This window comes from Micrasema longulum, unplaced genomic scaffold (assembly GCF_059751315.1).
Source record: "Micrasema longulum isolate JH-2025_06_02 unplaced genomic scaffold, ASM5975131v1 h1tg000487l, whole genome shotgun sequence".
Taxonomy (NCBI): Eukaryota; Metazoa; Arthropoda; class Insecta; order Trichoptera; family Brachycentridae; genus Micrasema; species Micrasema longulum.
In genome coordinates, this window is record NW_028277684.1 from 1914963 (window position 1) to 1987051 (window position 72089).

Genomic DNA, 72089 nt, shown 5'->3' on the forward strand with positions numbered 1-72089 from the left:
CAAGCAATGTTGATTTCAAATCCCCAAACAAATGTCGCGATATTTCGAATACTATTTAAACTTCTAAGGTATCAATTTATGCCATCTTTCTGTGCATATTTCAAAATACTGCTATTAAGATAATTGCATTGGCATTTTTGTTGGCTATTTACCATTTTCATTATAATAAGAGGATTATTTCTGAACACGTATTATATCGAATGAACAGTGTCCACATAACTAGGAGTGAAATGTCTTGGGTTTTCGGCTCTTACTTACCCGCCTATACTAAATAACACAATATCGAGTGTTCCTTGACTCGCGTTCTCATGACTGATGAAATCATTTAAATGTATTTAAAACAAAGTGATAAACTTATTGATTTACCTTTATCAATTTTATGTCAAGACTTAGTCGCGACAGCTTACGCCTTACAAAAAATCCTTCACAAGAATAGAGAGGCCGAATACAGCAGTTCGGACATTTAAAAAGTTTATATTTGAACATTTTTCGCATGTTTTAACATCAAAGTTTTGAAAAGTATTATTTTGACAGATAAGCATGTTGGTTACTATGAAGATATCACTTAACACTTTTCTCCCTGGCGCAAACAAACAAACCATCACGCCGTTTCCCCGTAGGGGTAGGCAGAGATGGTAGAACGCCATAACACTATCTTGGCATACAGACCTCGCTTCCTCTACATTCATACATCTTCTCATGCACGCACGCCGATTATTCCTACTTTGTACACGTCCATCTTCGAGTATTTGATGGACTTGATCGTGCCATGCCTTTCTCGGTCTTCCTCGTTTTCTGCATCCGTTCCCTGGCGCATGGCGGTAAAAATTTGTCCAGGTGTAAAATAACGCACAAATCACTTATATGAAAATGCATTTGTCGTAACTAATGACTGTTGATAGATATTTTGTCATTTTTGAGTAGTTTCGGCCATTTTGAAGTAATTCGTTACTAAAAATTGCTCGAAGGGATTAATTTTGTGTAGAGGTGTCACCCATTTGATTGAAAAAAATGACTTCTTTACAAACCTTAATATTATAAGTATGACAGCGAGCAATTTCTTTTTTTCAAATATTTTATGGTTTGATTTTATTGAGAATTTTTCATTGGAAAAATAACAACTTTTTATATTGCAATTCCCTGATGGTACAAATTTGTACCACTATTTTCTTAAAATTAAAGAAGAAAAAAAAACAAGAAAAACATGTGATCGTTTTGCTATATAAATAACATGATTCATAAAGAAAAAGTTCAAAAACTCTATTAAATATATGTTCAGAGAGCAAAGGGTTACACCAGCTAATGACGGGTTGCGGTCTCGCGGCGGTCACGGAGGTGTCGAAAACTCTGAATAATTGGGTCCGTGGTTCGAACCCCGCTCTACCGCAATTAATTTTTCATTTTCTAACACGGTTAGCGACGACTTCCATTTCTCCAAATGAACGTATTTCGTAAATCATAAGAACGTATTTTTAACACTTTTTAAGAGCTTCTTTATATATATATATATATATAGTGTAGTTTAGACTGTTTAAAGATAAGGGGCTTGGAGATTTCACTTTGCTTGGAAAACTGGGTTTATAATTATTTTTTTATGCGTTAATGCTTTAATTTAAACTTACTTCCTATTTACACGTTCATTTATTTATGACAAATGTAACTGTTTTGCTTTTAAACCACAAAAATGATAAATTCGCACTTACTTTAGTTTTACACTCACGGTGCGAAGTATCACCTTGTTATTAATGGCCATGTTTTGCAAAGAAATGGTCAAATCGGTACCTACCTGTAAACTGTACAGTACACACCTACCTAGGTACCTACTAACGTAAGCCTAGAAGCAAAACTGCAACCGGAATTACGATTACACACCGATCAGAAAAGGCAACGGCCAATGGCCCACAATGTTTGGGAATAAAAACAATCACGTGCTCGTGTTGTATTATTGCGATGCGTCGTATTCTTAAACTTAGAATTTGTTCAATTGCGTTGAAATTTCGGTAGTATTTACCTACTTCTTATTATAAATTAGGCTCTTTAAGAACTTTCATATACATATTAGTAAAAACTTAAATATTAAGTTACCCGTATTTGCGTTTAAAATGCCTTATTTAAAACACAATCTCTCAAAGGAGTGTTTTGTTTTAATAAATTTCAAATCGTAAAATAATATCAATCTGAAAATGTGTACGTTTAACCAATTTATACAATTGATTTTTATTTTATCTACCTATCTTTCTGAAATAAAGCGTGACTTATCTTTTATTTATTGACATTACGTCTAATTTGTCTGGAAATAAGAAGTTATTTTACTACATAATATATATATTATATATACATATCTACATTACATATCTGCATGCGAGAAAAATTGAGTTATTATTGTATTGAAATTTAAAAAAAAAATTGTCTCTCCTGAAAAGTTGGATTTTAGAGATACTTAACACCGCAAATACTTATACTCATTACTTTTAGTGTCATTTTTCCAATATCTGAGCAAAAACTACAATTTTCTGCACTATTTAAATCCACCCAATATAAAAAAATAATTGATACTTCTACAATCTACCCATGTATCTATATTATTTATCTGCGCATTTACTTGCATTCTTATATAAATAATATTACTTTTATGATCCGTTACATTAGAAGTTGAATTACACTATTTATGACCATTTTTTGTCCAAACGATACGCCAAATATTTTCCATGACTGCTGTAAAAACATTCGCCGTCTATTGTGATTACGAATCAATTGAACCACGACGACGGCGACGGGTGAATTTCTTCTCACGGCTCCGAGATACCAATAATAAATAATAGGCCACGTGTGTCCGAAATCGCGTCTACCATTGTCCGCGGAGCATAAAGAAACATCAGCGACAATATAGTGGAGATGGATAGAGGATGCTGGCTGCATCGGCGCATTGTCTGTCACCCTAAAGATTAAGACTATTGTTGGAGAAGGATCTAGAAGCTAGGTACTGGGTAGTGCACGGTTTACGGTACACACGAGTAGGCGAAAGTTGTCCATGTTATTCTACCGAGCATAAAGTTAGGCTGCGCGCGCAGTGAGCGAGAGAGGCACGTGGTAGGTAGCGAGAACCGAGTAGTGAGTAGCGAGTAGCGACTCGGCATGGTATAGGCACGCGCATTCTCCCACTTATCGTCACATTTTATCATGACAAACACCACTAACACTAAAGATATGCCACGTCCGTTACACCGGATTGTATCACACAATGGTCTGCTCGAGGCGCAGACTCGAAACCATCTAACTTCGTTTATAAACACGAAACTTGTTCGCAGCTTCACTTTTAACTTACACTGAACGTTTCATGATCAAGTAATGAATTTTGTTTGTTTTATTTGCATAATTCAGTTTCTCGAATGCCAATCAATGAATTATTTCCTTTAAATAGATAACTACTAATACAATAGATAAAACAACTTTGTTTTTAACCACAAATTTTTATTTTCCACCGACCGGTTTCAAAGCAAACAAGCTTTTTCGTCAAGGTTTACGTAACTTTATATATAGATAACTACTACTTTAAATTTCATGTTTCACTAAATGCCGTGGTACAATATTTATTAGATAAAATAACAATACCATTGAAATTCATGTAAATATACCTCCACAAAATCTTTTTATCATAATTTCAGCTAATTCAAAGCATAAAATTTAACTCTTATATGATGAGTCTTTTTTTAAATTGCTGTGAAAATCAGTTCAAATTCATTATAAAATCACGTTAAATGTTTAAGTGATTATTTTTTAAAACTTTTTTATAATAATAAAAGAAACTTTCTTTCCAAAAACTTCAATAAAATTATTTCTAAAAAAAATTATCTCAAACACAAAAGACAACTGAAAAAAATAAACTTTTGGATATTTTTTTATTTCTCGGATATGTTTTTAAATGAGATTATTTTTTTTTTGCCCAAATATTTATTTTATAAACATTTATTAGAAGTTATCGTTCAATCAATAATTTCCTTTCTGAATCGAATGGTGCATAGGGCACTGCATAGTTACACCAACTGAAGCGTATCTTGTTTTTATTTCGTAAAGGTAAGGTTATCAGTCCTACACTTTAGGTACCAGTCCAGGGTCTATGAAATATTTTTGTGAAAATTATCAATTAAAGTAAAAATTTCACGTCAACCATGTCAGGAATTGAACCCAAAACCTCTGGCATAGTAGGAAAACGCGCGGACCATTAGACCACGAGGCGGATGATGACGAGAAATTCGCTAAATTAATCAGTTTTTGTACCAACTTTCAAAGAGAGTGTCTTTTTAAATGATATTGTTAAAATAGGTACCACAGTAAGTTATGATAACTCAAAGTAATACAGTATTAAATTTTATGTTTTGTCTCATAATATAATGTTTTTTTTAATTTTTTTTAATATTTATTTTAATAGGAATAATTAATTGAATTATATTCGAGTTATATTGAACTGGTTGCGAGCCACAAGTGGTTAATGTGGCCCGTGTGGGACACGAGCCGGGCTCGCGTTCCCACGGTCGGTAGGGGCCGCGGGGCGGAGCGGTGCGGGGCAGGAGCGGGGGCCGGCCGGGCCGCGGGCCAGGGGAAGGGGGGCGGGATGAATGAACAAACTACTACTTCTCCATTAGCGCGCCCGTCTTAACAGAGCCGGGTCAGAAGTCGGAATAAATTATATTGATAATTAATTTTATTTAAATAAATGCGTTTTTTCATGTATATCTGAGATAAGCATCAACAAAATCAAATCAGTTCTGTATTCGTTTGGACTTGTAGAGCGAATGGACAGCGAAAGAACAGCTAAAAAGATTAACGATGCGAATGTTAATTACGAAGTTCTGTGTCTTAATTTTTTTAAATTTGTTTATAGACTATTAAACTAGAACAATTTTTTTTTAATTTTTGTATATCGGAAATAACTCGTGTGACGTCTGAGGGTTTCTTCCGCTTATTCCCGAACAGTTCTGTCCACTGACGATGAGCAAACCGGAAATCTTCAGTATCTCTATTATCATTGGTTGATTTATATGAACCAGTGACGTCGTTCGAAGTAGTTCGTTTTAATCAAAATATTTTTTTCGTACATTTTCAAGAACCGTTTGCCATACAATTTAATGTTCTAATTTTTGCCGCGCGCAAGAATACATTTATTGTATCCAATTTCTCGTAGGGCTGAAGTTCTTTATTGATGCAGAAATCGAAAAATACAGAGAAAGAAAAAAACATATTCTGCTTTTCATACAGAAAACTTAATTTTACTTTGTAGATAAAATTGAAGATAAACGATAATTTCCCATTGTAATCGGGGGCCTGGTCATGTAAAAAGCAGACACAACTGAAGGGCATTGATGAATGTGGAAGAAGCTAGGAATGTATAGAGACAATCAAGAAAGAAGTGCTGCGTTGGTTTGGACATGTAGAGCAAATGACAACGTAACAACGGCTTACAAATTTGCTGCGCGAATGTTGATGGATGCACAAAAATAGAAAGACCGAATAAATAAATAACAAATTCTCGAATAGGAGTACTCATTACGAATTCAGTGCCCTATGCACCATTATATGCAAGTAAATAGAAGTTTTATTTGATCAAAACTAAAGGTCACGGTAAAAAGCATTGTTGTGTCATAGTATTGTTAATGGTACATTTGTACATATGTCATTAGAAAATGCATTCGAACAAATAGTACCTATATCTCAATGAAATTGTATGAGCTACAAGCAAGCTATCAGTATAAAATTTGATTTCATTATTTAATGTAAATGCAAATTTCAATTTGGTATTTTATTTCGTAAATATGTTTTCGTATTTAGTTTATGATTTTAAAAATCCTCCTTTGGTGTGTCTATGTAACGTATAAAAGTATATGTGTAAAAACGTGCATTTTCATGTTAACTTTAATTCATTTATTAATTTAGGTAAATAACATAAAGGTATGCTAGAACAACCCGAAGAAATAACAAGACACCTAAACTTATATTCGAATGTTTACAATAAACGATTGAACAGAAATGTTGTATTTGTAAAGCTTTTACCCTTTGTTAAACAGAACACGCGCAATCAAATAACTGGTTAAAACAATAAAAAGTTGTTTTGGTAAAGTTTAGCCCTACACAAAACCAAAGGCAGGCAGCCAGGCAACGAGGCAGCCAGGCAGCCAGGCAGCGCCACGGGTCTGCCCCTGTGTGGATCGTGTTTATCACGAGCGTACTTAAATTACCGCGTACACCAATACATAAAACTGCACGCCGCGCCGGTACCTACATAAATTCTCCAAACTACTTATAAAAAAAGAAAAACAACATAGTGGCTGCAACCCGAGTGTCATGAGGCCTTTCAGTGGTGGGCCCCATTATACGTCACATCCGCTCCGGACTGTGGGAACCTTCGGCAGGTGCTCGCTTCTTCGGCGTCTCTCGCCTCCGCAAGGGCCTAACTCCGCGCGGCTGCGCTCCCGATACGCCCTTCTGCCCCTCCCGGCTCTGATTCTCGCTGCAGCGCCCCGGCTCCGCAAGGGCGCGAGCGCCTGCCTCTCCGCGGCGCATACCCCCGTCCGCTTCTGAGGGGAATCGTCAGTCATTAAGGCGCTCTTATCGCATATCTTAACGTTGATTTTATGGTTATCCTACGTTTGTGTGTTTATTATCAGGGGCGGATTGAGGTTGAGTACCGCTCGGGGCGCGGGCGCTGCGCTGTCGCGGCCGGGGGGGAGGCGGAGGGTAGGGAAAGCGGGAAAAGGCCTCACGTTTTTATGACGGCAGAAAAGGATTCGGGCTATATTACCAATTATGTGTGGCTACTTACTGTTTTCGCACTTCGACGATAAATTAAACGAGTTCGCTTCTTTAAGTGTTATCTACAGATATGTAGGTACGTACCTATACCATTCGCTTCTTAGGTTCACGCTTTAAACAAACGATGAAAACGAAATCCGAAATACTGGTATTTTTTTTTTATCCGTTAAACTAATATTTTTGTACACTATCGTAATAGCGTTTTTATATTACTTTACAAATGGTACAACGACGGCACTTTTTAGATGACTATGCGGTCAACTCAACCGTCTAAAACACTGTTTTCCGAAGATTGCTTTAAAGTCGAAAGCTTTTTCATGCGCACCGATAGAAAAATCATTCCCAATGGATCTTTTTATCATGCGGTAGAAAAATTATAGCGCATAAATTACAATAATTGCATTAAGTTGTTTGTGGGAAGGCAAATTTATATACTTTATCAATTGTTTTCTTACGCTCGTATTGAAATAGTAAAATGATTGAAGTCGAAGAATGATTGATGTATTTTTACGGTGATTTCATCGAGATCCTACGGATCATTTCCTCTTGAGGTGATATATTTAAGTTGCGTGGAACTAATTTCTAGAAAACCCGCCCATGGAAACCCACTGCGATAGAATAAGGTATTCTGTTATGTGCTTGCAGTCTCCCGCGCTAAAAAGCGCAACGGAATAAATAACGCAAAACGAATTTCCAAGTCAATTGACCGGTAATTTGAAGATTGTGGGAGGGGCAAAAATATATCCACCGTTATTATTTGTGCACAATATCCATTACCTGGGTTTTGTGTATTAAATTACTACCTTCTTCATACCTCTATGCTTCCATATGGAGTTTTAGTTAGAATACAAAATAAAAGATTCAAGAGTGCAGGGCAATTTATTTATTTATTATTAAATCTGATCTTGTTCGTCTCTTCCACTTGGCAAGCCAGTATCATACAATAAATACAAATAACATACAATCATTGTTTGTAAGAGGAATCAAAATTTACTGTTTTTTTTTAACGTTGCATAAGTATGCCCGTTTATAAATTATTATAAGCTTTCAACGCAATTTCTCATTTTTCTTGTTAATCAAGTTTCAAATAAATCAAATTAATTAAACTCAACATATTGAATTAAATGCAACTATTAAAATGCAGTTCACCTTTGCTTTGTGCCATGGTTTGGATTAAATCCAATTTATTTAAATTCACGTCAATCTGTAGTTAAATTACCATATTAGCAACATGGCAAAAGCAATCTCTTTTATATAAGACTAACGTTATTCTTGATAGCTAAACGAGAAAAGATAAACAGCCTTTTGATGTACCTAAGTAATAACTTTTCACATAAAATGGCGATATATAAAAATAATTGAATTATTAACGTGAACTACCATGTAATTACATAAAATTTTCGTAAACATGTTTTTTTAGATTACTTAGAATGAAAGACTGAAAGAATTACCCACTTAGAAAATAGTAAATCATAAGAAACAAAGAAGAAAATAACAATTTTCGAATTCATATTTTTTAAAGTATCTACCTATTCTTATTAAATCCTACCAAAACCTCTTAACAAAAAAATTGCTGAAAAATTCATTTTGCTTTAAACCTTTTTTTTCAATAAATGTAAAAACATATTTCGGTCCGTCCCACAAAAATATTTTTTTTTTTTACTATTCTTTGGAAAAAATATCTGACTTGTAGTGATAAGTGTCACACAAAAGGATGTGAATTTGGCACTGAAGTGGAAGGCGGCTATCCACATCCACTTAATACAAAAATATGCTATTGATTTGCTAACTTGAAGTGCAGAACGTGAATATCGCTTTAAACATAACAAGGCAGTTTTAAAATGCACTATTATTGAGAAAACCTATTCAAGTGTTCTCTCAATTTCGTCATAAATAGAAGCAGGGAAGAGATCTTGGTGATTGCTTATTGCGTAAAACTTATGAGTAAAAATGTTTAAAAACATACGAATACACATATATATACGAGTAATACCAATATTTTTATTATTAGATTGAGTTTCTCTTCTGACATTTCTTTGTAAAACTGCATTTCAATAAATTATAATAAACAAAAAAGGTTTTCCAATTTTTCCCAATTTGAATTTGTGCACCACGCTTTATTATCAAACTCATATAATTATCTTAAAAAATACCATCACACTCCTAAAGGCGTGAAAATATAAAATTTTTACTTTCTTTATTATTATTATTATGGATAACTTATATAGCGCCATTTTCATAATATAATACTTCAAGGGCGCTTTACATAGTGATTCTATTGTTAAATAAATTTAATTGAAGCTTTTAAATTTGTAATTTAATTAAAATAATTTATTTTGTTGTCACATGCTACGGATTTATTCAAATGATTTAGAGAAAAAGTGGGTTTTAAGTTTTTTCCGAAACATCACTTTCACAGCCTCGCACCTCTGCTGGGAGAGCATTTCATGCCATAGGGCCTGCGACCGCAAATGCGCGTTCACTAAATTTAGTGCGCTGTTTGCGTATAGGTATAGTAACTTTTCCTCTCGACGGCGAGACGTAGCTAATCTAAGCGTGAGACGCCTGTCAGCTAGTTCATCTGGAATGCGTAGTTTCCTATTTAAACATTGTCAGAATGGAACTATTCAGATAAAAACGAAATTGCGTTATACGAAATACACTTATAAAGTCAATACTAAAATAACAAGCAGGTAAAGCTAAGCTTTGTCGGCCTCGTGGAGCAGTGATCAGCGCGTTTGCCTACCGTGCAAGAGGTCTCGGGTTCAAATATTTATTTAAAAATGTGTTTTTACACTAGAATATTTCATAGTCCCTGGACTCATCTTACCTATATTTAACAAAACTGATCAAGATACACTGCGATTGGTGTACTGATGCAGTACCCTATGCACCATTAGGTGCGAAAAGGGAATGATGATGATGATGATGATGATAGCTAAAAGTGAGCTTTGACGTAAATCAAAATATCAGAGACTCCTATGGCTTCTCGTTCTCCTAAGAATGTCCGAATTTTAACAAAAATATGTTTTTACTGCACAAATGCACGTGCTCTACCGGTGCGTGTGAGACAGACTAATTATTCAGCGACGATAAGTCACTTTCTAGTATTCGGTTAGACCGCACTGTCTCTTTCCCCCCTTTTCCAGCAATTTTAACCCTGTATTGCCATAACGTATTTAAAATATTCATTATAGAGGGGGTAATCTACCGTAAAACTCAAATTAGAACGATAAGTTCATGCTTCTACTAGCTGAGACAAAAATGCATACGCAAAAATTTGCCGTTTGATGCCGCCCGTCAATTAATAAATGCGTTAGTTATTTCTAGAGTCGATTATTGTATTGGTATATATATAAGCAGGTCTACCAATTAATAAAATGACTCGCCTACAGTCTGTATTGAATGCTGCAGCGAGACTTATTTTCGGAATCTCTAAGTTCAGTCATATCACTCCACTACTTCGGGAATTACACTGGCTACGTTTTCAACAGGGGTTGGAATACAAACTTTGTTAGCTAATATATAAGTCACTGCACAACTCTGCTACGGAATATCGAAGGCAACTATGCATTCCGAATAAACTAGCTGACAGACGTCTTACGCTTAGATCAGCTACATCTACGGCGAGAGAAAAGTCATCATGCCTCTACTAAACCAGCGCACTAAATTCGGTGAGAGTGCATTTGAGGTCGCATGTCATTTGACATGGAATGCTCTCTCAGCAGAAGTGCGAAACTGTGAGAGTGAAGTGACGTTTCGGAATAATTTCAAAACCAACTTGTTCTCTAAATCATTCGAATAAATCCGTAGTATGTGATAACGTAAATTGTTTTACTTAAATTACAAATTTAAAAGTTAAAATCAAAGGGATCTATTGATAGAATCACTTTATTAAGCTACCTCGAGGTATTTTATTACAAAAAAATATCCATGATAACAATAATAACAGGGCATTTACCTGCGTGGCCCATAGTAAATGATTGGAGAATAGGAAAATATCACATACTACGAATACCGATAAAAACATGTGAAATGGATTTAGAATAATTAATTGTATTTTTAAAATCAACATTGATACCGTGGAGAAATGTTTTTATATATATAAATATATTTATTTTTTTCATACGTAACTATAAAAACGCATTATGTTTGGCCTTGGTAGTTGTGACCTCCAGATTCGTGACAATGTTCTTAACAAATTTGAATGGTCAGAAACAAATAAACATGAATCGTGACGTATTAGGGGCGTGGCCAATAGAATACTCGTTTTTGTGATAATTCAAAATAACAAATTAAAAAATATTTTTTATGCTTCTAATAAGTAACAAAAATTCCTTTTTTTATTGAACAGTAATATCATAGACATATTTAAATGTAATTTTATTTTATGAATTCATATAAATCATTACGTAATATTACAGTAGAATAAATTAATAGTAAGAAGTACATTGCTTTACTTACCCCTATTAAAACTCCCTGAAAAAAGAAAAAAAAGTTACTCGACATTGTCATATTATAATTAACAAACTAATAATAAAGTTAAACTCAGCTCGATTGAGCGTACTACAGTTTGTCATATTACGAGGGTTGCTACTTAAGTTTTGAGATAGACAAGTAAAAACAAATATTTATGGCAAAACAAATGGCTTTGTTGTTTTTCAAAATATTCTCCTTGAAGATCAATGCACTTATGCATGCGTTTGAACCAATTTTCGAAGCACTTTCAGTTCGATTGAGGTAACTCCAAAACATGTGATTTTAACATATCTACCGCTTCTTCGGACGACAAAAAACATTGACTTCGCAATTTATTTTTGATATGCGGGAATAAGAGAAAATCGTTGGGTGCCAAATCAGGACTGTACGATGGATGACCCATCAATTCGATGTTTTGAATGCTCAAAAATTTACTTTTTTGAGCTGATGTGTGACAGCTTGCATTGTCGTAGTGGAGAATGATTTGTCGTCTGCAATTGGTTTCCCTTATTTTTCCGAACACTTCTGGCAAACAAATGGTGGTCTATCATTCAGAATTGACTATTCTACATTGTTCTAATGAAACGACGGCGACGTGTCCAGTTATCCTGTGACCGAAGCACCGTGATTGAATTTTTTCAACATTTGTTTGCACCAATCGACACTGGCCTTTTTTTGAGCGATTGTCAAATTATGCGGTATCCAACGCGAACAAATCTTTTTGACGATCAAATGTTTATGCAATATTGAATGTATGCAAGTGGAACTAATGTCCAAGCATTCCTTAATGTCACATGACGATCTTGCAATATCAGTTCACGCAAAGCATCGATTTTTTTCTGGCACAACTGCCGATTTCGGACGACCTTCACGAAATTTGTCCTGTAACGAAGTGCGACCACGATTGAATTTAGAAAACCAGCAAAACACGGTGGCTCGAAATGGTGCTTTATTATCAAATGTCGCAGCGAGTAAATCGGCATACTGTTGTTGGTTTAATCCACGTCAAAGCTATAGACAATCATCGTACGAAAATGTTCACGATTTAGTTCCATTTTTTTAACAAAATTAATTTTTCAATTATCTGTAAACAACACAAATAACACTCGTATGCCAAAACGTTCTGAGTAAGTTTACCACTAAAAATGGTAAACTTTACGATGACAATGTTTGATTTGACATATTTACACTGGTGTTGCCATATCTCAAAACTTAAATAGCAACCCTCGTATATACGAGTAAGTAAATCAACCGTTAGTAGAATTAGAAAATATGACGTTATTTTATTTTCACCAGATTCGCTTCTACTTATTCATCTCTACTAAACATAGTTTGTTTTTTATTGTTGTGCATTTATTTGATTTACAGTAAAAAATATGTGTTAAAGATACGGGTGGTTTTGATTGATGATACAGGTTAAATATATATTATGTTGATTAATGAATTCACTAAAAGATGAAATGCCTTTATAAGAGTAATCTAATTCAAATGATTATTTATGAATTCACTGAAAGCTTAAACGCTTTTATGTTTAATCGCCAAGACAGACTGTTGATTTTTTAATGTCGTTATTTTATAATATATGACTATTTTTAATGCATTTTTTTTTTTTTTTTGTTTCGAAAAAAGAGAAAAAAAAATTCAATTTTCAGACTATTTCCTAAAAGTTGTACATAACTTGTGTCGGAAAAATAGAAATCGAGTTGTGATAGAGTGGGATGTGAACCTCAGACCTTTGGCTCGTGAGTCCACAATACTAGACCAAAACCCGGTTCATCAGTTATCCATTTGATACAAAGATAATTTAAAATGTATTTTATAAATCATGCTTATCAAGATATGCGCAAGTACATTTAAAAATAAGTTAAATTAATTTTACTAAAAATATATAAAAAAATTTAAAGAAAAAATTATAATGAAGAATAGTTATATTTTACAGAAAAAGATATACCTATATCTTAAGACATAAGTTTGATACAATTACAATTTTATAATGTTTATCGAAATGGTTGACAACTAGCTTTATCGTTAAAAATATTTATGTTTGTATCGACGTAATGAGACTGTTTTTTTTTATAGAAAACGAAATAAATGAGTTCATATGATTTTTTCGAATATTTCAATTTTGGGGGGCATTTTCAACAAGTTATATATGACTTATTATTAGTATTAGTGGGGTTCGAACCTTGGACCTCTGATCCGTAAGTTCGCGACTCTCAACCACGGTACCACAACCCGATTCGGCTTATTTATTTATCCTTTATTAAGCTTTAAAGTTTATGACATTTTGAGAACTAATATAAACTTTTCAAAACATCATATTTTATGTAAAAATTTACAAGGAAATATTTTTCCAAACTGATTTTAAATATTGAAATATTGAAATAATTTCTAATTCTTTTATTTCTTTGGGTACCTACAGTGATTTTTAAGACCCCATTTTCTCCTCATTGATAACCTTATCTTTTTTTATCTCTGGTTTTGTAAGTACGGCATTGTAGGTTAAAAAAAAAAAAAACTTTTATTATTTTATGCATAAAATTTGCAAGATTGTATTTTATTTTATACTTTCCTGCAACAAAAGTAAATATAAATAAAGCAAATTGTTAGAAAAAAGTTATTTCTTAATGTTCAAACGATTTAGCATTCTGATTTTTTAAATCAGAATGTTTTTTTAATTACATAGGTAAAAATTATCCAGTAATAAATAAATTATTTATTTACAGACTTATTAAGTCCATTTAACAATGGTAAATACATTTATAAAATAACATATACATATACAATTGAAACAAAATACTACTAAAGAAAATTAAAAGTAAGACAAAAATTTAATAATAATTACTTCCTCAAGACAAGATTTGGTCTATTTTAGTGATTGTTTAAATCTATAAAGACTTTAAAAAGTCCAGATCTTAATATATTAATAAAATTATCAAATCAATGATCAAATTATATTTATTTCTACACGAGATTTCTACAATTTTACTCCATAACCTCTTAGGGGTGTAAACGGGTGTAGGGAGTGGAAAAAATCAAACGCCTACTTACTTTGCACACAACCCTAGTTTATGACACACCCGTATTTATTGTGACTCTATTGAATGCATTATAAGGAGCAATCGATAAAATTATTGAGTTCTTGATGGAATATCTTTGTAATATGATATTTACTCTTGAAGTATAAACCTACCGCATAAAGCATTCGGATAAAATAATTGGTCTAGATTATGATCTTGGTTTTAATTTTGTTTTTTTATGGTATTCAGTTGTGAATTTATTAATTTTTTTATTTCGCAACCAAGCGAAATAACGGAAACTTGATTTTTTAATACAAAGTATGAATTGAGAAATTCTGGGTATAATAATTTTGTTTTAATGGCCGTGTCAGGATAGTTATTGAATTACGTAATAAAAGTTAATTCGTTTACACTTATTTCATTCTTTTGTTTTATTTATTTTGTCGTTCCATAATTCATGGGTAACATACAGGTAATGTATACGTAATACCGTACATAAACACCATTCCAAAAACATGCATTTTATTGCATATCTAATTACAATAGTAAACGCAGCTTACCTTTTTTAAAAAAAGTTAGAAAATCATACGATTTTACCATTTCAAAACGCCGTTTTTTGAAAATTGTTTCAATTAAAAATAAAGTATATATTTTTTTTCTTTGGTATTTCAGATAAAAAACATACTTTAAAAATTTATACAACTAAAATATTTTATTTTCATAACTAACATATAATTTCTTTATTCCCACACCAAAGCACAAGAGGTTTCCTCTTTTTTGATGTGGTATTCGTTTCGTTTTCTTCATTTGTACTTTCGCCTTGTTATGTATTTCTTTTGTAAAAAAATATAACTTTTAAAACATGTTAAATGAAAAAAAAATAACAAGCAGATTATGCATCTAGAAATTTCGTCTAAATTTTATTAATTCATAAAAAAACAAAGCATTTAATTAAAAATTGTTTAGTGATAATAAGTTAAACAGGAAAGTTATAAAAATAAATGCAAACGTTTTAAAAATTTTGTGGTATTTTTCTTAAATTTTACCCATTAAATGTTACCCACTAAAAATACATACACTTGTATTTGTACCTTCCTCCACAAATGCTACAAAAAGAAAAGTCGTGATTACGATGATTTAACTTGCCTATTTGTAGCATTGAAAAATATTTCATAGTTCCTGGACTGGTACCTGAAGCGTCAGACTGATCTTACCTTCATGTAAAAAAAATGATCAAGATACCCTGCGATTGGTGTACCAATGCATCATTAGGTGCAGATAGGGAATAATAAAGATGATTTGTAGCATTCGTGGAGAAGGATAAAAAATGTGTTTTTAGTAGCAAACTCTCTTTTTAAAGTTACCAAGTTGTAGTAATTACCCCAAAATACGATTCATTAGTTTATCTTCGAATACTTTTATGGTTTAAATGTTTTTTTAATTTGGAAAGTAATTTATTAACATTATTTGTTTTACCGTGACTTCACTTGTGTTGCAATGCACGCTTAAATCAAATGTAGATCTTATTTTTTGAAAAATTCGTAATAAATGGAATCTTTTGATCTTATACATTCTTTCGTTTGAAAATAAATCTACTCTATTTACACAAAATTCTATCCAAAATTATGTAGACGGATGCATTTTAAGTTTTTTAGCTACTATCTAAATATAGATTTTTTATGTAACGATGTAAATAATAGGTGACTTGAGATTTTTATTTACGTGAAAACTACCCCTAGGGCACTGTAACTGTACAATTAATTTATTATCTGAACTCATCTTAAAACTACATTAAATTATAGTACAAGTCACACAGTTCCACGTATGCATTTGAATATTGTCAAAGGGAGTAAAAGATGGACGTTTCACGTTGTTTATTTATCGAAAGCGAAAAAAAGAGGATCAACATCACCGTCGAATATCAAGAAATATTTAGTATTGTATAATTGAATTGATTCTCCTTTCCCGGTATGGTCAGTGCCCATTAATACAGTTTTTATTGGCATCTAGTGGTATGGCTATGTGCGGAAAGCGTGGGTACCACACCTGCGCGTGCGTCTTGGGAACCAGAATCTACCTCAAACTTGTTTATCTCACTTATCTTGTACTTGTGTACATACATTCATTAAGGAAAAAAAGAGTAAGTAAGTACCGACATGGAATCAATTATTCCGCCTCATCAAATGACCAGCATTTAAAACATAAATTATTTAGAATGACAAGACATCTCACGAGCTATTCGATTTGTTCGATGCAAGATTTTTTAAACGGGTATATTACGAGTACATTGATTGATTTATGATGTTTTTGGCATTGTTTGCAATATGGCGGCATGTATCAGGAATTCAATTGCTGTAATTGTGTTTTTTTGCAAAATTATGTAAAAATTAGATTGGAGAAAAAAGATGCATATATCAATTGCTGAGTTAGCAGGGAGAGTGATTTATTCGAGAAGCATAGATGAAAGTAAGCATGTGTAGAGCTTATGATATGTCATACGTTAGTTAAGTAACATACAGTGTAAAAATCAAAATTCATTAAGGTTAGCTTTATTTCTAAGATTCAGGCTTGAAAATCTATACAAAGGTTTGGAAAAAAGAAGTATAAAAGTAAATCATCTCATCCTGACCACATTATTGTGAAGAAACGTATTAAACTTTATAATAAACCATTTAATTATTAATAATATTTCATTTCTTTGTGGAGTTTTGGTATGGGGTTTTAAATGTTTTTAAAAATATTGTTATTTTATACCAATTATAATTAACTAAAAAAAAAACATTTTAATACAATTTTTTAACTAAAAAAGTAAAGGATAAGCCATTTTTTTTTTAGTTTTACGGACAACATTCAGTAAATCGAAAATTTACCACATTCGACTTTTAAGCGTAGTAAATTAGGTAAAAAGTAAAAATGTATTCACTACAAAAGTCTCAAAAGAAATATTTACGAATTTGGCATTACATAGATAAGTATTTAGTCAAATTGATGTAACGGTAGGTGGTCAGATGTCAGTCTTGTTGAACAATTTCAAAATCGCTGTTTTGGTAGTGTGTGCTCCGTTTAAAATGAACTGTCGTGGTATATTTAACGCAAAACTGGTAAAATTGCAGATTCGCGACATTGGCATTGGCCCGACGATATGTTATAATACATATATTATGTTTACTGAAGTATTTTTTTAAACATTGTTAGCTACGATACAGTTACAAGTTAACCTACATAATACTTACTTTTAACCTGACGTGTAAAATCTGTTTGCAAACAAATATTGTAAATAAATTAAAATTAATAGATTGTATTAAGCAATAATACCACTTAATTGAACATCAGTATATAAATTATCAAGTGAACATATAATTTCAAGAAATTTAATATCTGTGAGTACACATTCAAGTTTTTTAACCCTAATAGTCAAAATATTATTGTCACAAGAGTAACTTATTAGTTCTTCAGGGCCTTAGAGTATATACATATATCAGGGCACTGTTTGCGTTGTTTTGACATTTGACATCTCACTCTTGTTGGTTTATTTTTAAACATAGACAATCCATAAACAGGCGATACTAAATAAGCATAAACAAACTGTCTTATAAAAAGAATGACCATAAACAAACTACAATAATACTATTATTTTTATTTTACAATTATCTGTAATACATGTATAATCTCAGAGTAATAATGCGCTAAGCTATAGAGGAGCCCGAACGTAGGAAAACCATTCTATGACTATTGGGTATTAAGTTAGCTACAGTTCGCAGCAAAACAATGGGCCGTACTCGGGTCGAGAATTGCCAAATGGGAATTAATTTGCAGTGTTAATACTTTTAAATATGTACGTGTTTATTTATTATTGCAGGGTTATTCCAATTTATTTTTCTATAATTCGCCTATATTTATTTTATAAAACTGAAAATACATGTGTGGGTTTATTTTTTTATTTATTTATTCATTTTATTCACAATATACTTATGTTACATTTATTGAGACATAAATCCCACTTCCATGGAACCAAAGTCCTGTGTTTGTTTGTCCATCACATCTCCGAAACGGCGAGTCGTAGCGGCCTGAAATTTGGACACGTCATTTTACATGCGATTTTAAGGTTAACATTGCTATTTTCGAGTAAAATTTTAATCGACCTCTACTTTATAAAAGCACAAACTTTATATGGATACCTAGTGCGGCCCTGACATATTGCTCATAATCAACAGTCATTATCAACAGTAAAAATACTTTAATTCACAAATTTATCTCCCAAATTAAGAGAAAACAGAATCTGAAATAAATACGATACCATAAGGAAAGGTTTTAAGCGACATAATACACGTGTCGGGACAATAAATGCCAAAAATCAATGTAAATCATGGGAAAATATTCGGAATCAATTAACTGTTAAAACTGACTCTTTTAACACCTTTGAAACTCCTACTGCTGCAACCAAACATACTGCAATTCACCATAGTCGATTTTTATTTATTATAGCGTTAATATCCTAGTTATTTACAAACAAAGCCAAGCACAGCTACAAAAGCATCCGATCGAACCGTTATGTTTATGTTGTCAAATAAAACAAAATGGCCACCAATTGGTTGCTAACCAACAAATAAACATCGCCTGCGTTCTATGAAACATAGTGATAGGGGTTCTCGTTAGGTTCACGCATTATTACTCTGAGTGTATAATGGATTTCTCTAAATGCAGTAACTGTATTCACCAAGATGATGGAATCCAATGTTGTGTACGTCTAAAGGAATTTCATTTCTTAAAGAAGAAGATTACTTTCGTAAAATTTCTAGTTTAAATCGAAACAAATGAAAGTTCGCTCTACGTAAAGCCTAATAAATCACCTGTAACTTCAACAAATTTTGTGACGCATAGTAAGTCCGACTTTTCGAAAGAATCACTGAACGAGTCATTCAAATGTATAATAATCGAAAATAATGATGGTAATAGACCAAAGCCCGTTAAAGTTATATTTAATAATAAAAAAACAATCACGTAATCTACTTATGAATAAGCGTTTCTTTCCAGAAAATCTCAAAGTAGCTAATGATCTTCCACAGTTATGCATCAAAATCTTTTGAAGCAATTGCATAGTGAGGTGTTTGATTAGAAGAGAGTAGAAAACGTAAGGATCAAATATATTATATGGGAACTCCAAAAGTTATATCGAACAGATGGCCTAAAAATTAAGATGCTTTACAACTATATTATAATATTTGTAAAAAATTTCAAATATCAATACTTACCTTTTATTTCAAACAGAAACATGGTAGGATAGTACAATAGCTTCAAATGAGTAAGCTTTAATATAGGTATCATATAAATCTGAAAGAAACCATAGTACCAGTATAAAATTATCATACGGATTTATTGAATGGGGTAAAGCATAAATTAACCATATTAACCCTTCGATGATAGTACAAGAACTAAAAATAAACATTATGCTTAATAAGAATAAAACATATATCTCCATCCAATCATTCCAAGGAGCGAAAGTTCTGAAAGTAGGACAAATATACTGTCTCTAATGTCTAAAATACATTGTAAATCGTCCGCACTTGTTCTCTTAAAACTCAAACCGCCATAGTTAAAGAAGAAATCAAGAGTTGGAGATTCCATTTATTTGTAAATCAACACTCAAACAAAGGCATGCAAATGTCCTTGCCCATAAACTGTATAACTCCTACTTTAAAGACATGACGGAAAATTATAATTTAAGCCCCTCTTCTTCTAATAATTCATTTAGAAACTGGGTCAGAAATATAAAGGTCAATATATTCTTTTCCAGATAAACTTTTTAATTGCTTTCGTATTTTTTCCTAATTTAATTATCTAACTTTAATTTAATAATTTTTGCTTTACATTATTTTTTTATTTTTTCTATTTCTTATTTTCCACTTACTCATATTTAGAAGAAAAAAAACCTTAATGCAACTTTCAATTTTTTATTTTACATGTTTTTAAAAATATATTTAAATATGCATCTACACCATAGATTTCATAATGTATTCTAGATTTAGTATACCTACCCACAAACTGGCCATGCCTGTGTGATTTTTTTTGGTTTTTATAAATAAAGTGCCATATTATGTAATAAAAAATTCAACAAATGCAAAAAAATAAATTGTAAATGAAAATGTGAAAAAATAATAAAAAATCAAGAGGAGGTTGAGTATATCACATCTCCTCGTGCAAAGGCTTGAACATGGTTGTGTCGTATTGATATGCTAAAGCAACTTAAGCTCGGGAAAAACTATAATTAGGTCACTTTTGACCTTGTAATTGACTTCGAGAAATGTTTGCAAGTAACTGAATCATTAGATAATCCTGTGAATGTTGATAAACATTATCCCCCATTAGATAACATTTTGAAGAAAGTCATGATTCTACTAGGGAATTTGGTAATTTTAAGTAATCAGATTATATTGCATAAATGTAGGTCGGTATATTTAAGTTTTCTATAAAAGGCGGTAAGCCGTGTATAATTTTAAAAAAGTTATAAGTTACGACGTTAAACCAGGAAGGGATGTACATATTTGGAGTAAAAATGTACTATTACAAGGGGTTTAAAATAGTTAAAAATAATGTGGTTTTCGCGGTATCCTCCTTAGTCAGAGCTTTCCAGAGAATTCGCTAACCAGTTTCATAAGAATTTGTAACAGGAAAATAGCGTTATTAACGAAATGATGTGATTTACACATAGTGTACGGTCGGTGGTTTCATTGTGTATTTTAATTAGTATCTTTGTATACGGACTTCCGACATCTGCGACCATAGTTCGAAATCTTAACATTTTATTGTGATGAGTCAAAACTATGTTTAAAGGCAGATGGACTATTGCGAACAATAATTATGAAAATTCATAGAAAACCATGATACATTTCACCATCATCATTTCTCGATTTGTACCCTATGGTGCATAGGGTACTGTACCACTAATCCAATTCAAGCGTATCTGGATCATTTTTGTAACATTGAAGGAAAGGTGATCAGTTTAAAGTAGCGTTTACACGAGGACAATGCAATATTCTCATATCCGTGGATCCGACCTCTTGTCCACGTGTAAACAGCAATTTAGAGGACAGGACAATAGGCCAAGACATTGCCCCAGAGATAGACGGGCTATGTCCGCGGGACAATAGATTACACCCATCACGGCGCGTGGCCGCGTTGTCATGACGGACTGATGATCGAGATTAGAGGTTCTTTGTTTCATGTCCCGACTAGCTAGGAAATTCCTGTGTTTAGGCAGGACCTTCTTTTTTACACGTGTTTTTTTTTCATTAAATGATGCTTAAAAATTAAAATAATAGTAAAAATACCGATAATTATAATAATTGAAGCATAAATATAAATAAAAAAATATACCATAAATAATTAGAAGGTAAACTAGAAAAGATAAAGTCGACGGTAACGTGGGACGAGGACGACCAAGGAAGACGTGACATGATCAGAAAAACCAAAATCTTTAGTAATAATTTATAAAGTTCAAATTCAGTAAATAATTATAGAGTAAAGCTTTTATAAGATTGGTAAAATGAGTTTAGTTTATTTTTACACCTTGACATTTTTACAGTCCTTTTCCGAAACTGATTGGATTATTTATTTTAATTTACACAAAATAAAATCCTTGTTAAATTATTTAGCAAAGAAAATCACAAATGTAATGCTTTTAATATTAAAACATTTTTTTTTAATTTGCAGGTGAAATTTCAATTAAATTGAAGATATCTGGATGTTTAAACGCAGGCAAAATGGTGAGTCCACCTCCTACTAGATAATGACAGGTCGTAAATAAATATTTATCCAGTTGTAAATAATTAAATAGTACAACGTTTTAAAAGAGTTCAAATAAGCACTAACAAAATCTTAATAAAAAAAACATAAATACTTAATTAAATATTGAAACGGGTTGTGGTCCCATGGCTAGTGTTGCGGACTCACGGATCAGAGGTCTGAAGTTCGAACTCCACTCTACCCCAATTTAATTCTTATTTTCTGTGAGTGAGTTATTTAAATATAGAGCTTGTTTGAATATATTTAGATTTTCAAAAAATGTTGTTTACATTATACAAGTATGATAAAAAAACAATATTCACATAGTCAATATTATTTTTATAATCATCGGATGTTGCGGCGCGGCGGTAAAAAGTTTTTTTTAATTAATTAAATAGGTAAGAACTTTTTTCTTTTAATTTCGGTACCTACATTTTATTTGTGCAAGAATCTGTGTTCTAAATTATAAATCAAGTATTTTACAATGATTGGCGTTCATCAATTGTTAGGACATTTTTTTAATCAGTTGTTAGGACATTTTTAAAAAGTATTTTTTACACCGTTGTTTTGGCAAATACTTAAGAAACTTATAAATTATATCGCGTTACAAAATCATAATTATTGTGTTACTAACAGTGAAATCATTATATGTGAAAATATATCTCCCAAATTTTTTATTTAACCCCAAAAAGTTGTCAATAATTCAAAAACACAGGAACGTAAGTGTCATTCACTAATAATTTATGTACAATTTTTGCACAATGAATTCATTAAAGTAAAGAAAATTAGGATTGTATTTTAATTTTCATATGTTTTGTATTCTTTTAGTTATGATTCATTAAGTGCTCAATCCTTTGATTATGTAGTTAAATCCTAACATTCTTCATTTATTGTGAACGCTGAAATAGTTGGCCAATTATAAAAATTATACATTTAATAAAATGAATACAAGATATAAAATAACGAGAATGCATAATTTTTAAAATATTTTTTTTTATTCACCTCGGGGTATTATGCTCGTTTACCCATAATCCATTCAGTTAATTTATTTTCCTTGACTGAAATCTAAATTCATAGAATTAAGAATAGTCCAGAAACCGCATACGCACATCAAACAGAAGGTGACTCATAAATGAGCAGATTTACGTTTTGACCCATTAGTTTCTTTGTAGACGTCGCTTAGTACGCAACTCCTGATTTGAATTTAACTATGCCGTGTCGTGTCCTTTTAAAGTGTAGAAATACTGCTAGGATCTTAAAAAAACAGGATGGTATCAAATTTCATGTGTAATTAGCAAACGAATGTTTAAGTAGCAAATACATTACTTAAAAAATGAATTATTTTTCTATCTGTCAGATTGTCGAAGAAACAAAATAAACATTTCTTAGTGTTGCCAGGGTAGTAAATTTGTTTACCCTAGTTAACTCATCTAATGAGAGAACTAATGAAAATTTGATCTCGGATTAAACAACTCTGTGGTGGACATTTGACCGACATTATCTTTAAAACATCAAATTTTATTTAACATGATTTAAAAATATCCGTTTAATATAAAATACAATTTGTTTTATATTTTAAGCTTAAAGTTCATTAATTCAATTACTCTTATTAAATGGCGCTTTACTTATCTAATCTGTTGTGTCAATCAATATTTTAGCGTGCACAATAAAATTTTAGAGAAATTAACAGATTGCTTTTTTTTACCTTACATTTGTGTTATAATTATATTTTTTCCCATAGTGCAACATTAAGCGGCGACATCACGAATGCGCGCGGCGAAAGTGGGGCATAGTGGGGGAATTATTGAACACAGTCCTATGTATTCAAATATGATTCTACGCTCTTTCTGGACTATTCTTAATTCTATGTCTAAATTATACGATTCATCTTCTTGTCGTACAACAAAAACTTAATTAAAAAAATTATTTGCTTGAATTATTGGTGTATAAATGCCGTACCCTGTGCATCGTTATATGCAAATAAGGTAAACACAATGTATGCACGTGTTCCACCAATATTCGTATTTTAATTTGATGGATATTCTTGATACAAAAAAAAACTTTTTTAAGAGTATGTACGTAACTAAAATCAGAATAAATAGCGTCGATTTTTTTTTTGTTATTTTGGTTAAGTTTTATCAAACATTTCAATGAATAAGTAAGCACTGCGCTACATATCTCAATTTTTTGTTACAATAAGGTAAAATATAAGTTTTGCGCTTCGAGTGTCAGTCCAGGGTATATAATATTTATCTAGAGGTGTGAAAACACTTAAAAATGAAATTATCAAACCCACGAAATCTTGCATATAAGGCAAACGCGCTGACCAGTAGAACACAAGTATATTTTATTCCATATTTTTAAGTGGTCATTCTTTTTTTAATTACTTTTTATTCGCTTAATTTACTTTTATAAATATATTTATTGGTTTATATTTCTATATAATATTTCTAGAGGGTGTTTGTATGTTTGAAACGCCCTCAGCGAAATTAAAAACTGTTTTAAAATTAAAACATAAGCATGTTTACATCTATATTTTTGAACTGCAAATTGATGTAGATACTATGCAAAATAAAAAAATACTGACATACAAATGACAAAAAACATTTAAATGAGACATGAGAGGCGAACAGAAAATGGCTAAGTAATCTAATAAATTATTTTACCATTAATAGTAAAAAAGCCTTTCTTTAAATTTTGATATTGAACAGCAAAATGTTTCATAAGACAAATTTTTAATATCCAAAACTTACAAAAACATTAAAAAGGTACTACAAAATAAGTTTCCCAAGTTAAGTTAAGTTGAGATAACTTAATAATTTAGAACACCAGATCCGAGTTGAAAATATCAACTTTAATTCTGTCATTTGATTTTTTTAATTTGATTTGTCGTGGTCGAAATGAAATATTTATTGGAAAAGCGTGTTTTTAGTCCCTGGAAAAGTACCCGCGGCGTAAGACTGATAATCTTACCTTCATGCAACAAAAAAATATCAAGATACGCTTCGATTGGTGTACCAATGCAGTGCCCAATGCACCATTAGGTGCGGAAAGGGAATGATGATGATGTTTTTTTTTACTGTTATTAATTTTCAGCAATTATTATTTACTAAAGTTGTTTTGCAATTATAACAACACATGTATGAGTGTCTGACCCCACGGACGTTTCCCATGAAAATTCACACAGCTGAGATGTTTTGATTAAGGATACGTAATTTATAAATATAAAATCTATCTCATTAACCCTCGAGTGCTTTTGAAACACATAAATCAGTGTTTTGACAATTTAATAAAAAACAAGAACATGTGGGCATTGGGCATGTGGCATGTGCATTATTTTAAACTTTGTTAATATCAGATTTTACGACATCTTTGATTTCAATATGTCTTCATACACACGTACTTACAGTGTCTGATGATACGGTGATGATTGTAATAAATTAATGATTGTGCCAATTTAGGATGCATTCAAGCTGTAGTTTGATAAAAAGTAAGGAAATCATACAATTTTGCCATTTCTATCAAAATAAAGTAATTAATATAAATTAATTATATAATTTTCTAATGTATTTCTGATAAAAAAAAAAAATATGTAAGTAAAACATGATTATTGTTCTACCGACAAATTTCGCCTCTTGAAGTTTTGGCCTAATTTTAGGTAAATTATTATTTGTTACCTAGTTAGACATAATCCAGAGAAATCTATTACCTTAAACATGTAGTAGATAAAGAAATTGTAATTTTTGTTAATAAACCGTGATTATTATTATGATTGTTATTAATATAAAGACAAGTAGTTAAATAAATTTGTTCTAATCTTTAAATACAAAACCGGTTGAAGCAAAATTTTCCTTTTTTGTTTTAAAAAAAAAAGTAGAAACGTTTTCAGTGACACAAATTTTAAGGTATTTTTATCAAATCCTAGGATAAATTATGTCTTCAATAATAATCGTTTAGAAAAATTAAGATAGTTAAAATATTTTAGTTTAAATCATGTTTTCTTTATCCTTTGGAAATAATAATATTCCGGTTGTAAATATTTAATTTCTACAGTAGTTTCTACTATTTAATAATATTCCGGAAGGGTTGTTGTATAATTTTAAAATCAAATAATAAAAAATATAAATAATATACGTTAATGTTCTCTTAGGTGGAGACCGTGGGAGGTGATGGGAGAGCCAGAAGAGGTCGCTGAAACGGAGCCCGCCCCCGAGTCGGACGACAACGTGTCGGCCGGGGCGGGGTGCATGGCCGTGCAGTCCCTCCAGGCGCTGCAGAGACTCCGCCAGCACCAGTTGCTGTGTGACGCGGTGGTTCGCGCGCAGGACGGCGTCGCCTGCCCTGTGCACAGGGCCATCCTGTCGGCATCCAGTTCATATTTTCTGTAGGTACTACGCTGGAATGATAGATAGATACAATAGGACACGGGAGGATTAGTAACCTTTGTCTTATCTAGGAAGCATATTTTCTGTAGGTACTGCGCTGGAATGATAGATAGATACAATAGGACACGGGAGGATTAGTAACCTTTGTCTTATCTAGGAAGCATATTTTCTGTAGGTACTGCGCTGGAATGATAGATAGATACAATAGGACACGGGAGGATTAGTAACCTTTGTCTTATCTAGGAAGCATATTTTCTGTAGGTACTGCGCTGGAATGATAGATAGATACAATAGGACTCGGGAGGATTAGTAACCTTTGTCTTATCTAGGAAGCATATTTTCTGTAGGTACTGCGCTGGAATGATAGATAGATACAATAGGACACGGGAGGATTAGTAACCTTTGTCTTATCTAGGAAGCATATTTTCTGTAGGTACTGCGCTGGAATGATAGATAGATACAATAGGACACGGGAGGATTAGTAACCTTTGTCTTATCTAGGAAGCATATTTTCTGTAGGTACTGCGCTGGAATGATAGATAGATACAATAGGACACGGGAGGATTAGTAACCTTTGTCTTATCTAGGAAGCATATTTTCTGTAGGTACTGCGCTGGAATGATAGATAGATACAATAGGACACGGGAGGATTAGTAACCTTTGTCTTATCTAGGAAGCATATTTTCTGTAGGTACTGCGCTGGAATGATAGATAGATACAATAGGACACGGGAGGATTAGTAACCTTTGTCTTATCTAGGAAGCATATTTTCTGTAGGTACTGCGCTGGAATGATAGATAGATACAATAGGACACGGGAGGATTAGTAACCTTTGTCTTATCTAGGAAGCATATTTTCTGTAGGTACTGCGCTGGAATGATAGATAGATACAATAGGACTCGGGAGGATTAGTAACCTTTGTCTTATCTAGGAAGCATATTTTCTGTAGGTACTGCGCTGGAATGATAGATAGATACAATAGGACACGGGAGGATTAGTAACCTTTGTCTTATCTAGGAAGCATATTTTCTGTAGGTACTGCGCTGGAATGATAGATAGATACAATAGGACACGGGAGGATTAGTAACCTTTGTCTTATCTAGGAAGCATATTTTCTGTAGGTACTGCGCTGGAATGATAGATAGATACAATAGGACACGGGAGGATTAGTAACCTTTGTCTTATCTAGGAAGCATATTTTCTGTAGGTACTGCGCTGGAATGATAGATAGATACAATAGGACACGGGAGGATTAGTAACCTTTGTCTTATCTAGGAAGCATATTTTCTGTAGGTACTGCGCTGGAATGATAGATAGATACAATAGGACACGGGAGGATTAGTAACCTTTGTCTTATCTAGGAAGCATATTTTCTGTAGGTACTGCGCTGGAATGATAGATAGATACAATAGGACACGGGAGGATTAGTAACCTTTGTCTTATCTAGGAAGCATATTTTCTGTAGGTACTGCGCTGGAGTGATAGATAGATACAATAGGACACGGGAGGATTAGTAACCTTTGTCTTATCTAGGAAGCATATTTTCTGTAGGTACTGCGCTGGAATGATAGATAGATACAATAGGACACGGGAGGATTAGTAACCTTTGTCTTATCTAGGAAGCATATTTTCTGTAGGTACTACGCTGGAATGATAGATAGATACAATAGGACACGGGAGGATTAGTAACCTTTGTCTTATCTAGGAAGCATATTTTCAAGAGACGGGGGAGTAGAAAAAGATGTTGAAAAAAGACTGACTGCGAGCAACAAAATGAGTGGCGCTCTAAGCACAGTAATTGCTAATTAACATATCGCTGCTTCAATTCAATAGGACTACAAACCGAAAGCCCCAAAATTTGAGATTTAAATCGGTCATATATTTCTATAAGAAAAAAAATCCCATGGATTTTGCATTATACTCAGTGCGTAATTAAGTTTCCGGGTTTTTTTTATCAATAAGAAATTGCAAATTTTTCAGAGAAATACAAAATTTTGTTTATTCAAAGTATCGCTCCTTACTAATTTTACATTTGTATCATCTCACTGGCAATACATGAATACCGTGACGATAAAATTATACGTCTTTGGACCGAAACCATTCATCCAACCAATTTTGTACTTCTTCGAAATTGGCCAAGTGTAGCCCTGCTAATCCATAGGCCATCGACCGGAACAGATGATAATTAGAAGGGGCCAGATCTGATAAATACGGTGGAAGTGGAAGCAGATCTCATTTCAGTATTTTGATGGTGTCCTGGACGATGGAAACGCGATTGCACGGAGCGTTGTCGTGCTGCAATATCACTCGTTTATGTCTCGTGTCACATTTTGGCCGATTCGTAATTGATTAGTTGTTGTCGATTGCGATGTCCATTGATATTTTTGCCCCTTTTCAGCAGCTGATAGTACACGATTTCTTTCTGGCTCCACCAAACGCACAAAATTGTATTCTACCCAAAGCAATTTGGCCGTGCCATCGATGTTGATGGTTCGCCATGTGAAAGCCACGATTTTTTTTGCATTTAGGATTCTCGAAATATATCAACTTTTCATCGTCAGTAATAATAATATGCAGAAAACTCTTTCTTTCATGCCGCAAAAGCAAAATTTCAGTGCTGGCTCTTCAATTTTCCATGTGTCTCTCAGTCAACTCATGCGGCACCCATTTTCCTTCCTTTTGAACTTTTCCCATAGAATGCAAACGTTTGGAAATATCTTGTCGAGTCGTGTTTAATGCCTCTGCAAGTTGATCTTGTGTATCATCGGTTTTGGTCTTCCGTCACGCACTCTGACCTCAGTGTTGAAATAGCCATTTCTGAAGCGTTTAGTTAGCACAAAACTCCATATTTATCTAAGTAGATACAGCTTTAAAAAGCGCATCGAAAGATATTAAAAACATAAATATGAAAGTCAGATAATAAAAAAAGGCAAAATCTTTTGATTAGCTTTACTGAAAAAAGGCAAATTTCTATTTGTGGCCCTTTTGAATTGAAGCAGCAAAATGTCAGTCGATGCTAGACTGGCATTTAGCAGTGCACAGCGGAGTTTTAGTCAACATTTATGTATGGAAGTGAAACATAGAACAGTGGGTGGTAGACAAATTTGTTATACCTTCAATGTAGTAGTCCATTGACTTGGTCATTTGAAGCTAAAGAATGACAGTGGCTCATTCGATTTTGTCAGCGTTGCCATTGTTTTCAGTTTTCGTTCGTATTGTTTTCGGCAGCAAATACATATACTAAAATTGTTTTGCAACAATAAAAGCTGAAAGTTTTGACAAATTAAATGGTGTACGTGTGCCAGTTTACGAATGCGCTCAGTTGTCCACCACTTAAATAAATAATACAGATTGTTTTTTATTGAAGCGCCCTGTTCACGACCACACTCCATTCTCGGGAGAAGAGCGATGTGACCATCGAGGGCGTGTCGTCTGAGATGCTGCAACTCCTCATAGAGTACGCCTACGTCCGCAAGGTAACCATCACGCAGACGAACGTGCACGGTCTGTTAGTGGCGGCGGACTACCTCTGCTTCTTGGACGTGCTCCAGCTATGTTGCGACTACCTCAGGGCGGCTCTGAAACCAGACAACTGCCTGAGTACCATGCTCTTTGCAAGGTTTGAGTTTTTTTTAATAACTGGCGAAACCGCTATTTTTTCCGTTTTTGACACATCACAGATGGAGCCAATTTCTAAAGCTGGTCTATTCACCTTGATGATTAACTGTATACTTGTTGTGCACACCGTGGCATAATATGAAGATATGATGATTTTATTTGTATTAGTGTTGTTATTGTTTTGGGAGTTTGGAGTGTGGTATATACATGTGAGGATGTGGTTTCTATATTATGTGTATTATGGGAGTAGATTTGAGGCCAAATATTATTAATGTCTACAAGACTCAGCTTCCGTTTGTAGCGGAGAGCTGAGTCGTTAAACAAGTCCAAATCGTACAAGTCCTTATTTAAAAAAAACCTGATTGCTCTTCCTAATGGAGAATTTCGAGCTGCTCTGGTGTTGCTTTTCTGCCGGGCACAATCTTGAACCGCCGCGCCGCAACTCACATTTGGTCGTTTTTGAGTTATTTATTGATTCGTAATCAGCATTTAATTAGCCATAAGTGAATTCAACTCTTTTTTTGCTACAACTGGAAGGTTATAAATTAAATGCCTATCCATGCAGTAACATTAAGTTTTTAGCCCACAATAGATTTAAATGCTAACGGAAATGGGGTTTTAAAAAAATGTTTTTAGCTTGATTATGTTGAATTTTTTATTTGTAAAAATAAAAGCCACCTGTTTTCTTAGTTTTTTCTAGATTATATTATAATTTATTAAATAAACAAAAGCTTTTTACAATAAAATAACCGGTTTAATTCAAACTACTTGCACTCAAAAAAAGTATCAGTTTTCGCCAAAAACCAACTAAAACGCGAAATATTGCATTTTAGGATGTAATAATAATTATAAAAAGTACCTTTTTTGTGGTCCTACTTTTTAACACTGCATACTTACTAGTTTTAGACAACTTTTTGTCTGCAGTAACTGATGCGAATTTGAAAACCCTTTTTTTTAAATTGTTTTTTTTCTTACTATGAGGAAGTTCAGTGGTTTTTTTAATTTTTTTTATTTGTTAATAGACTGTTTAAACTAAGTAAAAAAAGTCTAAGTCTAAGTCTTTTTAAAAAAAAATTATATATCGTATTATCGGCGCTACGATTTTTCAAAGTTTTGAATTTCTGAAATAACTCCGCGTTTAACGTCAGAGGTTCATTTCCGCTTATTCTCATTCAGTTCTTCCTGTTGGTCCAGAAGCGACAAGCAGACCGGAAATCTTACATACCTCTCAGGTCATAGGTTGATTCACGTGAACCAGTGACGTCATTTAAAGTAGTGCGTTTTTATCAAAATATTTTTTATTATTTTTTCTGTACATTTTCAAGAAACTTTGCATTACAATTTAATGCTTTAATTTTTACCCCGCGTAAGAAAACATTTTTTGAATCCAATTTACCGTAGGGCTGAAGTTCCTCATTAATCGTCATCATTTAACCTTATGATGAAATCGTTTAAGAATTAGGTTTTAATCATTATAATTGCGATTTATTTATTTGAAAAGTTTTTTGTGTTTTTCTCGAAATTGGATTTTTCGAGTTACGGCGATTTAGGTATTGCACGGCAGATTTATTGTTGTTCAATAATGCAGTTCCTATGTCGAGTGCGACAAAGGGGTTTATTGAAATACTATTATTGGTTTCCCCTTGTACGTAATTCTAGTCTACAAAAAAGATTGTAATTTTTTTTATAGACTAGAATTTTTACTTTTACTCTTAAGCGTTTAACTCAATCAATAAAATCATTCATATTTCATCAATATATTCGACAATGTTTTAAATGTGTCCAAATGTATATAGACAGGCTGGATTTTTCACTCCCTAGGGAATTATTAGGATCTAAATTTTATAGCAGCAGAGAGGGAAATCATTTTTGAGAAGGGATATGGAAGATTCACTATTCTGCTTTTATTTTAACATGAACATTTCCTCGAGTTTTCCATCTGTTGAATTTTTAAAAATTATTTTTTTTAAAGATATTTTTTTCATTGACAAAAAAAACACATTTATTATTAGCAAAACTGATAGGAAGACCCACGGTCTTTAAAACAGTATTTGTGAATTAAAAGACCTGAAATGTTAATTAATTTAAATTATTTTACCTATTAGGCAACACCTGAAAACAGTGGCCAGTTAAACCAGCCAATGACAGGTCATGACCTGTAAATACCTAGACTTCCATGTTTCCCTTCCGAAAATGTTTTCCCTCTCTGTTGCAATAAAATTTAGATCTTTAAACGTTCGACACCTACACGATCTTATTTGCCTCAGGCAGTACTGCTGTCGGGAGCTGGAGCGCGACGCTCGCCGCCACGCGCTGCGCCATTTCGTGGAGGTGGGAGCCACGTGCGCGCAGTTCGTGAAGCTGCCGGCGGACGAGGTGTGCACGCTGCTGGCGGAGGACGAGCTGAACGCGCGCAGCGAGGAGGCGGTGTGGGACGCCGCCCTGCGCTGGGTACAGCACGACCCGCGCGGTCGGCGTCATCATCTCGTGTCGCTCATGGCCAACATTCGTCTCGGCTTGCTGGATTCGCAGGTATAGAAAGGTCCTCATTATCGGATATATTGTGTATCAATCATTGTCAAACGTAGTACCTACGTATTATTTACTGTGACTTTATTAAATTAATGTAGTTAATAACCTCAGAGTTATAATGCGTGAACCTATTGAGAAGCCCTATCACTATGTTTCATGGAACGCAAGCGATGTTGGTTAGCTACCAATTGGTGACCATTTTATTTTATTTGACAACATAAACATAAACGTTTTCGATCGAATGCTTTTGTAACTGTGCTTAGCTTTGTTTGTAAGTAACTTGGATATTTACGATATAATAAATAAAAATCGACTATGGTGAATTGCAGTATGTTTGGTTGCAGCAGTAGGAGCGTCAAAGGTGTTAAAGGAGACAGTTTTCACAGGTAATTGATTCCGAATATTTTCCCATGATTTACATTGATTTTTGGCATTTATTGTCCACGTGTATTATATTGCTGAAAAAGTTTCCTTTTATCAACATATTTACTTCAGATACTATTTTTTCTCAATTTGGGAGATAAATTTGTAAATCAACGTATGTTAACTGTTGATAATAACAGTTGATTATGGGCTATATTTTAGGGCCGCACTAGGCATCCATATAAAGTTAAAATTTTTATCGAGTAGAGGTCGATTAAAATTTTACTCAAAAATAGCAACGTTAACCTTGAAATCGCATCTAAAATGACGTGTCCAAATTTCAGGCCGCTACGACTCGCAATTTCGGAGATGCTACGGACCAACAAACAAACTCAACACAGGACTTTGGTTCAATGGAGTTGGGATTTATGTCTCAATAAATATTACATAAATACATTGTGAATAAAATGAATAAATAAATAAAAATATAAACACAAACAAGTATTTTCAGTTTTATAAAATAAATATGGGTGAATTATAAAAAAATAAATTGGAATAACCCTGCAATAATAAATACACAGGTACATATTCGAAAGTATTTACAATGCAAATTAATATCCATTTGGCAATTCTCGACCTGAGTACGGCCCATTGTTTTGCTGCGAACTGTAGCTAACTTTATACCCAAAAGTCATAGAATGGTTTTCTTACGTTTGGGCTCCTCTATAGCTTGGCGCATTATAACTCTGGGTTAGTAACCTTTAAGTAAGCGGTGCTACATGCATGATTATGGGATTTACCCTTCGGGCGTCGAAGTCGAGAAATTATAAAATAGTAATCATCTAATTTGATGTTATTATGTTAATAAAATTACTTTAATGGACATGGGATGTTGTGATACAACTAAGTTTTGATAAATACAGTTTTTGCTACCATTTTGTTTGCAATATGGACATGAGGATGAATATGAAAATACGAATACACAACAAAGGCTCTCTATATAATTTGCCAAACTTATAGTGAAAGGGACAATAAAAAAAATAGAGTTAAATCAAGTTAAACCGCCATACATGAAATGGAATATTTTATTGACAAAAAAGATATTTTAGTACGTTTTTATCTAAGTTCCTGCATTTATTATTCATGAGATTTAAGATTTTAATCACCAGATATTACTCAACTATCCGTATAGAATTAACAGTTAATTTATCAATAATATTGCTTATGATGGAATTTGCGAACTGGTGTTTCTAATATCTGACCTTTAAGTATTATTTGAATAAATCCGTAGCATTTAATGACATTTTCCTTTTTTTTGTAAATTAAATTACAAATTTAAAAGCACCAATTAAATTTATTTATCTACAGAATCACTTTGTTAAGCGCCCTTGAGGTATTATATTACAAAAATGGCGCTGTATAAGTTATCCATAATGACAAAAATAATAATAAGGGCTCGTTTTGACTGGATTTTATTTACACTTGTTTTTTCATTGCAACAAACTCATCTGTAACCTTCATGGCTAACAAACATTCTAAATTGCTTAATTTAATAGTAATTTAAAACCGCACAAAATGTGACGTCATCGCTATTTTATAAACATGCATCCGTAATCTTATTTAAAATTTAATTTGTTGAACACTCGGGTATTATTTATTTTTGTTGGATTTGAGGATATTTCTAAAAACAGACCTACACGTTTATTTGTAATACTTTATAGCTTCAAAATTATTTCTGGAGATTATGGTCAATATAAGTTTCCCTTTTTTGGATTCATCGGTACTTTTAAACTTGAAGATATCATTATTGGGTAAAAAGATGATATTATTAGGTATTACTATTACACATCTAGGATTTTACGCTAGTAGATGCAGGAAGCTCCTCCATTAGTTGGAGATGACAGATAAAAACGACGCGACGTTATGCTTCGATGATTATTAATTCAAGTTGAATAATATACTGGATCGGTAATGGAGCGCGAGAGTTACTGTATTTTACTAAGTTATTAACTGACTGAACTATGTGAGGGTATTCTAGGTTGCTACTGCTTATATGGTAGTTATCCACAGTGTTCTCTTTATTTCCTAGTGGGAAATTGAGGTCATTTTCTATTTCCCCGACTGTCAGCAATCTGACTTCCGTAATGTAATCAGAAATTAGAATGTTTTGATTATAGATGGTTCACAGGAAATATAATATACGATAGTATGTCAGATGACGGTGGGCATCGGTTTTCGGATGAGCCTCGCACACATATTATTACACGATATTATGTACCACAAAAGAGATAAATATTGATAATCGTTAACATTTGGTGATAATTGCATTTATATAGTCAAACCGTTTTGTTAGGTTTTCCTAGAAAAGGTAAAGAACCACCCCTACGTGACCGGCAATGAAGCTTCTCGACCCATAATAATCGAGACCCTGAAGTTCATGTACGACCTCGAGACTATCGGTCAGCGGGACGGTGAGGTGGCCACTCCGCAGTTGGCGAGGCCGAGGGTTCCCCACGAAGTTCTGTTTGCTATTGGCGGGTGGAGTGGAGGTTCTCCCACCGCCTTCATCGAGACCTACGACACGAGAGCAGATAGATGGATCAAGGTAATAAATATCTTTCATTATCAGCGTCTGGATTTGACTCTATGGGTGTTTGATTTTTTCATGAAGTTCGCCACTCATGTATATCCATGTATAATTATTTTAGTAAAAACATTAGAGAAAACACATAATAAAATGAATTACCAATGTTCGTTTTATAATGAAAGTGGAGACGGTTTGATAATCAAGATTCGTTGGCATTATCGACAAAATTAAGAAAGAAGGGCAGCGTTGGTTTGGACGACTAGAGTAAATGTACATAAAAAACGGGTAAAAAGATTTACAGCGCAAATGTTGATGGATACAGAAAATGAGGAAGGACCTAGAGAGGGTTGTGGTCCCGTGAATAGTGTCGCGAACTCTGGATCAAGGGATCCGAAGTTTGGATCCCGCTCTACCACAACTTGTTTCTCATTTTCTAACACTAAATATGGCATTAAAATTGAAATATTCATGTAATTTTTTTAATATAATTTAACATGTATATATTTTTTTAAGACATTGCATGACCACATACCCACTTTCAGATAGACATTATAAATCGAAATGATCGGCATGTATGCATAAGAAGATTTGTAAGGAAACGAGGTATGTATTCAATGAATGAGTAAAGTGGCGTTCTATCTTCAATGCCCACCCTTTCGGGGAAACGGCCTAATGGTTTGTTTTGAAGATTGGTTATTCTAAATTACTATTTGATATGTTTTTAAAAGCGATTATTAAATTCATGAACAGTATTAATTTATCAATATGATATTGACTTGACGCTTGACTCACACACGGAAGGTTCCGGGTCCGATTCCCGGTGAGAACGCAAAAATTAAAATGTGATTATTCTCAAGCCTGAGTGTTCTGTAATGTAATTCACCACTGTAATTAAACGTCTTGGCTTGTTGTGGTGCAAAAAAAACTTATATTTTTAAATGCCTTTTTTAGGTAGAAGAGGTCGATCCCGCGGGACCCCGCGCCTACCACGGAACTGCCGTAATAGGAAACTGTATCTACGTGATTGGCGGGTTTGATGGCAGCGACTATTTCAACTCCTGTAGATGCTTTGATGCTTTAAACAAATTTTGGAAAGAGGTTTACACTTAATTAACCTTAAATTGTTACCATCACCAAATCACCATATATCAACACAAATTATAGATTTATTTATCATAACCCTAAGCGAAAAAACATCAATAGTACACTATTTGAATTAAAAATACGCGGAATTTCCATATATTAAAAAAAAACTTTATTTATTCTTCAGTATCATTAATGCAGCAAGAGCTGCTTTTAACAAAATGAAATCCCTCTTCCGCAATGATAATCTAAACATGAAAATAAGGCAAATAGTGGTAAAGTGTTGTGTCGTCTGTGTCGTTGTTTAGCTGTAAGACTTGGACTCTGAAGGTGAACACTATGAACAGGCTGGAGGCTTTTGAGATGTGGTTGCATCGCAGAATGCTTAAGAAATCATGGGCAGACCTGATAACGAACTCAGAAGTCTTAAATCGAGCTAAAACGAACAGAGCAATTTTAACCACCATAAACAATCGTAAAATTATGTATCTGGGGCGTATGCGTGAAGAAAAGTACCACTTGCTTCATTTACTTTTGAAGGGCAAGATTGAAAGTCACCGAGGTGCTGAAAGAAGACATATGTTTTGGCTGCGAAATATACGAGACTGGACTGGCTGACTTTCAGGACTGTGGAGCAGATTTTCCGGGCAGCACACAACAGAGACTTTTGCCAGTGATTGCTAACGTTGGGGATACCTGACAATGTACTTAGAGAAAAAAAAAATATTGACCCCTTCACAATTATCACAATCATCACAATCGGATATAATACATTTATGCCAGAGGTTTAGCCAATCCTCGAAACATTTCTGGACGCACTTTTTGGTGTAGCCTTCAGTTCCGTCAGAGACTCGGTCTTTATCTCCTCTGTGGTCGCAAAATGTCGTCCTTTCACAGTCCTCTTCATCATTGAGAAAAGAAAAAAGTCGCAGGGGACCGAGTGCAGTAAACTCCGGTGGAGCATCAATGCGGTCTATTTTTTGTCAAAAAGTCGAGAACAAGCCGTGAGGCGTGATCGGGCGTGTTATTTCCGTTCTGGAATAATCATGAAAATTCGCCGCTCACACTAAAACGCGTCTTACTAGTTTGCCTGTCAAAAACATGTGTACCAATCTAGGAAAAGAATAGGCTCTTATATATGTTCAGAATTATAAATTAAAATATTCGGTGTATTTTTTTATCAAACACCGTATTACATATATAAATGTAGGTACCGTATGTTTGTCGCCGCAAATCCCGGAAAGTAATCGATGGATTGATTAAAAAAATTGACAAAACATTGCATTTCATTATAAACCGCAGCACAGTCCCAGCACATAAAAATATTTAACTAAACAATGTGTTTTCTCGGTAAATATCTAGTTGCTAGACTATTTTTATTTACTCCCCTAATAATCAATTTCAGACAAAGCCACAGCGAAGCGTGGCTGGGTTCAGCGAGTTTTTGTAATAAAAAAAAAACTATGCACAGGTTATTTGACATCGAGGAAGAAATCATAAATATTTTGCCTATTTGAAATAGTAAATATTGTTATTTCTAGTGACTACAAAAAAATAACGTGGAAATACAAAGTTTTTATTCCATTTCTTGAAAACGCAATGAAGATGTATCCCTGTTCTATAATAAATAATAGGCGGAATTGTTGACAGGTAGCCCCCATGAATGCCCGTCGATGTTACGTATCGGTAGCCGTCGTGGGGGAAGTGCTGTACGCCATGGGCGGGTATGACGGCCACCATCGCCAGCGCAGTGCGGAGCGCTACTGCCGCAAGACCAATCAGTGGTCTCTGGTCGCGGGGATGAACGCGCAGAGGTCTGATGCCAGCGCTTGCACACTCGACGGTAAGATACTTTATTCCTTATAATAGAAATTGACCCAGGTCGCCTCTTCTTCACACCTACGTTCTGGAAGACAACAACCACATTGAAAAAGCACAGACAATTGCATCGATTTATGTTAAAGGGGCACAAGTCCATATACTATGTATATGTGCCACATGTAATGTATGTTTGTGTATGTTTAATATGTGCGTTCTTGTGTGTGTGCGTTGATGGCTCAGCGTGTGCATTCGGTATTTTATTTTATTTTAATTTACTACCAACGATAAACTCCACGGAAAACGCAAATGTTAACAATTATTATTTTCTCACTTGAGTTTCTTATTTATTTATTTTTTTGTCACATTTGATGTTTACATCTTTTGCATAACTTACGAAAATTTCATTGGTCTTTTAATATTAATAAAATGTTGTTTTTTATCCTAATAATGACCGTTTTCTGAATAAAATAAAATAAAATACTTACTGTTTGAGAAAATCGATAAAAACTGTCTCTTAATTCTTTTTTAAAGGAACTTGTCATATTTTTTATTAATTTGGTTTAAATAAGTAATGCTGATATAAAAGTTTATTAAAAATATTCTTTTGTTGGTAAGTTTTTTTATGTCATTTTTTTAAATCCACGGACATGTTCCCTTTTAGCCTTTAAATATTTTCTAATAAAACAAAAAATTTGAAATCATTTTTTATTATTTTTTCAGTAAAAAAGGATTACAATTCGGTGGTTACAGTATTAGGTCTACTTCCTACAGTTAGAATGATTTATAGTTCTCATTTATTCTCTATCATCTCGTCATCATCGTGATCATTTTCGATAGTCTAAGTTAGCAGAATTTCGTTTCCGCTTTCTCGTCGGATTCTCCTCTTTATCTATGTTGAAATGACTTAAATATCCTGCAGCGTGTTACGTTGGACTTTTAAGGTCAAACTACCAAACTGACAGCTGTCGTATTGCCAGGACACTCATAAAGTATTGCCAATAAATAAAATTTATTATTCTAAATCCATGTTAAAAGAGAACTTGTCATTGGACTAATCTTCTTTTAACGTGGAACTTAAATCGCTTTAACAATTCTCTACAATTTTGTTGGATTTGAGCCTTTTTGTTGGGTATTGAATGACGACTAAAAGATATGTATTTGTTTAATAATCTTACATAAAAATGTCAAAATCACCAAAAGTGTAACTTGTGCCCTTTTAACATGGATCGATTCAAATGTAGGACAGTCAAAAATACTATAAAATGGGCTGATGTGTATTTTATGGAAGATAATAAATGCGTTTTAGGGTTGCATTTAGGATCATCGGGCACTGAATACTACAAATATAGGGGTGCGATGATCTACCTCACTCGCAGTTTATAATATATTTTATTTAAAAATTATTTTACAAATTTCTTTCGGATTATATTAATCTAACAAACTAATACATGATAATATTTTTAACATTTTTTGTAAAGGTTGATGGAGTCTTTTGTTTAATTGGGTCTCGTAGTTTATTTTCTTTGAACTGTTTAATTTATTAACAAATTACAACAGGGATGGAAAATATTTTAGAGAAGGGAAATGGATGTCTAGGTATTTACAGGGCTTATGACCAATCCAGTGTGTAAAAAAGCCACTTAAACCAGCCAATGACAGATCATAAGCCCTGTAAATGCCTAGAATTCCATATACCCTTTTCTAAAATGCTCTCCATCCCCGTGGTAATTTGTTAATCTTAATGACTCCCTAGGGAGTAAAATCCAGTATTTTGTCTTCAAACATTAGCACAAACTCAAAATATTGTTTTGTTTACCTATTATATATTATATTTATATATTCTCGTGCTTGCATTTCCATTGAATAGCTCTGTCTTTAATAGCCAATAACTATTTATCATCATCATTTCTGTATTCACACCCAGCGGTGCACAGTGGTTCATTGGTACTGTGATGAATAAGTTCCGGGGGGCGAAACACCCACCTGAACTTTTTCATCCACCAATCAGCAGAGCCGAATAAAACATGAGACCATTAAAACCTTTTACCAGGGCAAATCCCTTCCATCCCAAGTGACCTATGTACCACACGAATACTCGCATTAAAACACATTTTTATCATTCAAACTTGTTTATTTTAATCTTCATAAAATGTAGATCCCGATAGAGACAAACATAACTTAATGCTATATCCAATTTTAAAAAGCCATAATACATAATTTATTTGAATAATACCCGTAGGAACACTACATAACCATGTCTGCTTCCTAACGAAGCGTCCACAATATAGATCGACAACTCACCCAAGAGAACTAGTGACGTCACGCGCGGACTAACCACTGAACTGCCTCAGTCCCATTTTTAGGATTTTTACAACAGATTGGCCATCGAGACGACAACGCTCATCCAGGGTTCTGGTTTTATCTCATAAAATCAGACCAGTATTCTTCATCTGCCTGGACATAGTATAAAAATATGTTGTAGTTCGTTTGAAAATGCCTTAACAAAGCGAAACAATTGTCACGAAATTTTTGTTTTTATATTTGTAAAAACAAAATAAAGCGTTTGGTAGAGTCAAATCAGCGTTTAATTTCTTAAATTTTAAGTTTAAATATGGAGTTTTACAAAATAAACGCCAAATCAATCAACAATATGTTGTAGTGCTTAATTATTTTTTAGTTACTGGGCATATTTCATATACATTTATAAAAAATCATCTTTGCTCGTAAGATGCAAAGACGTTATGATTTCTGCACTACCGTGTTACGTATGATAATATATTACGAACACGTCCGTTAAGTTAACGCCCCAGCCACAAATTAAATGTAAACCATGAGACCAAAAGCCAGTTTGGTTCAGTTTGCTAAATACAGAGAGAGTAATTTAATATTTGTTATCTCTGACAGTGATTACATTTTTACGGAAGCAAACCGCCACAGTTTACAGTTTTGATGATGGTGCCGCTTTAGCTGCAATTACTTGTGAGAAACTTGTTCTGGCATTGCAATTTGCAGGCAAAATCTACATAACTGGCGGCTTTAACGGACAGGACTGCATGAGCAGCGTGGAGACGTACGATCCTGCTACTAACCAGTGGACCAACATTGCTCCCATGAACTATCGCCGCTCGGGAGTGTCCTGCATAGCGCATCACGGGAAGGTGTACCGTTTGTATAATTTTTCTCTGAATTATTTATTGAATCGGCAATAACGTTGTGGAATAACGTGATTAAATTTTTTGACTTTGGTTCATAACTATTTTTTTATTTTTTTTTATTTATTTACAATTTTAAAAAACCCGTTAGGGTTACATTACAAATTTAATATTGTTTAGTCATTTTATGTCTCGTCTAGTTTAGTTAGTTCAGTCATCATGTGCTTTTTCAGATTGATTTTAAATTTGTCTCCAGTAAAAGTTTTCAAGTGGTAAGGTAGGTCGTTGTAGTGTTAAAGTCCATTATGTAGTATTTTTGACTGTCCTGTGTTTGTCTTTGCTTTTTCAATATGATAGTGTTGTTGTTGTCTGGTGTTATATTTGTGTATGTCAGCATTTTTGACTAATATTATGTCGTCGTCTTGTATGTTTCCCAGTGTTATTTTGTGCACAATTTTTAAGGTCTCAATTTTAGTCAAGTAGTGTATGTCAAACTGGTGTGTTTTTTTGTACAGTTCAGTCGTAGAGGTCAGGTAGGGTAGGTTGTATGTTAGTTTAAGAATGTTATTTTGTTGTCTTTGTATTCTTGTTACCAGTTCCCCAGAAGGGGATCATGTAACTCAATTTACTTTTGACATAGGCTTCGTACATCACAATTTTTTCATTTCTTGGTATAAAATCTTTAATTTTGAAGAAGAGGTTATGTAGTGATGCCATAGGGTTAAAAATGTAAAATAATTTTTTAACGAAGTTTCGATGCAAAAATAAAAATTGGAGTCTCATATTTTTGTAAGTAATGAAAGTACATTTAAGACCGGTGCTTAATTTTAACACTGTAATAAAAAAAAACATAATATTCCGTACATCTCGATTCTCGGGTAATTTATTAAACGATTATCACAGAATGTCTTTATTAATGGGTAGCCAGTAATTTATGGATTTCTATCGCCGAGCTCTGCCCTTTACACACACTATCACACTATCCGGATGTATGGGTATAGCTTTAGTAGCAATAAATGAGATTGTGGTTTTATAAATTTCCTGTCACGATTATGGAGGTTTTCCTATTTAGATATGTAGATAAACACGTTACTAATTCACCAGTCACATTTTTTGCTGCATGTTTTTTCTGATAAGTTTAAAAAAGAAATATGTCGATATAAATTGAAAAGCAATTAAATAATGAATAAAATTCATTTTAATGCTCCACTAGTAGTGTCTTTTTTATAACGTTTTTATGATTATATTAGTGATTGTAAAATGTCTTCAATACATATTTAACTACTTTGATTCTCGTTCAAATTTATTTCAACAGAGAGTGAAAACATTTTTGAGAAGGGAATGAGAAGGGAATCCCTCTCTGTTGAAATAAATTTAAATATGAACAACTCCCTAGGGAGGAAATCCAGTCAGTCTGCAAGCATTTGGACATAATCAAACTTTGATTCTCATTTTAATTTGGTCCATCATACAGTAATTATTATATTTTTCAATAAAACGAGTGCCCATTTTCTTAGGCAATCTTTATTTACGTGGCAATCCACAATCCATTAAGGTTATTAACTTACTAAAAAAATGTCTGTATTCTAAATTTTCATAAAACTTTTTGTCACACAATTACACATAGGTAAAATGAAATAAAGTGATAATATTTATATGCGCTCTCCGAGGTAATGAACATCTCAAAACCACAACAAATAAAAGTAAAGTTAAAAATGTTAGGTACTCCATTTTGTATTAACGCTAAGACTCCATAGTCCACAAAAAAAATCTGCATTTCTCATCGATGTTTTGAGTATGTCTAAATGTTTGTAGGCGGCTGGATTTCCTTCCTTGGGAGTTTTTCAGATCTATATAAATTTGTTGCAAAAGAGAGGGTAATCATTTTTTAAAAGCTAGTACGGAAGTACAGGCATTTATAAAGCTTATGGTCTGTCATTGGCTGATTAAAGTGGGCACTTTACACACTGGTGAAATGATTCAGCCGGATGAAACTCCCACATGATAGGTTTCAGCTATTTACTTGACAGAGGTCAATAGATGGATGAGTTGAGGAAATGTGGATGTTTTAATATAAGCATAATAGTGAATTTTTCAGTGTGTAAAGTGGCCATTTAAACTAGCCAATGACAGGCCAAAGCTGAGTAATAGCATAGACTTCCATATCCCTTATCAACATTGGTTTACCTCTTTGTTGTAACAAGTTTAGATCTTAATTTCTATTAAGTTACTATATTTATTTATAATTTTTTTTTAATATTTGAAATCAAAATACTTTGTTTTTACGCAACCAGTTTCGAGCTAACACGTGCTCTTTTATCAAGGTGTAATTGAGAATTTAATATAGGCAAATCCTTTTTTTATAATTTTATCAGTCTCTTAAATCTAATAAAAAGGTATAGAAGTAATAAAACAAGTTTTTATGTAAAGTAGTATTTCCCCGCTGTGCAGTAGTAAGCGGGTTTGCTACCATGCTAGAGGTCTCGGGTTCGATTCTTGGCATAATTGACATGAAACATTTATTTGAAAAAGTGTTTTTACACGAGAATATTTAATAGTCTCTGGACTGCCATCTGAAACTTAAAACTAATCAACTTACCGTCATGTAATAAAAATGATCGAGGTTCGCTGCGATTAGTGTACCTATGGAGTGTCTTATGCACCGTTTCGTGCGGAAAGGGTATAATAAAATGAATGAAATATCTTAAATACCTTTTTTTTTTAAATAGTAAAATAAACTATGTACAATCATTATGTGTAAACGCTAAGAATATACTCAGGTATTGATTATATGCGCTGTTACAAAGAAACTTTTTTGTTGAGATGTTATATTTATTTATTAAATGTATCCGTTTTTAGGTTTATGTAATAGGGGGATTTAATGGCGTTTCTCGGATGGCGTCAGGGGAGGTGTTCGAGCCCGCTACGGGACTGTGGGCGCCTGTCCCAGACATGTACAACCAGAGAAGCAACTTCGCCATAGAAGTCATTGACGACATGATCTTCGCCATCGGCGGGTTCAACGGAGTCACCACCACCCCGCACGTGGAATGCTACGATGAGAAGACTAACCAATGGTAAAAATATCTCCATGTTTGCGCAATTCCACTCAATAAATTCAATTTAAAATTTCATTTAAGTATAATCGGGTTGTGGTCCCGTGGCTAGTGTCTTGGACTCACGGACCAAATAATAATAATTATATTTGGCTGATTTATATAGCGCCATTTTTGTGAAAAATCACCTCAAGGGCGCTTTACAATTGTATACCTAAACTTACATTCTAACTAAACTAAAGTGATATACTATATTTCCAGATTTAAAATTGAGGGTATGATAGTCTAAAGAAGTAAGATTTTAGTTGAGATCTGAACTGACTGGGACTGTCGATGATTTGTAAGTTTGAAGGCAATTGGTTCCAGGCAGAGGGGCCGGCGGCGGCAAAAGCACGATCTCCAAATCTAGTGTTTGTGGAGCTCCGGATTTCGACAAGTTTTCCTCTTCCTGAATCAAATGCTGACCTAAGAGTAGATTTGTTTAGATTTATGATAAACTAACAGTAAAATATTTTTTTATTTTATTTATAATTTTTTTCAGGAAATACAAACTCTTTTTTATGAAAATTTATGAAAAATACAGAAGTAGGTATTTTTCAATTATACCGATTTTTTTCTTGTAAAACAAATTATTTATAGTTTTTCTCGTATTTTTTTAGTATTGTATATTTTCTTTACCTCTGATGTGGGTTGAGTTGTAATAAAATAAGAAAAATTGAATTTATTATTATAGAAATTAAAAGTTAATGCTATTAACCCCGTAATAGAGGACAAAATACGAATGACGAAATCAGGCGAGAGTGTAAATCTGAGTCGAGTATAATTGATAAGATTAAGAAAGCGTCTCTGAAATGGTTTGGTCACGTAGAACGAATGGACTACGAAAGAATGGTAAAACAAGTATATATTGCGAAAATGAACGGTAACGCGAGACGAGGACGACCAAGGAAGACGTGGCATGATCAGATAAACCAAAATCTTAAGTCTTGTCATGTCAAAAGCAGACAGAACCGAAGGGCATGTATGAATGTGAAAGAAGCTAGGAATGTATGCCAGGATAGACGTGTGTGGCGGTTCATTCTCTCTGCCTACCCCTACGGAGAAATGGCATGATGGTAGTAGTAGTAGTAGTAGTAGTAGTAGTAGTAGTAGTAGTAGTAGTAATAACCCAATTTCATCATATTTTACGTACAAGCCTACAAGGCGTTGAAATAAATAAATATTAAGATATCGTCTATCATCTTGTTAACCTTAATAACAAGTTAAGAAATGCTATATTTGTTTAGTTTTTATATTTTACTTTTTGTGCTGTTACATGTTCACTTAATTGCCATACTTACTAGTTCTTTGCTCAATGTATCATTATCGTGTTTTTTATTATTTTTTATTGTTAACTTTTTAAAATCATTCTTATGTTGTTGAAATTCCACTCGTCGATGCGTTTTGTAGCTGCAAGACTTTTTGTGATGTTAGCTATCATATCATATTATGTAAATGTTATCAACTATCAAATATCTAAATTTAGTAAATAAGTTTTCGAATTTCAACCGTCCATGCGCTCAGTAGCTGCAAGACTTGTTGTTATCTAACTTCTAATTTTATAAATTTGCTTTTTATTTCGTTTTTTTAAAATATCACTTTAACTCTAAACTTCATTGTCAAATACAATTTACACAAAAAAAGTAAATACGGGCTAGATTTCTTATTGTCCATGCGCTCTGTAGCTGCAAGACGTGCTGTGATATTTGTTTATTGTACAGCGCCCTTGAGGTGATTTTCACAAAAATGGCGCTATATGAATAATCCAAACATTATTATGATTATTACCCTAGTTTACATCTCGCATACACATACTCGTATATACTTGTCGTCAGGTACCAGGCGACGGACATGTTGCTGTACCGCTCCGCCCTGTCGGCGTCCGTCATGACCGGGCTGCCCAACGTGCGCGCGTACATCTACCAGCACCGGGAGGGTCTAATGGAGGAGAAGCGTCACCTCATCGCCGCGTCGGCCACGCGCCAGGCGCCGCCCCCGCCCCCGCCGCGCTCGCGCCTGCCTGACGTAAGTGCCGGAAGCGTGGCAATGCTAGGCCATTGCTAGATTTGAGTACATACTCGTATATTATGCATTACATGAACGCAATCAAAAGTTTGATGTAAATTATTGTATCAAATTAGATATGTACATACACATTATTATGTTTGTGCTTCGGATTACATAAATTGTGAGGATATGCGGTGAGAGTGAATTTTGATAAAAAGGTATTTAAACATTGCTTTTTGGTCACTGTCTTGCAGATTTCTGTGCGAAAAAAACAACTGCAAACAACCATTAAAATTGAATCGTTTTACAAATTCGCACATTTTATTTTTTCATAAAAAAAATAACATGTCATTGATCCTGGTTTAAATTGTATGATAAGGAACACAAAAGATAAATGTTTTGATCAAATTTTTGTTTTAAAAAACGCATTATAATGTAGAGCACAGAAACAGGTCCGACCGCGACCGCCGAATGGCCGGTGTGAAGGTTATTAAAACCTAAACAAGATATTGTTAGAAATTGAATATTAAAACTACAATTATCGTATTATAAAAAAAGGAATACAATTCTACAAAAAAAGATTTTAGCTAAAATATTTTAATAACCATTTTTTTTTCAGTATAAACAAAGGCATAATTTTACGTAGAAATAAAAGAAAATGTCACAAAAATTTATGTGATTTAAAATGGTTGTATTTCTTTTTAATAATAAAAAATTTAAGATTACTTACTTCAACCACTTTCATGTTTAATTCATTACCTTCAAGTCTTCAAAGCTAATTATAGCTCAATACATATTTTAAAAATAAAAATCGTCGCCCCAAAGTTTAGTCTTAATTTGAAATGGCGTAATCTGCCGGTCGAAATGTAATTATATTTCAGTTAAGTAAATAAAACTTTTAAATATATTTTTTTAATACAAAGACCTTTAAAAATTATTGTTTCTAATTAATTTCTGTTTTATTTTATTGCGTGATTTTTAAAAAAACATTCGTTTTAAAATGGCAAAATCGTATGATTTCCTCATGGTTCGTGCATTTTACCGGGCTACTGAATAATGCCCAACTAAAATAGACAAAATCGACGTTTTGTTTTTCCATTTTCCGCATTTTAAAATTAAACCGATTTTGCTTTTTTTTTAGACAGTATCAGAATGAAATTTTCTTATTCGTTCCTTTTTGCGTTTTTTTTTATTATTATGTTATTAGTACTGGTTTATGATTGAATTCCATAACTTAAAATAATAAATATTCAAATTTAGAAATATTTTTGTAAATGTCAAACTCTGCTCTTTTTGCCAACAGGGTTGCACCTTATGTAGGAATACGATTTTTAGAAATATGTTGATTGTCAGTTTATATTATTTTAGTATTACCAAAAAACAAATAAAAATATGAGTGAATGTGAAGAAATTTAAAGGAATTATTTTTCTTATTAATTAACTAGTAGTTAATTAATAAGAAAAAGAAGAATTACATGTTTTTGGCTTTGACAAATGATAAACAATGAATATATATATTTTTTTAAATATTACAAACAAGAATCTAATTATGTATTTGACAAGATTTCATGATTTTTAAAGTACCGTAATTTTTTTATAGTGTTGTGGGTGTTTTATGCAAATTGAGAAATGCCATTTTTGTGATCGACACTATTTTCAGAAGGTAATTATTACAGTTTTTTTGTGTGAAAGGGGTCTATCTGTTTTTAGTAGAACATAGAATTGACCTTATTGCCTCCGATAACACCAATACCAGGTTCACAATTTTTCAAAATTGTGAACGGGCTGCTTTCTGCATAACTACATTCAATTGTTCCAACGAAACGGCAGGTTCTTGACGAGAATGGTTGGAAAAACGCGTCAATATAAAAAAAAAACATTTGTCTTATTGAAAGATAGCAATTAAATATAATTTGAGCGGTACTTATATTCAGAAATAATCTGAGATTGTTAAAAATGACTAATAAGTTGCACTCTCTCTTTTATAAGACCCGGTTTTGCCCAGCGGACTGTTATTTATTGTTTATTCCATTATGCAGTGCGGAGCTTTCAAAGTATTATTATTCCCAAAACCGTGTAACACTCGTGTAGGTGGTCATTTGCTACGGAAGTCAATATGTAGTCTAAGAAGAAATCTTATTATATTTAGAGTTTCAAATTACACAGTTTCCTGTCACGCTATATTGTGCAAGTGTTTTTTTTTGCGGAGTATCCCGTTGCGAACCCACCCTAACTGTTATTATTCATAATGTGTCGTTTTTTTTTATCATTCACAATCCCTTTAAGAGTTTCGAACCGAACTAAATTGCGAAAGAATCTGATGTGCAATAATTTCGCACAGTAAAATATGGCTTAAAAATACTGACGCCTTTATTCCGCAACTTGAAAAAAACTGTTACTTGTTATAACTATAATGGATTTATGATATACAGGTGTTCTTGAAACCCCCAGTCACATCCGAAACCACGATGATCAGTATGAGGAAGAAGACATATTGACACATTAAATTAAATTTTTAGAATGTCTAAAATCTTAAAAAATAAAATACAGAAAAAAAAACAAATGGTTGCTTACTTCTGCAGGGATGAAACGAGGAGGGGGGAGGGGGAGTCTTATACCCCGAAAATCTAGCTCCCCTCACTTCTCCCCTGCAGAAGTAAGCAACCATTAGGTTTTTTTAAATATTTTATTTTTTTAAATTTTCTTCGTTCTAAATAAAAAAATTTAATATGCTAATATGTCTTCTTGCCTATACTGATCATCCAGGTTTCGGATGTGACAGGGTTTAAAGAAAACCTGTATAGTACATCACCTTGAGGGTGATTTTATTGAGTTATCTTAAGGTATTGGCAAATCAATACTGCAGTATTAAACTGTACTTAGATTTTTCTCAAACTCAAAAGTACAAAAGGTGTATTTCTCAGAATAATACGTAAATATTTTTCTTATCAGAATTTCGTCAATTTACTTTTTTTAAAACTTTGTAGTCTATGAATTAACCATACATACAAATTATAATACTTTTATTATGTTTTATATACTATTTACAAATTACTCAATATTAACTCTTCAAGTACGACTGGTGGTAACAGTGGACACTGTCGCGAAACACTATCCTCTCTCGTCCTGTTTTTAAGTCAATATGGGTTAACTCAATTATATTATAAAAAATAATAATATGGAGTAATATGTATATTATCTATATATATAACAGGCAATGATCGAATGGTTGTCCTCGATGGACTCGATAACTGCCGGACTGATTTACATGCGGTTTTAAGATAAATGTACATTCTTGCCGCGAGAAGGTTTAGAGCTCATAAAATCTTCAATTTATTAAGCACAAAAAAAGTTAGGAGCGTAAATGTTTTTTTTGTCCATCACCAGGGTTGCATTCGCCGAGAATGCGAATAAAAAAATGGATGGAGGTTATTTTTTGTGTATAAAAAAACTGGTTTTTGAATGTTTACAAACAACATTTGTTTTTTCATGGATTCCAATAATTTTTTTTCATTAAATTTCTTATAATTTCTACTCATTTATGTCTTTTTACTGAATTTTTGGTTATACTAAAATAATATTAACAAACATTCGATACATTTTTGAAAATCGTAATTCTGACTAGGGTGCATCCCTGAGCAGAGTTTGACATTTGCCAAAAGAATTATTTATTTGAAAATAATGAATTATTTTATGTTTTGGAAATCAAACACAAACAAGTACTTGGGGGCTATATAAAGCGTGTGAGCTCGCCAATATATGACAGTAAAAATTTTATTATCTTTGAATTTCCTAGAGTTTTAACCATCGAAAAAAAAAGAAGATTGCAAATCAAATCAACAGACAATGGAAATTTGATGTGTATTATTTTAATAGATTGTTTATAACAGAAAAATACATAGAGAAATATGCATTTTTTTTTTGTAATAAAAACAGTCTAGTAAATTCGAATAAATAAAAATACGCTTTATATTAACAATATTCATTAAAATGCAAAAATAACATTGAATACTTGAAAAATAAATATTATTGAGTGTTACAAACATAATTTAAAAAACGGATAGCGATTAAAAGTAAAAACTATCTTTAGTTTAATTCTTATAGCGATAAATACATGAACATTATAAAACAGGAGTTATACAAATACAAAAATAATATTGTAACCAGGCGGCTACCTACACGGTTAAATTTCGAAACACCACGCAATTTCTTATCTCGGCTACGCAATGTAAAATGAAAAAAAATATTTAAATTAATAATTTCATCACGTCATGAAGTCGCCCCTGTGTAGCGCCTGCTAACGTCAATCAACAAAAACATCCTCGTTTTAATTACAATATTTCGGCTACGCCATGAATCTCTTTTTTTTAATAATTTCTCACCTCACAAAGTCGCCCCTGGGTGGCGCCTGCTAACGTCAATCAACAAAAACATCCTCGTTTTTATAACAGTATTTCGGCTACGCCATGAATTTCTTATAAAAAATGTCAAAACGTCACAAAGCCACTCTCTGAGTGTCGCTACTGACATCATTTACAAAAACATAATTATTTGTGCTTTTTTCAGGTACGCAACATTTTTTTTTAAAATACACCTACCTAACCGATAAAATACTATTGGTAATGAAACCAAGGTATGCTTTAAAGTTCCGTATGTCCAAATAGTATTATTTATTATTAGAATATTATTGACATGTAGTTCAAGCATTGTGCATTCACGTTGCTTTACTTCTGAGAGCTCAACTGCAATGTTTTTCTATGGTTATGTTTACTGTCATCTGTCATGTATTGGCGAGCTCACAGGCTATACTTACGCCGTACTTGAGTACCTACTTAAATAAAATATTTGAATATCGTCTATTACTTTTAGATTTGGAATTTAATTATAAACAAGTACCTACTTACCAATGAAAAGTTATAACATTTTTTTTACGTTTATCCGAACGGTTTTTACTAAAGATTTTTTGGTATTTTTTTGTAAGTTTACTTAATTATGTTTAATCTTAAGAGGAAACGCGGTCTGACTTTTCTTCATTCAAACGTATTCACGTATTTTCTCTCTGCATTATGGCACTAGAGAAATGTTTTTTTACAATAACAACAACAACAACAAACTATCACGCCGCTTTCCTGTAAGGGTTGGCAGAGAGGATAGAAAGCCACATCACTCTATCTTTGCATTCATATCTCGCCTCCTCTACATTCATAAATGAGCCATTGTTTTCGTCAAAATTAGCAAGGCGCTCAACGGAATCAGTTCCGCGAAGTGTAAACTTTTTGCATTTCGGAAGTTTTAAAACGTGTTTGAATTTGTAATATGATTAAGTTATATCTTTACTAACAAAAAATACTTTTATCAATTTAGATAATTAACAAAATATTAAGACAGTGATAAACTTCAAACCTCGGTTAAGGGCCAAAAGTAGTATATAATATTTTATTAAATAATTTTGGCGTTCAATGTGATGATCCAAAATGCAACTTTTTAGACCCCATTCACATTGATGTCTAAAAAAATAAAAAACTTCATACATCACCGGCCCACTCTAACATACATATCGAAATTGAACTAAATACAATAATCGATTACAAACTTTCGATTATGTTCATGTAATCCATTTAGCAAGAATTTAAATCTAGCAATAGCAAAGCATTGCCGAGTTCAGCTCGTAAAGTATAAAACATAATAATAGTATTATGTTTTTGTTTAAGCTCCGAAAAATATGTTATTTAGTATATGGCGTGCCACAAAGGAAAGAACAGAATAATGGCAAATTTTTTAGTAAAAAAAGTTCATAAAAGACAAACCTCCTCGTCCTTGAATGGTTAATAAAAGCATTTCTAAAACTGCACTAGTATGTTATTGCATAGCTGTTGGAGCAATTATAATGGTATGTTTCTTACGACTTAACTTATTCTGAAGTTCAGTAGAAATATTCCCGAATAATCGATGTGTTCTTCTTCTGGAGTACCCTTTGCTAAAATAGATTGTTCATCTTCAAGGCGCTTTTCACTTTACAGACAGCAGTCAGGAACAACTCGACAGAGCTGCAGACATACCAGTCTCTCAATGAGCATCACAATGAGGTTCGACGTCTTCCTCTACTATTACTTCTACCCCTTACACCTTACTGCGGTATCCAAGTCGTTAGACCTTTGTATTATTTTATGTAAATGCTCGTTTGATGCAGAACCACCTCTGAACTCCTACATTTTAGGCCAAAGCATTATTTGATCCTAAGCATCTTTTGTATTTAAATAATATTATATTACTTCGTATTGAGAATCATCAGTTTACTATTTTACATAATATCTTCATTAGTACTCGCATAATTACATTTATCATTTTTTCTATAACCATTTTTTATCGTTTCTTGGATATAAGATGTAAAATTTAATTAGTTCAGGAATGACTTATTTTAATATTGATATTAATGTCTAAAGTTCGATCGTTTTTCGATCCTGATCCCTCCTGATAACTGCTCATTTTTAAACATGTTAATCACTTCAATAAGTTTTTTGTTCAACTTACTATTAAATGTATTTTGATCTGTAGATGAGCGGATTAAAAATAGGTACTGCTCTGTTTGTAAAATAGGACCAGTATCTTGGACGAGTGTTTTCGATCCGATGGCTACTTTCAGGTAAGAATACCAAAAAAGAAATTCAGCGAATAGGTCTTTTCTAAGTAGTAAAGCGGTTGGCGCAGTTGTCTACAATGCTTGAGATGGTAAGTTCGATTTTTGGGACCGGCATTAAATCTTAGTTTAAAATTGATTTTACACGGTAATATTTCGCTTTATCTAAACTCGCACCTGAAGCGTGAGACTAATCACCTTACCCTATGTAACAGATGAATAGATGCCCTTGTGAAAATTAATGTGGATAAAGCACTTTTTTCACACTGGTTTGAATTTACTTCAGACTTCAGACTTATTTTTGGTAAAGTTATTTACAAATTGTAGAGCGTTTCGATTTTCTAGTGTACCATCTTTGAGTGTTTTCTTCAGTGTTAAGTGACAGTTTAGATATGTATGAGTAATCGATATCTCAACTGCAGTTAGTTTTAACGTCATTACACTGTCTTGACATACTGAAATGACTCAAAGGCAGATCACAGAAGAGAGTGGCATTTTTCAAAGTGCAGTGAATAAGCTGATTAAACTCTTTATATAAATTGGTTTAATTTTACCTCACGGAGAGAGAAAATATAGCCGAATAAGAAAAACCAAAAGAAAAAAAGTACTCTCTCGTTAAAAAACAGTAAAATAAATCCAATGAAGACCAGCGGCAACATATAAAAAGAACTAGCTGTTGATGTAAGAAGTTTACATGCCTCAGCAATGCGGCGTCGTCTGCTTGAAGTTGGTCGAAAGGCTCGGAAACCCGTAAAAAAACATTTCTGGACTGCTGTGATGAAGAAAAAGAGGATATCTTGGACACAAATAGAAAAAGAGGATATCTTAGACACAGAAATAGAAAAAGAGAATATCTTGGACACAGAAATAAAAAAGAGAATATCTTGGACACAGAAATACAAAGAATAGATACAAGTTTCTTGAAAAAAGTGTTATTTTTAGACAAAAGTAATTTTTTTGTTCAGAGCCAATTTCTTCGTCGTTCCGATGGTGAACCACTTTTACAAGCTCACTTTCTGCAGTCAGTCAAACTCTCCGGTAGCAAATGTTCCAGGGCTATTTCTCCTTTTTTAGTCCAGGATTATAGTTTCTACAACAAGGATGATAAATAGTAATATACATATAAGTATTTTGCGAGGTCAAGAGGTCCCTGAACTTTTAAAAATAAATTTGTAAAACCCTATGTCGACTAAATCTAGCACCTTGCCATGCGTCCAAAAGTTTTTCGCTGACAATGGTGTAACCGTTTGGATTGACCAGGCAATTCACCAGACCTCAATCCAATCGGGAATTTGTGGTCATTTACAAGACGAGACTTACACAACCGAAATTACGTTGCTCGAGTCGGTGGTGGAAGTGTGGTACAGAGATGCAAAAATCCACGCAACTGTAAATCATCGGTAGAATCTACGTTAAAAATTATTAAAACGGTGCTTCGAGCCAAGGATGAGCATATTCAATATTAATTCTTTAAATTTTGTAAATGATTGCTTTTTTGTATGCATAAAACACACGTTTAAATAATAAAATTCTCATAAATATTTTTTTTTTTCATTTCCTATTGATGAATTTCTGGTACACACTAATTTGCTCAAGGGTGAGTGCTGTGGTGTACCTATTTCCATGCTAGATCTTTTTTTCAGTTGTTTTTCTAGATATTTTACGACTCCAGATTTATCCATTTTTCAATCATGTTTGAATATCAAGCTTTTATTTTTCAGAGCCTCATTTGATTAAACTCGAAGTCGAAAGTATGTTTGTAATGGCGCCGCGGCCGTGGCGGAGTTGATTATATGGCCAACGGTGAAACTGGCATCGCGGGTTCGATTCCCGCCAGTTGCAAGAAGAAAATGTTAAAAATATTCATTACATCAGTTGGTCTGGGTATTATGGTGTATTTTTCATAAATTATTTTCACATACTCTCTTTCCTAACTGCGACAAGCCTCTAAAATGGAGGCTTACCGGGTTATTCCTTTTTTCATACTATCTTTCAAAAGTCGAAAAATTATCTACGTATTTTGAAATAAAATAATAATTGTTTTCCTTTCTTTTTCAGTTTCAACCAATCGAGGAAAACGATAACAACCAAGTTGTGGAAGACCACCTTGATGTTGCATAAAGCTTTCTCTGCGCACTTCTATGGTGGACTTCAGTTTCCCGTATCCTGACTTCTGTCCACCTGCACCCTGAAGAAGCGGTTATCTACGATCAGTTATAATTTAAACCTTCTTTATCTTGATAATTCAAAACAAGGTCAAAATAATACAAGTATTGAAAAATATCTTACACATCCAGATATCTGAAAGTCTTCGAGAAAAAATATTTTTGTTTTATTTTTGAAGCCGTCCCTTAAACCGATGAAAACCTTATCTCTTACTCACGGTTTTCTTTTAAAAATTACTTCCCTAAAAAGTTTTTATTTAGCATCTAAATCAAGAAAAAATCATATTCGTAGCAACTATGTTAAAACTATTCCAACCGACATATTTAAAATATTTTACGAAATTCCGACTTTTTGGAGATCCATCAATCTAATTTAAAAAATATATATTTTTAATATTCATAATAAATAACCGTTTTTATACAATTGAATCTACCTTAAATATGTTTAATACAAGTTTATTTACAAAATATTTCTAATAAAAAAAATATTTAAAAAAATGAACGGATTTAAATATTCAAACGAAGTGAAATTTCCGAAGCCTCGGATGTCACGCAAATAAAATTAGAGAGTATTAGAAAAGTTTAAATATATGTACCCCTGATATTGTGATGTACCTACGTTTTTATAAAATATAATAATCAATAAAATTTAAGAATATTGAAACCAATTGGGATAGTTTTGTAAATTTATAATTTAAATTTTGTACTGGATAATTTAATCCGTAATATAAAAAAAAACATTTCAATCTAAAAAAAAAGAGTATCATAGTCTAAAAATTATGAGAAGTTCAACAATGTTTTGAGTATGTCCAAATGTTTGCAGACAGGCTGGATTTCTTTCCTAGGTAGTCATTTAGATTTGGATCGGTTGCAACAGGGAGGGAAAACATTTTTGAGAAGGGAATATCGAAGTCTAGGCACTCACGGGGCTTATAACCTGTCATTTGTTGGTTTGTGGCCACATTACACACTGTTAAACCAGTTAATGACGGGTCATAAGCCCTGTAAATGCCTAGACTTCCATATTCTCTTCTCAAAAATGTGTTCTCTCTCTGTTGCAACAAATTTAGATTAATGAGAAGTGTTTGTCTATATTGCCTTATTGTTGTTTTCCCTTTTCAATGTTCTAAGGAATCAGAAAAAAGCAAACCCAGTAACGGTTCAGAAAATAATTTTAATATTTAAATAGCCGTCTGGCATAAGTAAGTGCCTACAAATTTACAATACTCTACTCCTATGTGACAACTTCAATAATTCTATTAAAAGTATTTTTTATTAAAGACAACCTTATGCTAAACAGAGCTTATGAAATCGGAAATTATAGTGGCCCCAAGATCAAACCCTGAAAACGCCAAACTACAGAAAGTAAAAACAATTACTGAATGTCAGAACTTGAAGATAACTTTCCGCAATAATTAGCCAAAGTTGTGACTTATTTATGAATACATAAATTCCACCAACCCGCTTTCTAGGAGATTCTCCATTTTACTATGTAAATATGTTTGTAATATAATAAAATTGTTTAAATTATTTTCTAACAAGCGAAGCTGTATTTTTATTTTATTTCCGAGGCTTCATCAAATTTGATTATTTGCATATATTTATTCAATGTACATACAATCTTTGTAAATATATATTATATTTAATACAACTTTCAAATTCAAATTTTTTATTTTTTAAAATCAAAATGAACGTAATGTACTAAGTTTGTTCTCCTGTGAAAACACTCCCTCTATAATAATAATAACTATGGATAACTTATATAGCGCCATTTTCGTAATATAATACCTCAAGGGCGCTTTACAAAGTGATTATATAAAGATTTAAATTTAATTTTAACTTTAACTTTTTAATTTAAGAAAAATAATGTACTTTTTCATACTACTTTTCCACCACATGCTAAGAATTTATTTAAATGATTTAGAGAACAAGTGGGTTTTAAGTTTCTTTCGAAACATCACTTCACTCTCGCAGTTTCGGATTTCTGCTGGGAGAGCATTCCATGCCGTAGGGCCTGCGAACGCAAATGCACGTTTGCCGAATTTAGTGCGCTGTTTGCGTAGAGGTATAATAACTTTTCCTTTCGACGTAGATGTAGCTGATCTAAGCGTAAGACGTCTGTCAGCTAGTTCATCTGGAATGCAGAGTTCCCCTAGATATTCTGGAGCAGAGTTGTGCAGTGACTTAAACAATTTCAAAGACCGTGGGTCTTACTATTGGTTTCCCTCATACAAAAAAACATTATGTTAGTCAAAAACGAGTTACTCTTTCAAAATTTCAATTTTAATAGACTGCAATTTTAATTGTAATTGACTGCGATTGCCCTATCAAAAGGTATATAAATAATAAAATGAACTTTATTCTCACGTTTATTGTATACAATTGTTATTACAGATAACTTATGTAAGGCAATTTTGTTATATAACACCTCAAGTGCATCAATATTATGAGGTTGACCGTTTAAGAGACAAACACAAATGTTTAACCAATTTTCACAAGGAGGAAGTTCAGCGGTACGGGAAGTTGAATATGAAAAATGTTTTCTTACACGCGGGAAAAATAAGATAATTTTTTGGTACAGTGAAGATTTTTGAAAATGTACAAAATAATATCAAAAATAAATTGAACTACGTCAGAAGTTCTATCGGATCAACCAATTATAGAATGTTATGATAGGTTTCCGGTTTATGGAAAGACAACCTGCCAATCAGCAGAACTCAACGAAGAGAACTTGTGACGTCACAGGCGGAGTAATGTCAAATTTACAAAACATTAAAAAATTGTAGCAATGATAATACGATGTACGAAAATTTTTTGGAAAATATAACTTAGCCATGATTATTATTCACTTCACTTCTTAACTCATCGTCGTATTCCCCTGTCTCTGTAGACAATCTCTGTAGATTAGTACATATTAATTAATTATCATCATCGTCATTCCCCTTCACTGCCGGCACTGCATCGTTACACCAATTGCAGCGTATCTTAATATTTTTGGTTACGTGAAAGTAAGATAATCGGTCTTACGCTTCAGGTACCAGTCCAGGGGCAATGAAATATTCTAGTGTAAAAACACCCGTTTTGAATAAATATTTCATATCAACCATGTCGGGAATCGAACCCAAGACCTCTTGCATGGTATGCAAACGCGCTGACCATTACACCACGAGGCCACATATTAATTAATTAACTGAAAATGAAAATAAACTCTACCGAGATATTTTTTGCTAATAGTCAAGGAAAATCAAACTCGGAAACTGTTTGAAAGTTATTTTTTTATCGACAATGATGATCAAATATTACAGGGCTTTTGTGATGAGTATGTTTGCGAAAAAACGTTTTAGTAATCACATTTACCGTTCAGTTTTTTTAATTTCTGGTTAAGCTGGTTTTCTGATAATATGCTACTGTTCAACAAAAATGCATAGTGATGCCATCGAGGTAATGATGCAATTATAATCGATCGGCAATTTACGAATATCGACAAACAATCGTTTAAATACATTATTGAACTAAATGTGGTTTGCATACAATTCTCAATCAAGAAAGTCAGTTCAACGGAATTTTGGATAGAAAAAAATGTTTTCTTACGTGCAGTAAAAATTAGAGTATTTAATTATACTACGAAGTTACTATGAAATTCATGGAAAACAATATAAAAATAAACTATTTTAAACGACGTCACTAATTCTCCGAAATCAACCAATTATGGAGTGCTATGATATATTTCTGGTTACCGGGAAGCCAACCCACCATTCAGGACAACTCACCGTAGAGAACTTGAGACATTACAGGTGGAGAATTTTAAAATCACAAAACTTAAAAAAATCAAAGCGCTGACAATAATAATAAAAAAATATACATTATTTTTTTGGCCGAGTTCGGTAGTCTTATAAATAATATACTGAAACCAAATCAAATATACTATAAATATATCATATCTTAATTTATATAATTCTTCTGTACGTGTGATGTCACTGAACTCCTTCTAAACGGCTGAACCAATTTATGTGCGGTTTTCAACGAAATGTAAATCTTTGCGCTGGGCGTGTTCGTAGGTATTAAAAATTTCAATGAAATCCTTAAAAAAAATTTAGGAGCATTTGACGAGAACGCACAAACAAAAAAAAATTGAAGGATGTTTTTTTTTGTTTAAAAGAGTTTGTTTTTGAATGTTTACAATCAACGTTCGCTTTTTATGGATCTCAATCAGATTCTTTCCTTACATTCCTTATAATTTATTCATGTTTATATCTTTATACTGTTTTTTTGTAAAACTAAAGTAAGTTTAACTGACATTCAATACATTTTTGAAAATAGCATTAATTAATAAAGTGCACCCCTGTTGGTGAGAAGAGCCGATTCCAATATTTGCAAAAAAAAATCCATATTTGAAAATGAATTATTTTATGTTTTGGAACTCAACCATAAACAAGTACCTAGGTACCTACTTAAACTCAATATTTGAATATTCATATTTTTTTAGTTTTGGAATTCAATCATAAACAAGTACCTAGGTACCTACTTAATAATGAAAAGTACTTTTCCAAACTAATAGCAGGCAAGCCGACGCTCGGGTAGGACAACGTCTATCGGGTCCGCTAGTTTATTATATGAAGTTGCTAGGAATACTAACTTCCTAGCAATTTTCATTGTTAAATTGTGTTGATTTACTTTATACTGTCAGCTTTCATTTTTATTTAATTCATTTTCCTGAGTTCGAAGTAAATTATATGTTAATTTTTTTGCTAATAAACGTCGTATTTAGACACTAAACTAAAACAATAAGAATGAGATTGTACTGAATCATAATATCACCTGTTATGGAATGAGTTTATACCGAATCATAATATCATCTATTTACTATGGAATGAGTTTATACCGAAGCATAGTATCATATATTATGGAATGAGAGTATACCGAATCATAATATCATATATTATAGAATGAGATTATACCAAATCACAATATCACCTATAATGGAATAATTTCAAATAAGTATTTTTCATTGTTTATGCTTTTTACAAAAAAGCAGATGCTAAAGAAACAAAAAGATCTTGTCAAAAGTCGAAATGATTGAGGTGCGTATACGAGAAGTGCATAAATGTAGAGAAAGCGAAGTCTGAATAGAAAAAGAGAGTTGTGTGTCGTTCTATTATTATTATAATTATTATTATTATATATAACTTCATTATTATCCGCATTTTTTATTTTTTATTTTACTTAAATTCGAATAATGTCTTTGTTAAACTTTTTTAATTTACCTACTCTGGAGGATCGCAGGAAAATAACTGACCTAATATTTTTATATAAATCATTAACTCTAATTAAGAGTCTATATTATTGTCACCCTTTTCAAACCAACTGTCTTTGTCATTCACCAATACCGCGTATACAGATATATATGCTCTAAGGTATACGCAGACTAGGAAACGAATGTACCTCTCATTTCGACATTTTTAACTCGAGTCTCTGTGAATTCAAATCATCTCTTTGTAAATATTTTATGATTTTCTATAAAAACGATTAAATAATTATTTGCAAAAGCTACTTATGATAATGATCTAGTGTTTGTTCATTTTATATTTTTTATATGTTTTGTATGCTGACATACATACATGCATGTAAATATATATTTCTCGTTATTTTTCTTTTCCTTTTTCTTTTTATAGCCATGTTTAAAATTGTTTTAAAATTTTTGTTTATCTAATAACTCATTATTTTGTATATTTTATATTGTAAAAGGCACTTGTGCCGTATAATAAATAAAATAATAAAACTTTTCAGTAAACCAGTTTATTATGAAACAATATTTTGAGTTTGTCCTAATGCTTGTAGATGAAAAAAATGAAAAATCGTTTTCAAACTTTGCCTAGAATTTCAAATAATTCAATTGAATGATTCTATTCACAATAATTAAGGTTTTAGCTCTTTAACTTCACTAAAATCAAAAGGGAAAGTACATTCCTCCACATATTCTAAACCGTTTTAAGGACTGTGGGTCTTCCTATCGGTTTCACTCATACAAAAAAGCAATGTTTTTTCGTCAATAAACGAGTTACTCTTTTTCAATTAAAAAAGAAATCAAAGAAAATTTTCAATTTCATATATTGCGACTTTTATTGAACTCTATAACTTTCTCTGCCCCTTTCACTTTTTGTATGGCAAATTATATGGAGGGCCTTTGTTGGATATTGTAATTCATCCCAGTGGCGGCGTAAACGGGGGGCGGAGGGGGCAGTCCGCCCCCGGGTGCCCAGCACCAAGGGGTGACACCGTCCACAGTGTAACTTAGAAAAAATACTCGCACAACCCCGAGCACGCGCTACAAACATGGAGAGCGCGGGGGCCAAGCGGATTCTACATTCACTTATCCATATAAGACACAAATATATATATATTTTTGAAGCGCAATCGTAAGGTATTGTCGTATGTTTACACGCAGGAAATTGTTAATATAGCTAATTACGAAAATATGATCTTTGTTTTTTACGTTTTTTTAACCATTAAATATATCAATATCTACTTAAACTTTTACATAAAAAATTTAAAATGTCAGGTCGGCCAAACGTCGCGCCGACCATTCAATATTCCATACAGTTTTCCCTTTTACGGGACAGTTTGCAAACTGCACAAGAAACTGTAGTTTTCTTCCCGCTATAGACTTGTAGACGTGCCTACTTACTAAGGAACTGCAAAATAGCTATCTATCTCCCTCTTCTTGAACACTCATAAACCACTTTTCATATCAAGTGTCACCTCAAATATTTTGTCACCCCCGTGCATGACCGTCCAGTCAGCCGCAAGTGCAGGGTTTGAGATTCATTGTAAAATGGGACTATTCTGAGTCCGTTCCGAATCTAGCGCTGTGTCTCAGATTCTTCCTAACTATTTGCGTTTCGGTGGCTTCGTGTGAGAGAAGCTTTTCAAAAAGTTAATTAAATCGTATTTAAGATCAACTATGAGCCAAGCGCCAATCCAATATCTCTTATTTTGTCAATTGAAAGGGAAAGAAAAGTAAACTTTGACCATGTTTACAAATTGTCCTGTCATTGGCTAATTTTAGGTCATAAGCCCTGTAAATGTCTAGACTTTCATATTCCCTTTTCTAAGGTATTCTCCATCCCTGTTGTAATTTGTTAATCTTAATGACTGAAAAAGGGGGTGAAATCTAGTATTTTGTCTACAAACATTTGGACAAACTCAAATATTGTAATTTGACCATGTTATCGAATATTTTAGCTAAATAACGTCACGTATGCTCGTTTAGTAAGTATTTGTTGTTTTATTTTGGGGAGTGCTCATTTGAAAACCGCCCCGGGTGCCAACCAACGCTACGCCGCCACTGAATAATCCTTATGACCATATTGCAAACACGGATGGTAGCAAAAACTGTATTTACTTGTATTACAATAGCCTATGTTCATTTAAGTAATTTTATAAGTTTGATAACATCAGATTAGATTGTTATTATTATTATTTAAAAAAAACTCAAATCCACTGATAGAAGAATGAAAGAAATATGAATGTTAAAACATGGATGCAAAGACAAAATTGTCAATGTTACACAGTGTGTAATGTGGCTACTTAGTCACACAAGCCCTGTAAATGCCTAGACCACCATATTTCCTTCTTTAAAATGATCTCCATCTCTGGTGGAATTTGTTGATTTATTTTGTCATCACATGGCAAAGATTTATTAAAATCTCATCCTCTCCGATTTTGTCTACACATATCTGAAAAAAATATAATATTTGTAGATTCTGAATTGATATTGTTAACAGCTTTTATATTCATTTCAAATTCCAACGCATCCTGATCTCATTATTTTAATAGTAATATTTTCAGTCATAATCGTGACTACCGCTAAAGAAAATAATTTAAATTCCTGTCTCGGGTTTATGTACCTTCCCGTAGAGTGGCGTAAGCGTATCGAAAAAAGAAAATAAGGAATAATTATAAGGCCTCGGTAATTACATACTGGGGAGGCAAGTGTCGCTGGCCTTTACATTGTTAGATTTGGAGGGATTCGATACCGTAATACTACAAAGACTGCGAATGAAAAATATGAATTAATGTGAAAATACTGAAACCATGTACGACTGTGCCAAACGTTCGTACTAATAATAAAATAAATAAAACAACTTTGTTTTTAACCACTAATTTTTATTTTCCACCGACCGGTTTCAAAGCAAACAAGCTTCCGCGTCAAGGTTAACGTTTTTTATCGTATTCATTAAATAAATGATTAAAAATATAACTTAAAATTGTGCTTGTTTTAATTTTTAAATACGATATCTCTCTATTTTTAAATTTTGTTATTCCATTTCTTAAAATTTTTGTTATAAATAGTATCTATTTAAATTTATGCTAAATTTTTTATTATTGTTGGTATATTTTCTAATTAATTTTTATGTTTTTAATATTATTATTATTGATTTGAATTGTTTAAGCATAATTTAATAAATAAAAAAACACATGTAACAAAGAAAATCCGTAGTCGGGACCCGAAACAATGAACCTCTGCACATTATAAATCTGTGAAATAAATAAATTAATTATATCCAGAGCTCGCAACTGTCGGCTTCGTGGTGTAATGGTCAGCGCGTTTGCCTACCATGCGAGAGGTCTCGGGTTTGATTCCCGGCATGGTTGATATGAAATATTTATTTTAAAAAAGGGTGATTTTACACCAAAATATTTTATAGCCCCTAGACTGGTACCTGAAGCGTAAGACTGATCATCTTACCTTCATGTAACAATAAATAATCAAGATACGCTGCGATTGGCGTACCAATGCAGTGCCCTATGCACCATAAAGTGTGGAAACGGAATGATGATGATGGACTTGGAACAAAATACGTTTAGCTCCTTCAGCATTTAATAATGTATACTTTTGTAATATTATGCCATTTGAAACGTTTAACAGCATTGATACTTTGCTCTGATTCTGATAGGACGCAGCAGATTGAACAAACACCTTGCGAGAATAAACCTTTCCAAAACTTCTAGATGTAGGTTCTGCAGTGCATATGAGGAAACATCTATACACATTCTATGTAAATGTGATACATTACATCATAGAAGAAGCTGCATCCTCGGGGGACCACTTGTTAAACCTGAGGATGTTAAAGAGGTCCCCTACACCCCTACCTAATAGCCCGATACTTTACGGATTTGGGCTTGGAGGGGAAGATTTAGCAAAATGAGAACTCTCGCCTTCCACACAGTAGCCAGATTCTTTAAAGAGTCACAATAGATCTTCGCAGGTCGCAGTGATACCAGGAGCTTATACAGCACTGATCGCCACCTTTAAGGATAACAATAATGCTCTAATAGATAATTGCATCTTTCAAAGATACCTATACACGCACAATCGCTCTCATCCTCACATGCACACATCCTCACACACATGCACACACAAACACCCTTCACTTGTACACACATACCACGAGAGAGATTAAATTTATTAAATACGTTTGCGAATTTAGGAATGTTAACGCCTATCTTTAAAATGTATGTTTAAATCATTGTGGGGACCTAAGACTAGAGTGACGATAGTCAATTTATTATTATATATGCGCGCAGTACCCAATGCACCTGCATAAGTATACTCAACACTACACACGCCCTTATCTGATGTCACCAGCATTCTAATTTACGGCGGACGAAGAATCCAGTTCTGAGTGTAAAATAGAACTAAAGTCCTGGATGAGTGTTTTTGACTCTATGGCTACTCTTAGGTAAAAACCCTGAAAAAGGAAATCTAGTAAAAAAAAATCGGCCTTGTAGTGTAGTGGTCAGCGTGTTTGCCTACCATGCTTGTGGTCTTGAGTTCAATTCCTGGAAAGGTCAAAATAAAATATAAGTTTATTAGGGGGTTTTACTTTGCAATATTTCAATGTCCTTGGACTGGTTTATTTTTTTTGTGTGGTGTATTTTTCACGACTTTCTTCTATATCCTCTCTTTCTCACCTGCTGACAAGTCTCTTAAAAAAAAATTTTCAAGAAATAAAATTGTTGCATGTAGCCTTAAATTCTATTATTTTCCTTGAGGACAACCGTTTTATTTTACGTTTATAATGATTCGGCTTTTCACATATTTTGTAAACTTTGAAAATAGCATTCAATATAAGGTTAGACCTTCTATAACGGAACTTGACGAACAAAATTAAAAAAGCACCAACTAAATTTCGTTTTCAATCACTCAATTAAATTTTATTGCAAAAAAGACTCAACCGGTTCTTACTATTATTTAAAGGTTAGCTAGTACTTATATTTGTTTTGCATTGATGCAAACCAACTGTATTTACAGTAGCGAGCACTGAAATCATTCCAGATTGAAAATATCAGTTTTTTTAAATAATATTATTTTTTGTTGTGATTTCTTGATGACTTTTTAGTCTTAATTATTAAGCAACACTGTTTAAAGATGATATACAAAAAAGTGCCTATTTAGTGACCAAATACTTTTTTTTCTTTATTTTATAGTTAATTTGTAGATTTATGATTTTTTCGCAAAAAATGAAAAATGCTCAAATAGTTTGAAAAACCACATGTTTTTTAAAAAATAAAATAACATATGTACATAACACTAATTTTTAATAAAAACCAACGAAATCAGTGCTTTGTTGTTCCTTTTTTTAATTACTGCTTCAATACGTTTTGGCATGGATTTCACCAAATTTTGTATGTAGTCTTAGAAAAAAAATTCGAACCACACTTTTTCGATGATGTTTTTAAGGTTTTCCTTTGACGAAGGCTTCAATTTAGTAATTAACAACGAATTGTACTGCTCTGAAATATGAAGACGACGATTAAGCCCTGTAAATCTCTAAAAATCTCTCTGTTGCAACAAATTTAAATATGAACAACTCCTTAGGGAGAAAATCCAGCCAGTCTGCAAGCGTTTGGACATACTCAAAACATTGTTGAAATAATAATTAAATTACCAACTAATTTTCAAATTAAAAAAAAGCTGTTAAATTTTGCAAAGCGAGCTATTGTCGATCTAAAAATGAAATTATGATATTATTCCATAGAATTATTAGGTATTTAGGGTGTCAGTGTCGAGTGTCGAGTGTCAGGTAAGGACATTAGTTACTGCTTAAGTAATGTAAACTAGTAAGGGAATGTGGCGCATGTATGGGATTGTGGTCGTTACTCCGCACTCCGCAGCATGACGCTGTATGGTACCCAGTACTAGTACCCGGTACCAGTACATACCTATAGTCCTGTCCTATACCTACCCCGATGGGTACATGCGGCGTGTGGCGGCAGGTGTTACACGGTACACGGCCCTTCCAGGAGCGTGGGAACTCTCTCGCCGGACGCGCTCCCACGGCGCACTCGGCTGGTACTGTGCGCACACGCACAGCGCTCACTGCACACACACCACTGACTTCCCCAGCATACGCACACCCAGCACCACACTCTGACACGCCACACTGCACACACCCTTCCGCGGCTCGCGGGGGCCAACCATTGGCATTGGCATAATCATCATAATTATCATACATATATATATAGTTGGATAATTTATATAGCGCCATTTTTGTGAAAATCACCTCAAGGGCGATGCACAGCAAATAAATATCCCAGCACGTCTCGCAGCTACAGAGCGCGTGGACGGTAAAAAATATAGCCCCATTTTCTCATTTTTAAAATTGGCAAAAAATTAACGAGTTGAATTCTATACGTAAACTTAGAGCATAGTGTTAATTTGTCAATTATAGATTCTAAGAAGTTATCAATAAAAAAACTAAATAAATAAAGCACCGTTTCAATATTATGGCGGCCTCCGTGGTGTAGTGGTCAAGACGCTTAACTCACAAAGGGAAGGTTCAGGGTTCGATTCCCGTGAGAACACTAAAAAAATATGTGATTTTTCTAGCCTGGGTGTTCTGTGCTGTAATTCACCACTGAAATTGGTCCTCCTGACCTGTTGTGGTGCAAAATAAAAAATGTGAATGAGAAATAAAGGTAGGTGTCCAAAGATTAGTTTTTTTTAAATAGTAGGTAGATATCGCCGCCATGTGGCCTACTGGCCGCTTGATAATTCCTGGCACTGGTTGATAAACATGTGTAGTTACTGAGGGTTGATGCCTAATGTTCAAACGACTTGGTGTCCATTTTCAGTATGGTTTCGTTTTATGGGAAGCAAACATTTAGATTCCATTCACTTTTTTTAATTAATATTAAACAAACGGGCGTATGAGAGGTTAAGTTTATCATTTTGTATGTAATTAGAAGGTAGGTATTTAAAATATTGTATATTTATCAATAAACCTAAGTTAACTTTTAGTAGCACTGTTGTACTTCGCTTAGCAAAGTTGATGCATTCATAAACGGTTTTAATGGATGTATTTAAAATTTTATGATTTTAAGTTTACAGGCGCACTATTCTTTTAAAGTTCCCACTTTTCAATATTTGTCACATTCTTATTTTTTTATTTATTTATTAAAAGAAAACAACAAAAAATATATTTACAAATAAACCAAAATTATAGGCCAATTATAGTTTTCTATACATTACTAAATACAGTGTCAAAAAAAAGCGTGCATTGAAATAGTTACTCCGTATCATTACACACGTAAAAAATGAATAAAATATTACAATAATAATGAAATAATAAAAAAATATATAAAAAGTTTTTTGTTAAATCGAACTTAAAAACCCTTTCGCCGGCGGATCCATACGGAGCTATCAGTCCTCCCTTTTTTCTTCTTTGTTCTTTCAAACAATAGAAAAAAATTACAATTTTAAAGTGCACAAACGAACAAAAATATGGTAAGAGTAAAGTGTAAAACAATGCCATCAAATAAATAGCCTTCTTTTTTCCACTGTTTGTCTATAACATGACTACACATTGATGACTTATAAACACTAACTCAATGTTTTCTAACAGTTTACAACTTGTTTTCAAATTTTAAGCTACGGTTGGAGAGGAACTATATTTCACGCCCAGCGCGTACGGTGGCTGAGCGCGAACTATCATAGCTTATTATCTCTTTCCGCATCCAGGAATGGATGATAGGACACTGCATTGGAATATCCAAATCAGTGGTCTTGACCGTCTGTAACATTTACGTAACCTGTAGGCCACCAGCGCATTAAGTTCGGTGAACGCGTGTTTACGGTCGTAGGCCATATGGCGTGGAATGCTCTCCAAGCAAAGCAGAGGCGCAAAACTGCAAGAGTGAAGTGATGTTTGCACCTGTTCTCCATATCATTTGAATAAATTGTGTCGGATTGCGGTCCCTTGGCAAGTGTTGCGAACTCATGGATCAGAGGTCCGAGGTTCGAACCCCACTGTATCCCAACTTGATTTTCATTTTCGAATAGTGAGTTATTGACTACTCTTCGAAAATGGCCACCGAAATTGGAATATTCGAGTAAACTGAAATAAGTCAACGATGATATTTCCTTTTTTTTTAAATTAAAACATTCGGAGTATGTGATGACAAAATAAATTGTTTTATTATTTTTTTTAGTCCAATTTATATCAATATTATTATAATCGCTTTTTAAAGTGCTCTTGAGATATTATATTACGAAAATAGCAACATATGAGTTATACATAATAAAAACAATTAGTCCGGCATCCTGATATATTGCAACGTAAAATCACCTTTAAAGCGTAAAATATATCACGTCCACCCTGCCAGGAATCGATCCCATGACATTAAGCTTGGTATGCGAACGCGCTAACCACAACACTGTTAGGAGGACTTATCTCCCTTCGATTTCCTTATTCAGGATTCTTACCTCAGAGTAGCCATTGAGAGTGGCTATGCTATAATTGACATAAACACAACTTATTTATATTGCTGCTTTTCTAAAGCCAAATGTATATTTCTAATATGGCAGAATAGCACGGGTATAAAAATAAACTTTAAAGAAATTGCAACGTGATCTCAATCAAACTCTCAAAATAGGTCTTCTCCCTTTATCCCAAATACAGTTTTCACTCCAAAGCAAATATTCTGTTATTTAAGTATGAATTTTATCATATTTTTACCTATTGACATTATTTCGTTCCTTTGTCAATTACAAAATCAGCTATTATTAGCGGGATGAATGCTGACGTCACGTTGTTGTCACTTGCACAATCGAGTTGTTCAATTCCTATCTGTTATGTGCGAAAATGTTCCTTATAAGAACATTGACCCTTACTGAAATTATTTTCTTTTATTACTCTACCTACACATATTTAAGCGCCTATTGGTGATATTAAATTATGTAAATTTAAATCACGCGTATTTAAGGTTGTCGACCACTGGGTTGTACCTGCATACCCTCACTTACACGCACACATATATATGCATATAAAAACACGCGTTTACCCTATCTCAGAGCTCGACGCCAATTAAGATATTGCGAGATTACTGTGAAACGCTTTACTATGTATGGAAAGGCATCCAAAATGTTCACACCAATCATACCACCTGCGCTTGCGGGTAAAGAAAGATATGAGGATTTTATTAGCAGTGATCAGATCTTTCTACTTAGTATCAAATATGAATCTCCGATACATCGAAGGACGAAATACAAATAGAGATATGTATATAAAAAGTAATCAATTCTGTTTTCTTATACGCCTCAAAGAGTGAATAAATTACGCTCTGCATTCAAGCATCGATAGTAGATAGTGATACATTGATTGAATCAGCAATAAAAATGAATAATCCCGATCAGAGCATATGTTTCGAAATATTGTATTTAGTGCATGTGTCAGTTTTTTTTATTTCAGAAACTGAGTGGCTGTAAAGGTAGTAGGTACCCAAGTATTTGTATAATGACTCAAATTCAAAATTCAAAATTAACTCTTGTCCAAGTTGTATGTATTTTTATGTTGATAAATATGTTGTTATTGATTTGGTACATACAAACGTACATATACATATACTAAACTAACTTATTTTTAATTAGGTACAAGCGTGTCTATTTTAAAACAGGAATCACTGAAGGTTTCAATTAGTAATATATTCAATTGATTCTATAATTAATCAATGGTTGCGTTACCCTTAAAAAACTATTTTTATCAATTTAAATTATCCTCAACTGGAATAATTTTAAAATAGAACAGTCCCAAACATAAATAATAACTATTTCTAGAATTGAATACAATAATTATTTATTTTAATAATCTCCCGTGTACTTTGTTTATATAAAAAGTCATTATATGGCAGATAACTACGTATATTATCAACACTTTGAATAAATAAAGCACAACTTTTTGAGACGTGAATTACAGTTTAACCTTAATCTTGACCTAAGCTAGTGAACTTTTGTAGAAGTGAAGTATTGAAAAAAATGTGTAAGTAAACCTTTAGTTTTATTCAATTAAGAGCTTTGCTGGCAAAATGATAACATTTATTACACTATCGTATATTATATCTAAGCAAAACGTTTTTCATATTATCAATCTCCCATCTACTATTTTGTATAAATTGACATTTAATATGAAGCACGGGTTGATGTTAACATTAATATAATATGTGTGGAAGAATTTCATATTGAAAAACAAGGGTCGTTAGTCGTTGGAGGGTCTCATGTCTCGGAATGAGCGGTACGCGAGCGTAAGCGTACGGTTGAACACGCGTTCGACAATATGGCCTATATGAGGGGATATGACATAACAATACTCTATTCAGTTTATTTAATTTGATCATTCATCAAGGTTGATACTAAATGCATCATTGTTTGAGTCAATGGTTGTTGTGAAAGGAGAAAAGAAAATAAAATCCACTTTTAAATGCTTATACGTACCTAACTAATAATCTGTTTATCAATTCATTTAAATACTCAAGAGCAGGTTTTTATATTTACAAATATTTGGGTAGGTGATTTTAATACTAATTTAAATTAATCCACTTATAAAACAAGTTATTGAAGTAAAAATAATTATTAAAGGGGTTTTATGAACTTAAACAAAAAATACGTAAGCCTGGTAAGAAAGGAAAAATACCAAATATGTTTTAGGCTTTAGTTTAAATCTCTAATTATACATTAAAAGTTTAATAACGTAAATTGTGAACATCTTGAATTCTCACCTCATTAAAGACTTCTTTTCATCTATAATAATCATCAAAATTCGAAGCAAAAGCATATTTAATAGTTATGCTTTTTTGGGAATAATGTCATGTGTAAACCTATTTTTGAAAAATTAGGATACCCAAAACCTAAATATCAGAAAGCTTATGTACTGTATCTTCAATATTTTTCACTGCTACGTTCCAGAAACTTAAGTGTGAAATGTTTTTATTTAACAAAATAAAGCCGTTAAAATGTTAGCGAAATTCAGTGAACCGCAATGTAGCCAAAATCACAAATAGTATTCACTATTTCATCACGGGACGTCTTAGAGACTCAGGTAAAAAATAATCCAAACTCTGGCGTGAAAACTTGTGGCTCAGGGTATTGAGACAAAATCAATTGTAAACCTCAGGTATCCACTACCGACATTTTATTATGCGTTCAATTTAAGGCTATTCATCGTCACAAAATACCATTTACAGCGTTTAAACTCATCGTGTGTGCAAACAAATCCAGG

The 72089-nt window shown here is 33.0% G+C and overlaps 1 protein-coding gene across 4 annotated transcripts; it reads left to right on the forward strand.

Moving 5' to 3' along the window:
- The first annotated feature begins 22593 nt into the window (after nucleotides 1-22593).
- Nucleotides 22594-57075, forward strand: LOC148281212 (kelch-like protein 10). Of its 4 annotated transcripts, XM_088227056.1 has the most exons (12): nucleotides 22594-22807; nucleotides 26239-26472; nucleotides 29841-30092; nucleotides 32359-32623; nucleotides 35340-35591; nucleotides 36525-36671; nucleotides 38307-38499; nucleotides 41490-41635; nucleotides 44489-44706; nucleotides 46560-46749; nucleotides 52752-52817; nucleotides 55427-57075. In XM_088227056.1, exons 2-12 carry the CDS (start codon nucleotides 26258-26260, stop codon nucleotides 55487-55489), a joined length of 2007 nt encoding a protein of 668 aa, XP_088083182.1. In that variant the 5' UTR covers nucleotides 22594-22807; nucleotides 26239-26257; the 3' UTR covers nucleotides 55490-57075. The 4 variants fall into 4 exon arrangements, with proteins under 4 accessions (XP_088083182.1, XP_088083183.1, XP_088083184.1 ...); XM_088227057.1 differs by lacking the exon at nucleotides 52752-52817; XM_088227058.1 differs by lacking the exons at nucleotides 46560-46749; nucleotides 52752-52817; nucleotides 55427-57075 and having other exon boundaries at nucleotides 41490-41642; nucleotides 44489-44661.
- The last annotated feature ends 15014 nt before the right edge of the window (nucleotides 57076-72089 follow it).

What these genes read in the sequence shown, in the direction of transcription:
- LOC148281212 (XM_088227056.1), top strand. Translation starts at nt 26,258, where the DNA reads ATGGGAGAGCCAGAAGAGGTCGCTGAAACGGAGCCCGCCCCCGAGTCG. An exon ending in TAAACAAATTTTGGAAAGAG is followed by an intron (nt 36,672 to 38,306) that starts GTTTACACTTAA and finishes AATTGTTGACAG; the next exon opens with GTAGCCCCCATGAATGCCCG. An exon ending in CAGCGCTTGCACACTCGACG is followed by an intron (nt 38,500 to 41,489) that starts GTAAGATACTTT and finishes TGCAATTTGCAG; the next exon opens with GCAAAATCTACATAACTGGC.